The sequence below is a fragment of the Pelodiscus sinensis genome, chromosome 1 (assembly GCF_052426305.1).
Source record: "Pelodiscus sinensis isolate ZL-2025 chromosome 1, ASM5242630v1, whole genome shotgun sequence".
Classification (NCBI taxonomy): domain Eukaryota; kingdom Metazoa; phylum Chordata; order Testudines; family Trionychidae; genus Pelodiscus; species Pelodiscus sinensis.
This window is the reverse complement of record NC_143052.1, coordinates 356,728,898-356,799,343: the sequence shown is the minus strand read 5'-3', so window position 1 is coordinate 356,799,343 and position 70,446 is coordinate 356,728,898. Positions and strand designations below refer to the sequence as shown.

At 50.0% G+C, this 70,446-nt stretch overlaps 4 protein-coding genes and 2 pseudogenes across 4 annotated transcripts; all 6 read left to right on the top strand.

The window, feature by feature from the left end:
* Positions 1–7,253: 7,253 nt before the first annotated feature.
* On the top strand, positions 7,254–8,301 carry LOC112546553 (olfactory receptor 52E4-like). Its single transcript, XM_075939938.2, has one exon. It carries the CDS (start codon positions 7,303–7,305, stop codon positions 8,299–8,301), a length of 999 nt encoding a protein of 332 aa, XP_075796053.2. The 5' UTR covers positions 7,254–7,302.
* Positions 8,302–14,698: 6,397 nt separating this feature from the next.
* LOC142831028 (olfactory receptor 52E2-like) lies at positions 14,699–30,892 on the top strand. The gene is made up of 3 exons (XM_075939823.2): positions 14,699–14,729; positions 17,808–18,574; positions 30,878–30,892. Exons 1-3 carry the CDS (start codon positions 14,699–14,701, stop codon positions 30,890–30,892), a joined length of 813 nt encoding a protein of 270 aa, XP_075795938.2.
* A 6,749-nt stretch (positions 30,893–37,641) lies between these two features.
* On the top strand, positions 37,642–38,681 carry LOC142831000 (olfactory receptor 52R1-like; annotated as a pseudogene).
* A 6,043-nt stretch (positions 38,682–44,724) lies between these two features.
* LOC102448348 (olfactory receptor 52E4-like) lies at positions 44,725–45,740 on the top strand (annotated as a pseudogene).
* Positions 45,741–53,378: 7,638 nt separating this feature from the next.
* On the top strand, positions 53,379–54,362 carry LOC102448578 (olfactory receptor 52E4-like). Its single transcript, XM_006127831.5, has one exon. It carries the CDS (start codon positions 53,379–53,381, stop codon positions 54,360–54,362), a length of 984 nt encoding a protein of 327 aa, XP_006127893.5.
* Positions 54,363–68,446: 14,084 nt separating this feature from the next.
* On the top strand, positions 68,447–69,463 carry LOC102448821 (olfactory receptor 52R1-like). Its single transcript, XM_075939444.2, has one exon. It carries the CDS (start codon positions 68,447–68,449, stop codon positions 69,461–69,463), a length of 1,017 nt encoding a protein of 338 aa, XP_075795559.2.
* The last annotated feature ends 983 nt before the right edge of the window (positions 69,464–70,446 follow it).

The window sequence follows — 70,446 nt, the reverse complement described above, 5'->3', positions numbered from 1 at the left end:
CCTGGGTGAAGAGACATTAAACCATTTCCTGATTTTACACTACAAAGTGTAATTAAAAAGACTGGGACCTTTCAGCTTAGAAAAGAGGAGACTAAGGGGGGATATGATAGAGGTGTATAACATCATGAGTGGTGTGGAGAAAGTGAATAAGGAAAAGTTATTTACTTTTCTCATAACACATGAACTAGGGAGAGAAATGTAGCCGTGTTAGTCTGGTGTAGCTGAAACAAAAAACAGGACTGTGTAGCACTTTAAAGACTAACAAGATGGTTTATTAGGTGATGAGCTTTCGTGGTTCAGACCCACTTCCTCAGATCAAATAGTGGAAGAAAATTGTCACAACCATATATACCAAAGGATACAATTAAAAAAAATAAACACAAATGAAAAGGACAAATCAAATTTCAGAACAGAAAGGGGATGGAGGGAGGGAGGGGTCACCAAATTAAATTAATAGGTGGCTGGTTTAAAACAAACAAAAGGAAGGTTTTTTTTCTCATGCAGTGCACAGTCAACCTGTGGAACTCCTTGCCAGAGGATGTTATGAAGACCATGGTTTTAACAGGGTTCAGAAAAGAATGAAATAAATGTATGGAGGTTACGTCAATATTTATTAACCAAGATGGTTACAAATGGTGTCCCGAGCCTCTGTTTGTCAGAAGTGGATAATGGGCAACAGGAGAGGGATGACTTGATTCCCTATTGTGTTCCCTCCCCCGTGGCACCTGGCACTGGCCACTGTTGGAAGACAGGACAGCGGGCTAGATGACCCAGTCTGACCCAGTCTGGCTGTTCTTATGTTCTTATATCAGGATTCCAAAGTGGGGAATTCGTCTACATGAGAAATCAAGAACTGGACATAGATAAGACAAGCTGGAATGCCAGCACGCGTCGGTGAAACACTGCAAAAGAGCTTAGTTGGTCTATTATAGGCCTTGGAGACACGAACTGGCTGAGAAATCACTCACGGTGATGTAAAAGTCATCAAACTTGCTTTAAAATCACAACTATCCCTGTGTGTGCTGCCCTCAATGATTCCCACAATCTCATCACATTTTGCCTTCCAATGGAGTCATTTTGCCCTGTGTGAGCCCAGGTGTGTTTCCTCTGATTTCTTTCCCTAGTGAGCGGGCGCAGTGGCGGACAGATTCCCAAACTCAGTGTTAGCACACGCAGAATGGAGCCAGCCAGAGAATTCCCACGTCCACCGTCTGCTGCTAAATGCCCGGCTCCCCGAATCCTGCAGCTAATTCAGCCCTGTCACGTCTCACGGCGTGGGTGCGCACCGCACCTGGTCATGACAAGTGCAGGTTTCGCAGCCATTTGGCAGCCTCTCAAAAGCTGGGGCAGAGGAATCTGTTTTGTCTCATTCCTGTATTTAAAACGCAGCACCGGGGAAATCCCCCGATGAGCTGGGAGGCAGGCCGGGAGTCCAGCCCTGGGGATCCAAGTGCCCTCCAGATGGGGCAGGGCTGGAAAGTCTGACTCAGCCTGGCACATCCGATTCCAGTTCCCCTGGGAGACACGGGGAGGGAACGAACAAACCCAACGCCAACACCAGTCCAGCCTCTGTCCTGCCCTTCAGGCCCCCTTGTCCCACAGCAGTGTTCAGGGGAGGGGGAGGCCTCTGTCCCCAGGACAGGCCTCAGTTTCCCTCTGATCAACATTCTGTGGGAGCTTCTTTTTTTCTCTCTACTCAACGTTCTGTGGGAGCTGCTTTTAGTGAGTCTCTTCCCCCAGAGCCGCCCCAGGGCCTGTGCTGGGTGGGTCAGTCTCTGAGCAGGAGGGGAAGTGGAGTCCCCACAAGTTCGCCCCTCCCAGGAGCGGGGAGCTCGCACACGCCAGCCAGCTTTGAAACCCTCAGATGCCCCGGCTCAGCCTCCCTCCCCCAGACTTTCCTCTGCCTCCCACCCAAGGAATAGGCCCTGCCCGAGCGGCAGTCCAGTTAGCTGTTGGGGTGGTGGAGAGACAGAGGTTACAGCAGGGAAGTCAGGGTTCTGCCTCTCGCCCTACCACTCAACCTCTGCCTGACCTCGGCTGCAGCACATCGCTCCGTGCCTCAGTTTACCCACGTGTACAGTGGGGTTACATGCAGAGTGGTTTTCCTTTGCTAGGTGCTTTTACGATCCCTCAATGGAAGGCGCTGCCCAGAGCGATGGTCGTTGCTGAGGAGAATGACTGATCTGTGTTCCCTAAGCCACAGCCTGCGCGCCTGCAGAAGGAATTCCTGTCCCCCCATGGTCAGCTCTCTCCAGATCTGTCTGTCACTGTCTGCCCATCCCCCCTGGGCTGTGACAGGCCACAGACGCTAGAAAGACCTGGGCATTGTCCCTCGTTTTCTTCCTAATGAACTATAATTTTTAAACACACAGAGCAGGCAGTTTCTCTGACTCAGAGCCCAGGAGTTTTCTTCCTTAGGGAAGGGCCCTTAATTGCTGTTTACTACTTACAACTAGATAAATAACCCTGCAGCCCAGTCTCCAGCTTCTCGAAATACAGACACTGCTTCTCCCCCAGAGGCGGAGTGAACCCCACCGGGACGGCCCAGCGCTGTTATAACCAGTGCCCAGCCCTGTGCCGGCTCTCGGCGCGGGACGCTGCTGCAGACGCTGGGCTGAGAGAGGAAGACACGTCCCTCTCAGCACTCAAAGGTACCAGCTCTGGCTGAGGAGCTCCCCGGCCCGACAACCCCAGAGAAAGGTGGGTCCAGTGAGGTAGAAAATATGTCTGTGGCCTTTTCCCAGGGTCTGAGCTTCAGTATTACAGGCACCTTCCCCGCTTCTCAGTCCCTTCCCTGGCTAATTGCTTCCAACTCCAGCCTCGCTGTGTTTCCATGGCCCATGGCTTGCTCAGGCCCGAGTGAGGCAAAGCTTGGAGTGAGACCTGAGAGAAGCCCTCAGGGGCCAGCTGTGGGTTAATGCACGACGCGGTCACCCCCTCCTCCCGCGCCTCAGACGTTTGGCGGCTAATGGTGGGCAAGGGGGTTGTTCCCTGACTTTCATCTGCTGCAAAGCAGGGAAGGGGCAGGAGTCCGCTTTAGAGCCATGAGACGAGTTTTACGTCCTGCGCAAGACATCTAGCGCCAGTCGAGAAGTCCCCAGAACCGGTGTGTCTCAGACATTCCAAAAACCACCCCACCCGACCCAGGGTGGGAAATTTCCGTTCAAATGCGCAACGCTGAGCAAGCTGAGGAGCCTTTGAAAACAGGCCCAGCTAATTGGAGGTGTGAACTCACAATGGCTGACCCATGTGTGAATCCCATTCTGCTAAGTTCTTTGCTGCAGTAAGTCCTGTGGCAAGGAGTTCCCCAGGCCCATATGTATTATGTGAGTCATTTTCTTCTATCCGTGTTATACGTTGAGAGTTTCCATATATTGCACGTCCCCCAGTTCTTCCAGTGTAAGTCACAGCCAGTGTACACGGCAGCGCTTCTTTGTTTACTGATAGATCTGTGGGTTTCAAGATCGGAAAGGACCATTAGATCATTGAGGCAGAGCTCTTGTAAAATACAGGCTGTTAAATTGCACCCATTTACCCCTGCCCTGGGCCAAATGAGGGTGTGTGTGTGTGCATGACCTATTCTTCCCTAGAACTTCACACTTTACATTCATAGGATCTAGGGTGAAAAGGGACGACCAGGGTTGGCTGTTCTAACCCCCTGCTGAGACGCAGGATTTGATGCTTCTGAACCATCACAGACCACTAACTATCCAGCCTCTTTTCCATCCTCTCCCCGATCAGCCGTGGCCTTTCTTCCACGTGCCTTCTGCTCCTGCAGTTTAGAGAGTTTCCCTGCGGTTTCGTTGAAATCTGCTCTGATGGACTTTGAACCCCTTGTCTTTGCCCTGCCCTCTTGGGCAAGATACAAGAAGTTTCCTCAACTAGCGGAACATGGCTGTCATATTCCCCTTCAATGTCTGCTTTTCCAAACTGAGCTACAGCTTTCAGAGTATAAGACAATAAGAACGGCCAGACTGGGTCAGACCAAAAGGTCCAATCAGCCCAGTGTCCTGTCTGACATTAGTGGCCAATGCTACAGGTAATCATTACATGATCCCCCACCTGTCATCCGTTTCCAGACAAACAAAGTCTAGGGGCGCCATTCCTACCCATCCTGGCAAATAGCCAATGATAGACCTAACCTCCATGAATCTATTTAGCTCTTTTTTGAACCCTGTTAAAGTTCTAGCCTTCACCACATCCTCTGGCAAGGAGTTCCACAGGTTGACTGTGCGCTGTGTGAAGAAAAACTTCCTTTTGTTTGTTTTAAACCTGCTGCCTATTCATTTCATTTGGTGACCCCTAGTTCTTATATTGCGGGAACAAATAAACAACTTTTCCTTATTCACTTTTCCACACCCATCCTGACTGTATAGACCTCTATCATATCTCTCCTTAGTCTCCTTTTTTTCCAAACTGAAAAGTCCAAGTCTTTTTAATCTCTTCATGCGGGACCCATTCCAAACCCCTAATCATTTTTGTTACCTTTTCTGAACCTTTTCCAATGCCAATAGATCTTTTCTGAGATAAGGCGACCACATCTGTACGCAGTATTCAAAATGTGGACGTAGCATGGTTTTATGTAGAGGCAATAAGATGTTCTCTGTCTTATTCTCTATCCCCTTTTTAATGATTCCTAAACTTCTATTTGCTTTTTGACTGCCACTGCACACTGAGTAGATGTTTTCAGAGAACTATCCAGAAGGACTCCAAGATCTCTCTCTTAAGTACTAGTAGCTACATTACTCCCCATTATATTGTATCATTCTACTTTTGCTCCTGCAGCTTGACCCTCGTGGTCCCTGCCCTCTGGATCCTTTCCTGTGTCCCACCAGATTTTGCATGTGTTGGAAAGCAGGACTGGATCCGGTGCTCCACCCGAAGCCCAGCCTGCAGGGAGGATAGAACTAGTCTCAGCTTCTGTCTCCCCCACGCTCTGCCTCTGCTAATCCCTCCGGAAATTGCTTTTGCTTGTTTTGCAATAGCAAAAAACATCTGCCTCCCAAAGAGATGGAGTTTGGCCCACCTAGACAGGATGAGGTCAGTGGAAGAATTCTTCCTTCCACCTGGCAACCACTCCTGGGGCAGGTGGGGAACCTACCCTGAGCAGGGAGTGCTGGCCATCAGGGCTATAAAAGCTCTCTGAAGTACCATGGCAGCCCTGCTGTAGCTTTTGGATGTAGACAAGGTCTCAATCCGATTCCTACAGAGAAAGATCTAGTCTGGTTCTGCAGCCATGAGGAGTTGGAGAACCCACCACATCACTCCACAGTGAGTCCCACTGGTTAATCCGTCTCAGGGATAACCACTGGCCCTTACCTTGCTCAGGGAGGTTGTGGAATCTCCATCTCTGGAGATATTTAAGAGTAGGTTAGATAAATGTCTATCAGGGATGGTCTAGACAGTATTTGGTCCTGCCATGAGAGCAGGGGACTGGACTCGATGACTCTCGAGGTCCCTTCCAGTCCTAGTGTTCTATGATTCTATGATTCTGTCCAGCTGGAATCTAAGTATTTGTATCTGTATCATAAGTATTTGCATTGTAAAATCTTTTGTTGACTGGCATTCATTATATTTCCTGACTTTCTTTAAACTGATCCCATATCAGCTTATCCAGAGTTTATGAACTCGGCCAAATTGAATGTGTCCATTTCTTTAACTACAATGTACAACACTGAACAGTCATAGAATCCTAGAATCCCAGGGCTGGAAGAGATCTCAGGAGGTCATCAAGTCCAGGCCCCTGCTCATGGCAGGACCACCCTAAATAAATCAACCCAGCCAGAGCTTTGTCAAGCCGAGACTTAAAATCTCCTAGGGATGGAGATTCCACCCCCTCCCTAGGGAACCCCTCCCAGTGCTTCCCCATCCTCCTAGTTTTTCCTAATATCCAACCTAGACCTCTCCCACTGTAACTTGAGACCATTGCTCCTTGTTCTGCCACCTGTCACTACTGAGAACAGCCTCTCTCCATCCTCTTTGGAACCTCCCTTCAGGGAGTTGAAGGCTGCTCTCAAATCCCCCCTCGCTCTTCTCTTCTGCAGACTCAACAAACCCAAATCCCTCACTCTCCTCATAGGCAGGGCTCACCGAGCCGCAGCGAGCCCCACTCGCCAGCTGCACTGTCCAATGTTCTGCGAATCCGCAGATCGCCCAAACCTGGCTCTTCCAGGATGTAATCTGCTCACCACGGGTGAGTAGATTACATAGATTGTCAAGCCCTGCTCATAGGTCATGCGCTCCAGCCCCCTAATCATTTTGGTTGCCCACTGCTGGCCCTCTCCAATGTGCCCACATCCTTTCTGTAGTGGGGGGCCCAGGTCTAGATGCAATACTCCACGTGTAGCCTCACCAGAGCCGAATAAAGGGGCCCTGTGTGTCTCTCTTGCTTTCTCTCTCTCTCTCTTTTGGCTCTCTTGGGGTATGTCTACACTACCCCACTAGTTCAAACTAGGAGGGTAATGTAGACATACCGCACTTGCAAATGAAGCCCGGGATTTGAATTTCCTGGGCTTCATTTGCATAAGCAGGGAGCTGCCATTTTTAAAACCCCACTGGTTCGAACCCCGTGCAGCGCGGCTACATGGGGCACGAACTAGGGAGTTCGGACTAGGCTTTCTGCTCGTGAAATGAGGAGTAACGGTAGTTCGAACTAGGAAGCCTAGTTCGAACTACCTAGTTCATGCCTCTCTCCTAGATGCCTCTCTCCTAGAATTGGAAGGGACCTTGAAAGGTCATCAAATCTAGTCCCCTGCCCTCATGGCAGGTCCAAGTACCATCCCAGGTAGATTTTGCCCCAGATCCCTAAATGGCATCCTCAAGGATTGAGCTCCAAAGCAAAGTTTTAGCAGGCCGATGCTCAAACCACTCAGCTATCCCTCCCCGTGGGTGTCCATGCATGGAGATATACCATCTCATAGAACTGAGAGGAACCCTGAGAGGTCATCAAGTCCAGTCCCCTGCCCTCATGGCAGGACCAAGCACTGTCTAGATCATTTGTGTTTCCTGCTGGTAACTCTTAGGGTTTCCTAGCCTATGACGTATGGGAATTACTGCTGCATGGAGCAACATCACACACGGGGTTGGCTTTATAAGGCTCAGTTCTTCATAATCTAATACTCTGAATAATGGAAATAGCAATTCCAAGTGGGGAAAGTGTCTCCCCTGCATAACTCTTGAGAAGAGCCTCCAGTAGCGCACGTCGTGTCTCATGTTAACATTTCCTCTCCATCCAGGCATTTGCACTGCGACCATCAGCCTAGACCTGTGGCACGTACAGGAAGTCAAGGAAACCTACAGCACATGCAGGAGACACCGTTCCACCTCAGAGAGGGACGGCGTATCCCTTACCATATGTCTGGTTCCAACACAACCAATTTTATCAACCCCTCCACCTTCATCCTGCTGGGCATTCCTGGCCTGGAGACGGAGCATGTCTGGATCTCCATCCCCTTCTGCATCATATACGCCATAGTTCTCCTGGGGAACATCATCATCCTATATGTCGTGAAGACAGAGCCGAGCCTCCATGAGCCCATGTACTATTTCCTCTGCATGCTGGCCTTCACCGACCTGATTGTTTCCACATCCATTCTGCCCAAATCACTGAGCATCTTCTGGTTCAATTCCAGGGAGATCAAATTCAATGCCTGCCTCGCCCAGATGTACTTCATTCATGGCTTCTTCATGGTTGAGTCGGGGATCTTTGTGGCCATGGCATTTGATCGCTACGTGGCCATCTGCCATCCCCTGAGACATTCCACCATCCTGACAAACACCGTGGTGGCCAGGATTGGACTGGCCATGTTGCTACGTGGCTGCATAATTGTGCTGCCCTCTATCCTACTGGCCAGACAGTGGCCTTATTGCACAACCAATATCATTGCCAACACGTACTGCGAGAATATGGCCGTGGTGAAGCTGGCCTGCGCCGACATCAGTGTTAATATTTACTATGGCCTGTTTGTGGTTTTCTTTGTGACTGGCCTGGATGTGTCTTTTATTACCGTGTCCTACATCCAGATCCTGAGGGCCATTCTCAACCTCCCCACAAAGAAGACCCGGCTCAAGACCTTTGGGACGTGCGGCTCCCACCTATGCGCCATCTTAGCCTTTTACATCCCACGTCTCTTCTCCTTCCTCACGCACCAGTTCGGCCAGTATGTGCCCCTGTATTTCCAAGTTCTCACTTCCAACATGTACCTCGTGCTCCCCCCCATGCTGAACCCCATCATCTATGGGGTGAGTATCAAACAAATCAGGGGCAGGCTGCTTCGGCTTTTTACTCATAACGGGCCTTAAAATTCTCCAGGTGCTTTGGCTCTCTGTCCGAGCTCCATGGAGAGATGACAGTTGACATAGTGACGGGTCCTCTTCCCTATATTCCTGACTGGCCAAGGAGACTTTACATCCTTTCCTGGCCACAGTCAGCCTGACAAACTCATCAACTAACATTTCCTAGCAACATTTCCTGACCACACTACTTGGTGTCAGCCTGACAAACTCATGAACTGCTAAGTTGCCCAGGTTTCCTCACAACTAAAACCCTCAGGCCTCTTTATAAAACTGTGGTACGCCCTCATCTTGAATACTGCATACAGATGTGATCACCGCATCTTGAATAAGGGTATATTGGCATTCGAAAAGATCCAGAAAAGAGCAATAAAAATGATGATGGGTTTAGAATGGGCCTTTAAATCAAATTCACAATGCCGTAACTAAAGCAAATCAAGTGCGCTCTGACATTTTGTGTGATAGCAGTTCACATGAAGTATTCACTGCACTGAAAGGAACACAAATTGCATGGACAGAACCAAATATTGTCCAAAGTAACCTTCCTGTGTGTACTGCTCGAGTAACCATAGTTGTATACTGATTATCTAATTATCTTTTCATCATGAGACACCATTCACCCTATCAACAGACGGAAATGTAGCCAATGGTGTTACTTCTTATGTATTTATTCTGTGAGGCTACGTCTACACTGGCCCCTTTTCCGGAAGGGGCATGTAAATTTCACCAGTCGTTGTAGGGAAATCCGCGGGGGATTTAAATATCCCCCGCGGCATTTAAATAAAAATGTCCGCCGCTTTTTTCCGGCTTTTAAAAAAGCCGGAAAAGAGCGCCTAGACTGGCCCCGATCCTCCGGAAAAAGTGCCCTTTTCCGGAGGGTCTTATTCCTACTTTGAAGGGCACTTTTTCCGGAGGATCGGGGCCAGTCTAGACGCTCTTTTCCGGCTTTTTTAAAAGCCGGAAAAAAGCGGCGGACATTTTTATTTAAATGCCGCGGGGGATATTTAAATCCCCCGCGGATTTCCCTACGACGACTGGTGAAATTTACATGCCCCTTCCGGAAAAGGGGCCAGTGTAGACGTAGCCTGAAAGTTTGATTAATGTATCTGCTGTTTTACATATATCCATTGTATGTTAATGAGAGTTAATTTCTAGGATAAGATTGATCAGCGTTTGGAGGACCCAAGTGCTAGACATGAGCAAGACAAGCTAGGATGTAAGAAACTGTGAGTTAAACTCTGCAAAACACCGTAGGTTGTTGTAGGCCTTGGACACATGACACGACGCCACACATGAAAGAAATGGTCCCCAGGCACACGGTGCTGTCACTTGATGTCATAAAATGGCTTGAAATGAAATAAAAGGCCCCACATGGTTACATTGTCCTCAATCATTCACTCAGTCTCTTAGCATGTTGCCTCCCAGTGGAGTCATTTTGCCCTGTGGCAGCCCTTGTGTGTTTCCTGTGTTTCCTTTCCCTAGTGAGCGGGCGTTTTGGTGGACAGATTCCCAAACTCAGTGTTAGCACACGCAGAACAGAGCCACTCAGGGAATTCCCACGTCCACCGTCTGCTGCTAAACATCTGGCTCCCCGAATCCTCCAGCTAATTCTGCCCTGTCACGTCACAGACCTGGTGCTCACCACACACGGTCATGACGTGTGCAATTTGTCACAATCAATTCTTACAGTTGTGTGGAGAGGGCTAGCTCAGTGGTGTGCGCATTGGCCTGCTAAACCCAAAGTTGTGAGCTGAATGCTTGAGGGGGCCGTTTAGGGATCTGGGGTAAATCTGTCAGGGATGGTACTTGGTCCTGCTGTTAGGGCAGGAGTCTAGACTCAATGACCTCTCAAGGTCCCTTCCCGCTCTAGAAGGTAGGTATATCTCCATATATTTGGCAACTTCCCAAAAGCTGGGAGGGGAGAAATTGTTCAGTCTCGTACCCGTATTTAAAACCTCAGGGGCTTGGCATGGAGAAATACCTGATCAGGCAGAGAGGCCAGTGCTGGGAAATGGCTGGAAAGTCTGACTCAGCCTGGAACATTTAATTCCAGTTCCCCCGAGAGAGAGGGAGAGAACAAACCCAATGCAGACACCAATCCTGCCTATGAGGTCTCCCTCCACTTATTGCAGGGCAGCCTTCAGCGGCGGGCGAGGCCTCTGTCACCATCCACAGGAACAGTCGGTTGGTGCCTTTTTTACTACGTCTGGTCCCCTTAAGTGACCCCAGCGACTGAGATGCATTTGCAGGTCTCTGGAATAGCTTATTTCGCCATGGCGCATCTACACTTCAAACGCCCTTCGAAATAGCCCTGAGCGGTTTGGAAATAGAGCCTCCACACTACTGGAGCCTCAATCACACTTAAGGCTGCCTAGAAGCACGTCAGGCAGGGCATTAGGACAGCAGTCACTTCCTGGAGCTACTGCCTGAGGCTGATGCTTAAAGGGACCCCCCGGAAAGCTACGTCTCAGGCTCCTCTCCTTTGCCTACCTCCTCGAGGGACAGCAAAGCCTTCTCGCTGCCTGATCTGGTTGCCCTTGCAGGCCCCACAGCTCGTCCGCCAAGGAGCCGGATCGGCTGGAAAGCGCTTATGGCCCTACAGAATCTGGACCCGTGCTCCCCTCAGAGCACCTCCTCACATGTGTGCTCTCCGGTCCAGGTTGTTGGCCATCTGGCTGTGGACGTCGACATTCCTGGCCTGGTGTGGAGATCCGGGAGGTTCGCCTGCTCTTCCCATCCCTCAGTGAGACCCAGGATCTCTGCACCAGTCCAGGATGGGGCCTGCCTCTTCTACCCCCAGATAGAGGGTTGAGAGCTGCCTGCTGCTGTGCTGGCAGCCGTGGGGGGCTCACATGATGTTCTAGGCTCTGCCATGGCAGCAGGGAAGTCTGAGCTGGGTGCTGTTGCATGGCATGGTGCGAGCAGGACTCATGGCGTACCACACACTGTTTCCCCTGTGGCTGCAGCTTTCAGGGCTGCCGGGGAAGGGGAACAGCAGAGTTCTGATGAGCGTGGCCAGAGTGGCCAGCTGGGCACCTGTGGGAACCCCCAGAGGCCCTTTATTTTATAATAACTCCAGCTACCCCATCAACACACGCCCTATTGCAAAACAGCTATTTCAGAAAAGGCATTGCTCCTCGTCACACAAGGGTTACAGAATTTGGAATCCTCTACCTCCTACCCAATAAGCAGCCCTGCTAGCGCGTGACTCCATTTCCCTCTCGGCGTGATGGAAGGACAGGAAGTCAGAGCTCTTGGACTTGCTTTGCCATCCTGACACTCCTTCTCTGTCTGACCTTGGCCGAATCACATCGCCCCGTGCCTCGGTTTACCCATGTGTTTGCAATGGGCAGGGCTCGACAAATAATGTAATCTATTCGCCCATAGTGAGTAGATTACAACCCAAAAGAGCCGACGCAGAATGATCTGTGCATGCGCATGAAAGCGTGTGGCTGGCGAGTGGGGCTCGCCACCGCTTGGCAAGCCCTGGCAATGGGGATACGTGCAGAGTGACTTTCCTTTGCTAGGCATTTTCAAGGTCCCTCAATGGAAGGTGCTGCCCAGAGTAATGGTCGTTCCTGAGGAGAATTACTGGTCTGTGTTCCCTTAGCAACAGCCTGTGCACCTGTCTCTTCATGGTCAGCTCTCTCCAGAGCTGTCTGTCACTGTCTGCCCATCCGCCCTGGGCAGTGACAGGGTCTCAGACTCCATGGAGACCTGGGCATTGTCCCTCTTTTTCTTCCTAATCAACTATAATTGTTAAACACACACAAACACCCAGAGCAGCCAATTCCTCTGACTCAGCCCAGAACCCAGGAGTTCTCCTCGCCCTTTGAGACTGGTCCGTAATGGCTGTTTACTCCTTACAGCTAACTAAATAGCCCAGAAGAACAGAGAGGCTGGTCTCCATCCTCTTTACGCTCAAATGCGGCTTCTTCTCCAGAGGCAGAGGGAACCCCACTGGGACGGCCCAGAGCTGTGTTATAACCAGTGCGCCGTCCTGTGCCGGCTCTCAGCGTGGGAGGCTGCATCAGACGCTGGGCTGAGAGAGGTGCGGGACGCGGCTGTCTGAGGGGATTCCCAGGGAAGACACGTCCCTCTCAGCACTCACAGGTACCAGCTCTGGGTGAGGAGCTCCCCAGCCCGACAACTGCAGAGAAAAGTGGGCACGATGAGGCAGAGAATATGTCTGTGGCCCTTTCCCCACGGCACAGCCTGGGTCCATCTTCTGAGGACGTGTGGGTTCCAGTATTACAGGCACCTTCCCCGCTTCTCAGTCCCTTCCTTGGCTAATTGCTTCCAACTCCAACCTCGCTGTGTTTCCGTGGCCCATGGCTTGCTCAGGCCCCAATGAGGCAAAGCTTGGAGTGAACCTGAGAGAAGCCCTCAGGAGCCAGCTGTGGGTTAATGCTCCGACACGGTCACCCCCTTCTCCTGCACCTCAGACATTTGGCTGCCAGTGGTGAGGGGGGGGGGCTGTTACCTGCCTTCACTCTGCAGGGAGGGGCCATGGCTCCGCACTGTAGCAATGAGACGAATTGTTCATCCTGCGCAAGATGTCTTCCAGTGCCAGTCAACAAGTCCCCAGAACTGGTGTGTCTCAGGCCGTGTCCAGCCTCAGGGTTTTTTTCGGGAAAAGTAGCCTTTTCCCGAAAAAACTTCCCCTGCGTCCAGACTCAAGCCGCGTTCTTTCGAAATTATTTTGAAAGAACGCGGCTTTTCTTTCGATGGTGGTAAACCTCGTTTCACGAGGAAGAACGCCTTCCTTCGAATGTCCCTCTTTCGAAGGAAGGCGTTCTTCAATGTAAAGAGGCCGTCTTCGAAAGAGAGCATCCAGACTCGCTGGGTGCTCTCTTTCGAAAAAGCGGATTTCTCTTTTGAAAGATCCGCCTGCAGTCTAGACGCGATCTTTTGAAAGAGGCTCTTTCGAAAGATGCTTTCGAAAGAGCCTCTTTCGAAAGAAGTCTGCAGTCTAGACATAGCCTCAGACATTCAAAACCCATCCCACCTGACCAGACACCCAGCTTGGGAAATTCCAGTCCAAATGCATAATACTGGGCATGCTGCGGAGTCGCTGAAAATGGCCTCTGCTATTGGAGGGTGTCAGACTTGATGAAGTAAAAGTGGTGCAAAGAGCAATGGCCAATTCATGTGTGAAGTCCATGCAAGGAGTTCCCCAGACCACACATGTGTTACGTCAGCCATTTTCTTTTCTCCTTGTTATATGTTCAGAGTTTCTGTATATTACATGTCCCCTAGTTCTTCTGCTGTCAGACACGGCCAAACCCCTAATCATTTTTGTTGCCTTTTTCTGAATCTTTTCCCATGCCAAATATCTTTTTTGAGAGGAGGTGACCACCTCTGTATGGAGTATTCAAGATCTGGGTGCATCATGGTTTTATACAGAGGCAAGAAGATAGTCTCCGTCTTGTTCTCTGTCCCCTTTTTAATGACTCCTAACATTCTATTTGCTTTTTTGACTGCCGTTGCACATTGTGTTCAGAGAACTATCCACAATGACCCAAGATCTCTCTCTTGAGTAGTTGTAGACACATTAGCCCCCAACATAATGTATCATTCTGCTTTTGCTCCTGCAGCTTCCTTTTCCTTCCTTTGACTATCTTGGTCCCTGCCCTGTGGATCCTTTCCTGTTTCTCCCCAGATTTTGTATGTGTTGGAGAGCAGGCCTGGACCCAGCGCTCTGGCCGAAGTCCAGCCTGCAGTGAATAGAGCAGCTCTCAGCTTCTGTCACCCAGCTCTGCCTCTGCTAATCCATCTGGAAATTGCTTTTGCTTGTTTTCCAGAGATGGAGCTTGGCCCGCCTATCCCAGTGCAGACAGGATGAGGTCAGTGGAAGAATTCTTCCTTCGACCTGGCCAACACCCCTGGGGCAGCTAGGGACCTTACCGTGAGCAGGGAGTGCTGGCCATCAGGGCTGTAAAGTCTCTCTGAACTACTATGGCAGCCCTGCTATAACTTTTGGATATAGATGATCCCTCAGTTTGATCCTAGAAAAAGTGTCTAGTCTGGATCTGCAGCCATGAGGTGTTGGAGAACCTGCCACATCACTCCACAGTGAGTCCCACTGGTTAATCACCCTCAGAGATAACCACTGGCCCTTATGTCCAGCTGGAATCTGTCTGGTTTTAGCTTCCCATCACAGGGGCCTTTCTCCTCCAGATTGCAGAGCCTCTTATTATTATTTCTGGACTGGACTGGAGCTGGACTTGGTGACTATTGAGGTCTCCTCCAGCCCTACGATTTCAAATAAATCAAGTTCTTTCTGTCTCTTGCTGCTCAGCATTTTCTCCAGCCTCCAGACTTTTTGGTGGCTCTTTTCTGCACCCTCTCTAGTTTCTCAACATCCCTCTGGAAATGTGCCCCCTTCCTTCCCGCAGTACTGCACATGGTCAGTTTCACCAGTGCCATGGGCCGCGGTAAGATCCTTTCCCCTCCTGCAACTCACCAACCTCCTGTTTATTTACCTAAGTGTCCCATCAGCCCTTTGGGCCCCAGCATCGCACTGATATTGTAATGAGTTCCTTTTTTATTGCATCTGCATTGTTCCCTTGATCTTCCAAACCTGTATTCTCATTAAATGCTGTAATCGTATTTATTTGCTTTATATAATTTCTTTTGTTGACTGACATTCATTATATTTCCTCAGATTTTTTTTTTTATTTTAGAAGGTTGAGAACGCTACTAAGGGGGAAGCTGTTCTAGATTTGATTTTAAAATAGAGAGGAACTGGTTGAGAATTTGAAAGTGGAAGGCAGCTTGGGTGAGAGTGATCATGAAACCATAGAGTTCTTGATTCTAAGGAATAGTAGAAGGGAGAAGAGCAAAAGAGAGACAATGGATTTCAGGAAGGCAGATTTTGATAAGTTCAGAGAGCTGGTAGGTAAAGTCACATGGGAGACAAGACTAAGGGGAAAAACAAATGAAGAGACGTGGCAGTTTTTCAAGGGGACATTATTAAGGCCCCAAAAGCAAACTATTCCGCTGCGTAGGAAAGATAGACAGTATGGCAGGAGACCACCTTGGTTTAACCAGAAGATGTTGCATGATCTAACACCCAAAAAGGAGTCATATAAAAAGTGGAAACTAGGTGAAATTACAGAGGATGAATATAAGCAAACAATACAGGTGTGCAGGGGCAATATTAGAAAGGCAAAGGCACAAAATGAGCTCAAGCTAACTAGAGACGTAAAGGATAACAAAAAGACATTCTATAAACATATTAGAAGCAAGAAGAAGACCAAGGACAGCTCAGTGAGGAGGGAGAAACAAGAACAGGAAGCTTGGAAATGGCAGAGGTGCTTAATGACTTCTTTGTTTTTCTCTTCACCAAGAAGTCTGATGATCAAGCAATGCCTCACTTAATGAATCCTAGTGGGAATGAGGTAGGTTTAAAAGATCAAATAAAAAAAGAACAAATTAAAAATCACCTAGAAAAGTTAGATGCCTGCAAGTTACCAGGGCCTGATGAAATGCATCCTAGAATACTCAAGGAACTGGTAGAGGAGGGATCTGAGCCTTTAGCTATCATCTTTGGAAAATTATGGAAGATGAGAGAGATTCCAGAAGACTGGAAAAGGGCAAATCTAGTGCCAATCTATAAAAAGGGAAATAAGTACAACCCAGGAAGCTACAGACCAGTCATAAAGATGCAGCCTCAAAGATGATCTGAAGAAGTGAGTCTGGCCCACAAATGCTTATCACCTAATAAACCATCTTGTTAGTCTTTAAAGTGCTGCATAGTCCTGTCTTTTGTTTCAGACAGACCGGTCAGTTTCACTTCTGTGCCAAAAAAGATAATGGAGCAAGTAATTAAGGAATTCATCTGCAAACACGTGGAATATAATAAAGAACAAATCATGTCAAACCAATCTGATAGCTTTCTCTGATAGGATAACGAGTCTTGTGGATAAGGGGGAAGTGGTGGACGTGGTATACGTAGGTAAACTTTAGTAAGGTATTTGATACGCTCTTGCATCATCTTCCTATCAATAAACTAGGCAAATGCAACGTACATGGGGCTACTATAAGGTGGGTGAATAACTGGCTGGATAACTATTTTCAAAGAGTAGTTATTAATGGTTCACAATCATGCTGTAAGGGCATAACAAGACGAGTTCCGCAAGAGTGTGTTCTGGGACCGATTCTGTTCAATATCTTCATCAATGATTTAGATATTGGCATAGAGAGTACGATTATTAACTTTGCAGATGATACCAAGTTGGGAGGGGTTGAAAGTTCTTTGGAGGATAGGGTAAAGATTCAAAATGGTATGGACAAACTGGAAAAATGGTCTGAGGTAAATGGGATGACGTGTAATAAGGAGAGATTCAAAGTACTGCACTTAGAAAGGAACAATCCATTTCATACATAGAAAATGGGAAGTGACTGTCTAGGAAGGAGTATGGCAAAATGGGATCTAGGGGTCATTGTTGACCATGATCTAAATATGCATCAACAATGTGATGCTGTTGCAAAGAAAGCAAACATGATTCTGGGATGTATTAACAGGTGTGTTGTGAGCCAGACACGCGAAGTCATTCTTCCGCTCTACTCTGCGCTGGTTAGGCCTCAGTTGGAGTATTGTGTTCAGTTCTGGACACCGCATTTCAAGAAAGATGTGGAGAAATTGGAGAAGGTCCAGAGAAGAGCAACAAGAATGAGAAAAGGTCTAGAAAACATGAGCTATGATGGAGGACTGAAAGAACTGGGCTTGTTTAGTTTGGAAAGGAAAAGAGGGGACATGGTATAAGCATCTGAAACGGTGTCACAAGGAAGAGGGAGAAAATGGCCTTTGAGGACAGGACAAGAAGCAATGGCCTCAAAGTTGAGCAAGGGAGGCTTATGTTGGGATATTAGGAAAAAACTTCCTGCCTGTCAGGGTGGTTAAACATGGAATAAATTGCCTAGGGAGGTTGAGGAATCTCGATCACTGGAGATATTTAAGAGCAGGTTGGATAGACATCTATCAGGGATGATCTAAACGGTACTGGGTGCTGCCGTGAAGGCAGGGGAGTAGACTCGATGACCTTTCGAGGCCCCTTCCAGTTCGAGTGTTCTATTGTGGGAAGTATTGCTGCATGGAGCAACATCATACATGGGGCTGGCATAACAGGGCTCGGTTCTTCATAGTCAAATATTCTGAATAATAAAAATATAACTTCCCACTGTGTGAAGAGTGACCCCCCAGTGTAATTCATGGGAACAGCCTCCAGTAGTGCATGTTGTGTCTCATGGTAACATTGTCTCTCCATCCAGGCATCTGCACTGCGACCATCTCCGTAGAACCTGGGCACATATAGGGAGTCAGGGAAACTTTCCGAACATGCAGGAGACTCCGTTCCACCTCAGAGAAGGACGGCGTATCCTTTACCATATGTCTGGTTCCAACACAACCAATTTTATCAACCCCTCCACCTTCATCCTGCAAGGCATTCCTGGCCTGGAGACGGAACATGTCTGGATCTCCATCCCCTTCTGCATCATATACGTCATAGCTATCCTGGGGAACTTTATCATCCTATATGTCGTGAAGACAGAGTCGAGCCTCCATGAGCCCATGTACTATTTCCTCTGCATGCTGGCCATCACTGACCTGATCGTGTCCACGTCCATCCTGCCCAAAACACTGAGCATCTTCTGGTTCAACTCTAGAGAGATCGAATTCAATGCCTGCCTCACCCAGATGCATCTTATTCATGGCTTCTTCATGGTTGAGTCGGGGATCTTCGTGGCCATGGCATTTGATCGCTACGTAGCCATCTGCCATCCCCTGAGACATTCCACCATCCTGACAAAGACCGTGGTGGCCAAGATCGGTCTGGCCATGTTGCTGCGTGGCTGCATAATCGTGCTGCCCTCTATCCTACTGGCCAGGCAGTGGCCTTATTGCAGAACCAATGTTGTGGCCAACACGTACTGTGAGCACTTGGCCGTGGTGAAGCTGGCCTGCGCCGACATCAGCGTCAGTATTTCCTACGGCCTCTTTGTGGTTTTCTTTGTGACTGGCCTGGATGTGGCTTTTATCACCGTGTCCTACATCCAGATCCTGAGGGCCATTTCCAGCCTCCCCACAAAGAAGACCCGGCTCAAGACCTTTGGGACGTGCGGCTCCCACCTCTGCGCCATCGTAGTCTTTTACATCCCACGTCTCTTCTCCTTCCTCAGACACCAGCTTGGAGAAAACATGCCCCTGTATTTCCAAGTTCTCATTTCCAATATGTATTTTGTGATGCCCCCCATGCTAAACCCCGTCATCTACGGGGTGAGTATCAAACAAATCAGGGGCAGGCTGCTTCGGCTTTTGACTCATAACGGGACTTAAATTTTCTCCAGATGCTTTGGCTCTCTGAGGGTATGTCTACACTACCCCGCTAGTTCGAACCAGCAGGGTAATGTAGGCATACCGCACTTGCAAATGAAGCCCGGGATTTGAATTTCCCGGGCTTCATTTGCATAAACTGGGCGCCGCCATTTTTAAATCCCTGCTCGTTCGAACCCCGTGCTGCGCGGTTACATGCGGCACGAACTAGGTAGTTCAGACTAGGAAGCCTAGTCTGAACTACCGTTACTCCTCATTCCACGAGGAGTAATGGTAGTTCAGACTAGGAAGTCTAGTTCGAACTACCTAGTTCGTGCCGCGTGTAGCCGCGCGGCACGGGGTTCGAACGAGCAGGGATTTAAAAATGGCGGCGCCCAGTTTATGCAAATGAAGCCCGGGAAATTCAAATCCACGGCTTCATTTGCAAGTGCGGTATGCCTACATTACCCCGCTGGTTCGAACTAGGAGGGTAGTGTAGACATACCCTGACAGAGCTCCGTGGAGAGTTGGCAGGTGACATGGTGATGGGTCCTCTTCCCTGTATCCCTAACTGACCAAGCAGACATTACATCCTTTCCTGACCACTGTCAGCCTGACAACCTCATGAACTCCTAAGGTGGCCACATTTCCTAGCTACTAAATCCCTCAGGCCCAGCATTTTCACTTCCCTCCAGACTCTACTGCTTCCCCACCTATTTTTCCAGGCCACAATCCTGTCATTTTCTCCTCTCCTCCCCTACACCATCTTTAATGGACAGGAGGAGTGCTGACCAAAGCCCCCCCTGACTAACGGGTTAAACTCAGGTAGCTAGCAAGAGGTTTGCAAGGGGTCCAAGAGAACTAATTGAGGTAGAGGGTTGAAATTTGAATTGGATGGAGATTCCTTGCCTACTTTCTTTGTCTGGGAGAATTAAACCAGGAGTTAAGAGACACAGAAGGTATGTCTACACTAGCTCGTTAGTTCGAGTTAGGTAGGGTAATGAGGGTAAGCGGAGTTGCAAATGAAGCCCGGGATTTAAATATCCTGGGCTTCATTTGCATGTTCCTGGGCGCTGCCATTTTTAAATCCTCCTTAGTCTGAACCCCGTGCCCGCGGCTACACATGGCACGGAGTAGGTAGTTCAAATTAAAGATCCTAATTTGAACTACCGTTACTCCTCGTGGAACTAACGAGCTAGTGTAGACGTACCCAGAATGATTTAAAATCAGGCAGGACTTCTATGCCTCCAAGGAATTTGGGGTATGGAAGTGGACTGAACCAAGAAAAGATTGAGATTAAGTAGAGGGAAAAGTGAATCTAGTTGCGAACAGGGTATTTATCGTTATTTTGTGGTTTGGTTTGAACTGCTCTGTGTGTATCTCTGCCTCCCCTCCCCGTTTACCATCAAAACATTGTTCCAAGAGATTTTCTCTGTGTTTTAATTTGTTTTCCTTAGCTGCTCTGTGACATCTAGCAACCGGGTATGCTTTATCAATCTTATCTTCGTATTGTAATAAAAATCACTTTTTGTAAGGTGATGATTTGATTCTTGTGTCCTGGAAAGTACAGGAGTCTGTCTGTGTGTCTGCCTGCCTCAGACTGAAGGGTCAGCTACCAGAGACGGCAGCTCCTTTTTCTCCTTCGTTTTTCAAGCTCTCCTGAGGGAGAGGAGCTTAGGGTCCCCCTGAGGAAGGAAGGCCAAGTGCAGTCTTGTTTCACTGGTGGTAGCAGCTTCTTTTGTTTATTTCTCAGACCCAGTTTGCCTTCAGCTTTCAGTTCCCTTCTGCTCTTCCCGGCTGGGGCTGGTAGGAGGCAGGATCCCTGCACAAGATGTGGGTCTGAAGCTCTTTTCTCTGAGCCTGGCCTTGGGGGCAGAGCACTGGATCCACTGTCCGGCTAGGTGCACGAGTGAGTGCACTGGAAGGAATGGCCCTTGTGTTAGGCGGGATGCTGAGCAGACACATGGGACAGCCTGCGTGAACCAGCGATTTACACGTGTAAACGGAACCTTCTCTGAAGCTGCAGGGCACCCACTGGCCAGGGGTTGAAGCTGAGAAGTGAAGCTCAGTCTAACGTACACAACATACGGCATTTTTAGTAACCATGTCTGGGATCTCTGTCGCTAGGCCCCTAGGCAGAGTTACCCCCACATCATCGAATCGTAGAATACTAGGACTGGAAGGGACCTCGAGAGGTCATTGAGTCCAGTCCCCTGCCCTCATGGCAGGACCAAATACTGTCTAGACCATCCCTGATAGACATTTCTCTAACCTACTCTGAAAGACCTCCAGAGATGGGGATTCCACAACCTCCCTGGGCAATTTATTCCAGTGTTTGACCACCCTGACAGTTAGGAACCTTTTCCTAATGTCCAACCTAAACCTCCCTTGCTGCAGTTTAAGCCCATTGCTTCTTGTTCTATCCTGAGAGGCCAAGATGAACAAGTTTTCTCCCTCCTCCTTGTGACACCCTTTTAGATACCAGAAAACGGCTATCATGTCCCCCCTCAGTCTTCTCGTTTCTAAACTAAACAAACCCAAGTCTTTCAGCCTTCCCTCATGGGTCATGTTCTCTACCCAGAATCATGTTTGCTTTTTTTGCAACAGCATCACACTGCTGATTCATATTCAACTTGTGGTCCACTGTAACCCCTAGATCCCTTTCTTCCGTACTCCTTCCCAGACAGTCGCTTCCCATCTTGTATGTATGGAACTGATTGTTCCTTCCTAAGTGGAGCACTTTGCATTTGTCTTTATTAAACCTCATCCTGTTTACCTCTGACCATTTCTCCAATTTGTCCAGATCATTTTGAATTATGACCCTATAATGGCACCATGGACGAAATGAGCCAGGCAGAAGTAGAATGACGTGCCCCAGGCCCTAAGTGAGAAGGTGGCAGAGTTGGGAATGGAAACAAGGGGTCCTGACCCCCCACACTGTTACTCTGGCCACTAACTGGAATTACTCCCTTGAGTTGTAAGCCTCTCCAACCATCCTGAGACAGAGAAATGGCCCAACCGCCACAGAGGTACTTTGCTAATCAAGCCTTTCCCACGGACACCTGACAGGACAAGGGGAGTGTGGTTCTGCACCCTGAGTTCTTGTGTAAAGGTGCCATGATGAACGCTGGCCAGCCCCCGGTGACAAAGGAGTTAGACTCAGCTTGCCAGCAAGGGGGTTGACAGGAAGCCAGGAGGATCCATAGGAATAAAGGCAGCGTTATGTGAGAATAAACACTCTGGAATAGCTTATTTTGCAATAGCACACCTACACTACAAACGCCCTTCGAAATAGCCCTGAGCAGTTTCGAAATAGAGCCGGCACACTGATTGGAGCCTCAGTTGCATCTAAAGCCCCCGGAAGCACATTGGGCAGGGCATTAGGACATCAGTCACTTCCTAGAGCTGCTGCCTGAGGCTAGCTGAGGCTCATGCTTAAAGCGCCCCCCTCCTCCGCCCTCGTACAGTGATCTCTCTCTCTGTCAGCCGATGGTCAGGGCAGTGTGTGTGTGTATGCGTTACACCGAAGTCTTCAACTGCTGGGATGCAAGGTCCCATCGCAGCGGACAGCCTAGGGAAGGCTGACAGGCACCCCGGAAAGTTTAAGGTCCGTGTCTTTGACCGCTAGGACCAGGTCCCTTCGCAGAGGGCAGCCAACAGCCTGACAGACGCCCCAGAGTTTACAGGGAGAGCTTATTACATCTCAGGTTTTGACTGCTAGGATACAGGATCCCTTCGCAGCAGGCAGCCTAGGGAAGGCTGAGAGATTCCCCACGGATCTGTCCTCTGGAAGAGACACGATCCAAACGCCCAGCTCTGCCTGTATTTGTCCCTTATAACCAGCTGGAGTTCTTTTAAATTGTGCTTGGTTCTGTTACAGCAACTGAAGGAGTCAGGTTAAAGCTTAAACAGTTACAGGTTTATTAAGGAAGCTTATAAATCCTATGGTTACAATGGCTATTGCTCTATTTTTTTAAATGCTAGCAAATATAGATCTTAAAAATGGTTACAAAGAAAATAAAGATAGAAAATAGAAATAATGGTACCAAGTGACAGCTTAATCTTTAAAGAGCTCTAAATCAAATGTGCACACTTAAGACAAAGGACACATCCAGGTACAATGTTTACCCCCTTCTGTGCCTCTCGACTCCAGTGGGTCAAGCCAGGATCGGTCCCTCAATTCCTAGGAAAGACGAATACGAGGTGGGCATCCCCATGGAACCTTGGGAGGTCAAACACCTAACCCGACCAGCAGATAGATGGTAGATTGACACTCAGAGTAAATGTGCTGCTGGACCCATCTTTATACCCATAGGGGCCCGTATACTCTATCTTGTCTAAGATGCCAAATTGTACTGGTCCATTTTTGTGGCGCCAGTTCTTACAAGCAAGTTTCAACTTAATTTACACTTGCAAGAGAGATAACTAAATTGTGAGTACTGGATATTCATTACTGGGCGGGAGAGTCCTCACCCACTGTGCACCCACCTCCCCCCCCAACCCTCTGTGTGTTACACAACCTCACTGCACTCCCCTGCTGCTTCGTCTCCGGCATCAGAAGACACCTGGGAGGCCTCTGGGGTCTGGGTGACTGGCTCCAGAGTGAGGGTCACCGTTTCCTCACTGTCTTCCTCAGGCACCATCTCCCCGTCTCCAGACTGCTCTGGGTCCTGCTCTGGCGCGTCCACCACAGGGTCCCCCAAGCCTGACTGGACGAGACACAGTGGTGTGCGTGCTTCACCACCACCCAGGATCTGGTCCAGCTCTGAATAATAGGGGCAGGAGTGGGGGGCTGCCGCAGAATGGGAGCTCTCCTCCCTGGCCTTCACATAACCTTGGCGCAGCTCATTAACTTTAGAGCGCACCTGGTCCTGGGTGCGGGGGTAGTGCCCTCTCTGGGCCAGGGCCTCTGCCATGCAGCCAAAAATATCTGCATTTCGCTGCCTGGTTTGTAGGGCTTGTAAGGCCTCCTCCTTTGACCAGAGCTCGAGAAGGGTCTTGAGCTCTGGCCCAGACCATGCCGGTGCCCGGCGTTTGGAGCCCCTGGTTGGGTCCCCAGAAGGCTTTCTAGAAGGGCCAGTAGGGTCTTGGGGCTGGGACATGCTGCACTTGAACAGCCGTGTGCTCTGGTTGCTTTGCTGCCACAAGTGGCTGTGAGGGTGACTGTCCGTTTAAAAAATGGCTGCAGACAGGAACCAGAGACATGCAAGGCATGCCCCAGATTGTCCACCAGGGCTTCTTTCTGGAGGCCATTATTTTCGAAAAAAGGACTCCCTGCGTCCACACTCACTTATTTTCGACGGATCTCCATCGAAAAAGGCGTTCTTCCTCGTGCAATGAGGAGTACCGCCGTCGAAAGAAAAGCCGCGTTCTTTCGATTTAATTTCAAAAGAATGCGGCTGTAGTCTAGACGCAGGTGAAGTTTTTTCGAAAAAAGGCTACTTTTTTTTGAAAAAACCCTGCAGTCTAGACACAGCCTAGGAGAGTGGGGAATCACTGGGATGGCTTTCCTAAGGAGGGAGTGGAATTTCCATCCCTAGAGGTGTTTAAGTCCCGGCTTGACCCAGCCCTGGCTGGGATGATTGTGTTAGGGTTGCTCCTGCTTTGGGCAGGGGGCTGGACTCATAAGGTCTCTTCCAGCCCTATCATTCTATGATTCTGTAATGGCAGTAGTGGGGCAGGGCAAGTCCTTTGTCCCCAGGATAGATCTGGGTGCCCTCTAACACAAGCAAATGCTATAGGTGCTGCTTTTACTAAGTCTATTCCCCTAGGGCACGTCTAGATTACAGGGCTCTGTTAACGGAGCCATGTAGATTAGAGTTGTAGGCAAAGGGAAATGAAGCAGTGATTTAAATAATCTCCACTTCATTTAAATTAAAATGGCTGCCGCGCTGTGCCGATCAGCTGTTTGGCGGCCAAGCGCAGTAGTCTGGATGCTCCGTGGTCGACATCAAAGGCATTTGTCGACCACCCCGTTATGCCTCGTGGGATGAGGTTTACCAGGGAGGTCGAAAAATGCCTTTGATGTCGACCACGGAGCATCCAGACTACAGAGCTGTGCTGCCAAACAGCTGATCGGCACAGCGCGGCAGCCATTTTAATTTAAATGAAGCAGCGATTATTTAAATTGCTGCTTCATTTCCCTTTGCTGAGTAAACAAATCGACATGGGTCCATCGATGGAGCCTTGTAGTCTAGACGTGCCCTTGGTGACCCCAGGGACTGTACTGCGTGGGCAGGTATCTGAGTTGGAGGGGATGTGAAGTCCTGGAGTTCATCCCTCCCATGAGCGGGGAGCTCCCACACTCTAGCTAATTGGCAAACCTCAGATTCACGTTGAGAGGACGGTGAAGGCTCAGGAACCCTCTTCCAGCCTTTCTCTTGCCAACCGCCCAACGAACAGCCCCTGCCAGAGCGGGAGTTCATTTCCCTCTCGGCGTGGTAACGAGACAGAGGTGACGGCTAGGAAGTCACATTTCCTGGGTCCTGTCTGCCCTCCTGCCACTCAATCTGTCTCCGCTTGGTCAGATCACATCTTCTAGTGCTTCCATTTCCCTCTGTGCGGCTTTCCTTGGCTAGGAGTTTTCAATGGAAGATGCTGCACAGAGCGATGGTAGTTCCTGATAAGAATTATTGACCTGTGTTCCCTTCGCAACAGCCCTGTGCACCTGCAGAAAGAGTTCCTTCCCCCCCCCCCTTAGGCATCTGTCTCCATGTCTGTCTGTTTACCCTCCACCCATCCACCCTGGACGGTCACAGACTCCATGGGGACCTGGCCATCATCCCTCATTTTTCTTCCAATCAACTATGAGTTTTAAATACACACAAACACACGGAACAGCCAATTCCTCCCTGACTCAGCCCAGATCCCCGGAGTTCTCCTCTTCTGTTGGGAAAGGCCCTTAATTGCTGTTTTCTCCTGAAGCTGGATAAAAGCCCTGGAGCACAGACAGTCTGTGTATAAGCAGGTGCTCACTTATCCCCAGCGGCCGAGCCAACCCCACTGGGAGTGCACAGGGCTGTATTTTAAACAGTTCACAACCCCATGTCGGTTCTCTGCGTGGGATGCTGCTGCCAGTGCTGGGCTGGGAAAGGTGCGGGACGCAGCAACTTGAGGGGGTTTTCCGAGGAAGACACGTCCCTCTCAGAACTCATAGGTACCATCTCCTACCGCAGAGCTCACCTGCCCCACAGCCACAGAGTTTTGAGGCCATGCGGTGGTAGTGAATATGTCTGTGACCCTTTGCACTCAGAACAGCCAGGTCCTTTCTGCTGATGGTGAGTGAACGCCGGTGCTATGCGCCTGCATTTCAGTGGCCTCTGTTTGCTCAGGGCCCTCTGAGGGAAACCTGCCCTGGGAGTGAGGACCGAGGAAAGCCCTCAGCAGCTAGCTGTGTATGAAGGGCCAGTCAACTCCTCTCCTGGCACCTCAGGGCGCTGGCTGGTAGTGGTGGGGAGGGGTTATCACCTGACTTTAATCTGGTAGAAAACATGGAGGTGCCAGGTCTCCACACTGAAACAATTGACCAATTATTGATCCTAGACAAGACATCCTCCCTCGCTTCAGTCGAGAAGTCCCCTGAACGGTGACATCTCAGACTTTCACACCCAATCCCACCGGACTCAAATACCCAGCATGGGAAGTTTCAGTTCAAATGCGTAAACTGGGAAGCCTCTGAAAATGGGCCCTGCTAATTGGAGGTGTCAGACTCGCTGAACTTGCAGTGCTGTTAAGAGCAATGGCCAATCCATGTGTGAATCCCATTCTGCTAAACCCTTTGCTGCAGTTATGTCGGTGGCAAGGCGTTCTCCAGGCCACACACGTGTTATGTGAGCCATTTTCTTTCATCAGGGTCATGTGGAGAGTTTCCTTATATTGCATGTGCCCTAGTTCTTCCGGGGTAAGACACAGCCAGTGTGCATGGCAGCTCTTTTCTTTACCGATTGATTCAAGGTTTCAAAGTCAGAAGGGACCATTAGATCACCCAGTCAGAGCTCTTGTCAAATAAAGTCTGTTAAATTTCACCCAATTACCCCTGCACTGGGCCAAATGAGAGGAGTGTGTCCATGGCGTGTTCTTCCCTAGAATTTCACACTGTACATCCATACGACCTAGGGTGAAAAGGAACAGCCAGGGTCGGCTGTTCTAACCTCCTGCCAAGATGCAGGATTGGATGCTTCTGAACCATCACACACCACTGGCTATCCAGCCTTCTTTCCATCCTCTTCCTGATCTGCCGCAGCCTTTCTTCCACGCGCTTTTTGCTCCTACAGCTGGGAGAGTTTCCCTGCAGTTTCGTTGAAATCTGCTCTGATGGACTTTGAACCCCTTGACTTTTGCCCAAGAGACAAGACGTTTCCTCAACTAGCTGAACTGGCTGTCAAACTTCCCTTCGATGTCTGTTTTTCCAATCTGAGCATCAGCTTTTACTCCTAGAATCATAGAATGCCAGGGCTGGAAGAGGCCTCAGGAGTCATCGAATCCAGCCCCCTTCCTAACGCAGGACCAACCCAACTCAATCAGCCCATCCAGGGCTTTGTCAAGCTGGCACTTGAAAACCTCTAGGATGGAGATTCTACCCCCTCCCTAGGGAACCCAGCCCAGTGCTTCCCCACCCGCCTAGGGAAATAGTTTTTCCTAATATCCAACCTAGACCTCCCCCACTGCAACATATTGTCATTTCTTCTTATTTTCTCTTATCTCCCACCACTGAGAACAGCCTCCCTCCAGCCTCTTTGGAACCCCCCTTCAGGGAGTGGAAGGCTGCTCTCAAATCCCCCCTCACTCTTCTCTTCTGCAGACTAAACAAACCCAAATCCCTCAGCCTCTCCTCATAGGTCACATGCTCCGGCCTCCTAATCATTTTGTTTGCCCTCTGCTGGACCCTCTCCAGTGCGTCCACATCCTTTCTATAGTGGGGGCCCCAGAACTGGACACAACACTCCAGATGTGGCCTCATCAGAGCCAAATAAAGGGGAATAATGATATCTCTGGATCTGCTGGCAATGCTCCTCCTAATGCACCCTAATATGCCATTAGCCTTCTTGGCTACAAGGGTACCCTGTTGACTCATCTCCAGCTTCTCATCCAGTGTAATCCCCAGGTCCTTTTCTGCACAACTGCTACTTAGCCAGTCGATCCCCAGCCTGTAACAATGCTTGAGATTCTTCCATCCAAAGGGCAGGACTCCGCACTTGTCCTTGTTGAACCTCATCAGATTTCTTTTGGCCTAATCCTCCAGTTTGAGCGGCTTCCACTTCATTCCGTTGACCATCTTGGTCCCTGCCCTGTGGATCCTTTCCTGTTTCTCACCAGACTTTGTATGTGTTGGAGAGCAGGCCTGGACCCAGCACTCTGGCTGAAGCCCAGCCCACAGGGAGAAGAGCAGCGGTCTCAGTTTCTGTGCCACCCATGCTCTGCCTCTGTTAATATCACCAGAAATTGCTTTTGCTTGTTTTGCAGTAGCAAAAATATCCACAGCCCCGGGAGATGGAGCTTGGTCCCCCAGCCCCAGTGCAGACAGGATGAGGTCAGTGGAAGAATTCTTCTTTTGACCTGGCCACCACCCCTGGGGCAGGTGGAGAACCTACCTCGCACAGGGAGTGCCAGCCGTCGGGGCTGTTGAGTCTCACTGAAGTACGACACCAGCCCTGCTGTAGGTTTTGGTTGTAGACAAGCCCACAATCCGATTGTACAGAAAGAAAATCTCACCTGGATCTGCAGCCATGAGGCGATGGAGAACCCATCGCCTCCCTTCGCAGGGAGTCCCACCAGCTCATCCCCTTCAGTGCTCACTCAGTGGCCCGAATTTCCAGCTTGAGTTTGACTGCCTTCCGCTTCCAGCCACTGGGCCTTGCTCTGCCTAGACAGCAGAGGCGGTTCTTACCATTTCGGGTAAATCAAGGTCTTTAAGCCTCTCGCTGGCCAGCATTTTCTCCTGCCACCAAACTTTTTAGTGGTTCTTTTCTGTACCATCCCCACGTGAAGAACATGAGACCATTAGGACACGAGCAATTGATTATTGGCCATTGACAACAGCTTTTCGACAGCTGGTTGTGAACCAGTTTTTAGTGCATTTTAAGCATGGTATTGTAGAGGGCTTCTTTTTATTGCCTTTGCATTATTCCCTTCATCACCCATGAAAGGCACTCTCATTAAAGATTGAAAGTGTGCTTATTTCTTTTATATAATCCCTGTTGTTGACTGCAAATCATTACATTCTTAGATTGTTCCTATTCTGAAACCTTTTTTTAAACTTCCCCATTATCTTTAAACTTCCATATGTAACTCCTTTTTCCTCCCCAGGTTACTCGGGAGCAGGTCACACTCACAGGTGTGCCTGGGCGCCTGATGATTTTAGCATAAAAGGAGAACCATGAGTACCCCAGTGGTGATGTTGTTTAGTTGGGGATTCTCTGTCCCACCCCCTTGCTGCAGTCCCTGGCTCATACAGAATATACAGTGGTAGTGCCTCCACCTGGCTGGCTCTGTACACACTTACTGGTGTGCCTTGGGAACCTCCAGCAATACAATTAGCCCAGCAATAATCTGGATCCAACTCCAGAACAACAATTACAAATTACAAATAATATACATCTTAGGGTGTGTCTAGACTACAGGGTTTTGTCGACAAAAGTGGACTTTTGTCGACAAAACTATACCTGCGTCCACACTGCCTTTGAGTTATGTCGACATCACGTTGACAAAACTCAGCAGTTTTGTTGACGTATGTAAACCTCATTCTATGAAGAATAATGCCTTTTGTCGACAGAGTTCTGTCGATAGAAGGCATTATTGCATCTACACTGTCCTTTGCGTCCACACTGTTATGTCGACAAAGCGGCTTGCTTTTTCAACAGAACTGGATGTAGTCTAGACGCTCTTTGTTGACAGAAGCTTTGTCGACAGTATCTGTCGACAAAACTTCTGTCGACAAAACCCTGTAATCTAGACACACCCTTATTGATTACATTGGAATGCACAATCTTTACTGAACAACTTAAAGAAACAGGGTTTCACAGATTAACAGGGAATAACATTAACAAAGAACACCAAAATAATAGGAACTTATCTATCTGCATTTGCACTGCCACCATCTATCCCACCCCAGAGTGTATCCTGCTCTGGACTCAGAGTTCCAGACATTTGCTTGTGTGGGTGCACTTGAAGGTCTACAGCTGGAGTGGAGGTTCTCTGTAGGGTGTGTGTGTGTGTGAGAGAGAGAGAGAGAGTCCAAGCTGTGCAGCCAGCTGCAAACTCCCTCTGCTACTGGAGCAGGCTCCACCAAATGCCAGCAGCTCTGGTTCCCTGGGCTAGACACTCTGCCTCTCTTTGGACCCAAAGCCAGTCTATATCTTTGAGGTCTGTCCCAGGCAGCACTTTCCCAAAGAGCCCATTTACTTAAAGCCTCCTCCCGTGTGCTGGTCGTTGTGTGTCCTTCTCAGCCACAGGCACAGCCAGAGTCTCTCCCCTCAAGGGCAATCAGCTGTCCCAGAAGCAGCTTGCTAGATCCAAGCCCTGCAGGTTCTCAGTCCTAGGCTCTAGCTGCAACACAACAGCACCTGGACTGGATAAAGTTCCTCCAAAGCAGCCTGGCTCCTTTTGTTCCAAAATATGCAGAGCCCCTAGACTGCTGTGACCTTCTCTCCACATGGAGAGTCTCAGACAAAAACCTTACTTCCTGGTTTCCTCAAGGGCTCATGGGAATTGTAGTCTCTGGGGCTAGATTGCAGCACACAGGATCCTCCCAGAAACAGAGGCACCCTTTAGTAAGGGGACTACACAGCTACGTCTAGACTGGCATGATTTTCAGGAAATGCTTTTCATGGAAAAGTTTTCCATGAAAAGCATTTTTGGAAAAGAGCGTTTAGATTGGCATGGATGCTTTTCCGCAAAAGCACTTTTTGCGGAAAAGCATCAGTGCCAGTCTAGATGCGCTTTTGTGCAAAAAAGCTCCGATCACCATTTTCGCCATCGGGGCTTTTTTGCACAAAACAAATCTGAGCTGTCTACACTGGCCCTTTTGCACAAAAGCTTTGCACAAAAAGGACTTTTGCCCGAACGGGAGCAGCATAGGATTTCCGCAAGAAGCACTGATTTCAGACAGTAGATCGTCAGTGCGTTTGTGGAAAATCAAGTGGCCAGTGTAGACAGCTGGCAAGTTTTTCTGGAAAAGCGGCTGATTTTCCAGAAAAACTGGCCAGTCTAGACACAGCCCACATGCATAACATTGAACTGCCCTGTATTTGTTTCTCTCTTTTTTTGCAGGTGGATGGAGGGTGAGTCGCTCTTGCTACCTGACTGCATACACTGCTTCTGATGAGGTGTGTGGTTAATCAGCTAATTCATAACTTGTCTGCTTGTAACTCTACGGTTCTACTCTCAATACGGTTTAACATCCTCCTTCTGCTAAAGGACAGGAGAAGGTTTCATCACCTGGGGTACGTCTAAACTACATGCCTCTGTCGGCAGAGGCATGTAGATTTGTTTGTTCAGCAAAGGCAAATGAAGCAATGATTTAAATGATCGCGGCTTCATTTACGTTTACGTGGCTGCCGCGCTGAGCCGACAAACAGCTGATCAGCTGTTTGTCGGCTTGTGGGCTAGTCTGGATGTTCCCCCTGTCGACATCAAAGCCCTTTGTCGGCAGCCCCGGTAAACCTCATTCCATGAGGAAAAACGGGGCTGCCGACAAAGGGCTTAGATGTCGACAGGGGGAACATCCAGACTAGCGCACAAGCCGACAAACAGCTGATCAGCTGTTTGTCGGCTCAGCGCGGCAGCCATGTAAATGTAAATGAAGCCGTGATCATTTAAATCGCGGCTTCATTTGCCTTTGCCTATCTCTCTAATCTACATGCCTCTGCCGACAGAGGCATGTAGTCTAGACACAGCCCTGGTGCTCTATGAATGCCTCAACCTGCATCTTTCCCACTGCAAAAATTAATGTTCTGTGACAAAAACAAGATCCCTTTCTCCCTCTAGTCATTGGCCTGTATGTTTCTGGGGATTTCTTTTCTTCTTAAAATACATAATAACCCCCATTTCTGATTCTTAGCCCTGCCAAGCACAGTGTGTTCCCTCATGTCTTTACCATTGCCCATTGATTTTCATGACTTCCGGTTTGCAGGGCTGGCAATGTGTGTTCCGACACCCCCAGTGGATACAAAAATTCCCCTTCCCCCACTCACTGCTGCCTGCCCTCTGTCACTGAGGGGTTTTCTCCAAACTTCTTCACTTGCGTTGCCTCTGGGACTGTCGGTTTATTGTTGTTCGTCCATCGTATTCGAAGAGGACCTTGACATCTAACAGGTTATGGACTGTTCATGGTGTGTCCGCAAATGGCTGATAAGGCCGATACGGGCACGGAATGTTCTACCACAGGTCGGGCAGACATGTGTGGGCACCACTGTTGCAGCTTTTGCAACTCTGGCTTTACGGAGTGCTCGCTTCTCTTGTGCTATGGTTGTCCTTCTGGCTTCAGATGTTTGACAGCCTTGGTAGATCAGCGTGTGCCATGTTGATCGGTCTTGTGCCAGGGTCTCCCAGGAGGTGGTGTCAATATCCAGGGACTTGAGAGAGGCTTTAAGCGTATCTTTGTATCGCTTCTTTTGTCCCCCGTGCGATCGCTTCCCTTGAAACAGCTCACCATAGAAGAGCTGTTTAGGGATGCGATGATCTGGCATCCTTGCAACATGGCCTGCCCAGCGTGTCTGAGCTTTCATCAGCAGGGTGTAAACTGACGGCAGACCTGCTCTAGAAAGGACTTCTGTGTCTGGCACCTTATCCTGCCACCGGATCCTCAGAAGTCTGCGGAGGCAAATCGTGTGGAAGTGGTTCAGTTGCCTAGCGTGCCTCCTGTATACAGTCCAAGTCTCACTGGCGTACATCAGGGTAGTTAACACTACTGCTCGATAGACTTTAAGCTTTGTAGCAAGGCTTATTCCACGGCGGTCCCACACTTTGGTCAACAGTCTGCCGAACGCAGAGCTTGCCTTGGCGACTCTGCAGTTGACCTCGATGTCAATTGTCACTGAGCGGGAGAGGGTGCTGCCAAGATATGTAAATTGGTCCACTGCTTGCAGCTTTTGTCCCTTCACTGTGATGGTGGGCACTTGATGCTGAGCTTTTGGAGCTGGCTGGTGCATCACTTCGGTTTTCTTTGTGTTGATGAGAAGGCCGAAGTTGTCGCATGCTGCTGCAAATTTGTCCATGCTGGCTTGCATTTCCTGCTCTGATCCAGCATTCAGGGCGCAGTCATCAGCAAAAAGGAGATCTCGTAACACAGTCTCTTTTATCTTGGTGACAGCCTGGAGTCTTCGCAGGTTAAACAGTTTCCCATCGGTCCTGTATCTCAGTCTGATTCCCAAGGAACTGTTCTGAAAGGCGTCTGACAGCATGGCTGAAAACATTATGCTGAACAGGGTCGGTGCCAGCACACACCCTTGCTTGACGCCGTTTGTGACGGGAAAGGCCTCTGAAGCTTCTCCATCATCCAAAACACGAGCCGTCATGCCGTCGTGGAACTGACGTACCATCAAGATGAATCTGTCAGGGCACCCAAACTTCGACATGATGCGCCACAGACCTTCGCGACTGACAGTGTCAAAAGCCTTGGTGAGATCCACGAAGGTGGTGTACAGTTCACGATTCTGCTCTTGACACTTCTCTTGAAGCTGTCGGGCTGCGAAGATCATATCCACCGTGCCACGCTCTTTGCGGAAGCCGCACTGTGTCTCGGGTAATAAACCCTGTTCCAGGTGGTTAATCAGACGATTCAGCAACACTCGTGCAAGGATCTTACCTGCGATGGAAAGCAGTGATATTCCTCTATGATTATCGCAAACTTGTCGATTTCCTTTCCTCTTGTAGAGGTGTACGATAGACGCGTCTTTCAGTTCCTGAGGAATAGATCCTTGATTCCAGAAGGACTGGAACAGCTGAGTGAGTTTGTTGACAAGCACTGCACCACCACCCTTATAGACTTCCGCTGGAATCGCATCAGATCCTGGGGCCTTGCCACTGGACAGCTGGCTGATGGCCTGTAAGGTTTCAGTCTCTGATGGTGAGACATCCAGGCTGTGGTTGATATCCGCCTGGGGCATTCTATCAATCGCCTCGTTATTGATGGAAGATGGGCGGTTCAGTACGGATTGGAAGTGCTCAGCCCAACGCTGTAAAATCAGAGCCTTCTCAGTAATGAGAGTTGCACCATCTGAGTCCAGTAGAGGGGAACTCCCTGAGGGCTGAGGTCCATACAAGGATCTAAGGGCTTCGTAGAACCGTTTGGCATCGTTTCTATCAGAAAACTCCTGGATTTCATCTGCTTTGGCACTCAACCAGGAGTCCTGCATCTTACAAAGCTTGTTCTGTACAATCCTGCGAATGTTGTTGAAGGCATTTTTCTTAGCTGATGACGATGGGTCATTCTGGTGAGCACGGTGAAGGCGATGCTTTTCAGCAAGTATGGCCTTGATCTCTTCATCGTTTTCATCAAACCAGTCCTGCTGTTTCCTGTGTGAGGGTCCAAGAACCTTTAGTGCAGAAGAGTGCACAATATCCCGGAAGCGTTCCCAGTCCTTCTCAGCATTTTCTTCTAATTGCAGCTCTAAAAGTTGGTTGCCAAGATCTTCTGCTAGTAAAGTTGCTGTGTTGGGGTTCCTCAGTCTACTGACATTGATCTTTTTCATCACAGCTTTGTTTCCCTGCGGACGTCTCTTTGGCTTGATGCGAAAGCTTAATTTGGAGATGATAAGTCTGTGGTCAGTCCAACAGTCAGCACTCGGCATGGCCTTGGTCACCCTTACATCCTGTCTGTCTTTCCTCCGCACAATGACATAATCAATGAGATGCCAGTGCTTAGAGCGTGGGTGCATCCAGGACGTCTTTTTGCGAGTGGGCAGGCGGAAGATGGTATTGGTGATGATCAAATCATGAGCCGCACATGTCTTCAGTAATAGTAGGCCATTGCTGTTACATTTACCGATTCCATTTTTTCCAATGACGCCATCCCAGGCAGTGTGATCAGATCCTACTCTCGCGTTGAAATCGCCAAGTAGAATCAGCCTGTCAGTGCGCTTCACGGATGAGAGTAGGGCATCGAGATCTTCATAAAACTTGTCCTTTACTTCATCCGGATTCGTCATTGTGGGCGCGTAAGCGCTGATCAGTGTGGCTTGCTTTCCTCTCGGTAGTGGAAGATGCAGTGTCATGAGTCGGTCATTCACGCCCTTGGGAAGACTGGCAAGTTTGCGGACAAGATGATTCTTAACCGCAAAGCCAACTCCAGATTCACGACGTTCGTCACTGCTGCGTCCACACCAGAAGAATGTGTAACCACCTCCTGTTTCCATGAGCTGACCTTCATTTGCTAGACGAGTTTCACACAGTGCCGCAATATCGATGTTAAATCTTGTGAGCTCTCTGGCGACCAGGGCTGTTCTTCTTTCTGGGCGGTCTGCTGAAGGGTTGTCCTGAAGCGTGCGTACGTTCCATGTGCCAATAGTGAGTGGTGTCATCTTGCATTTTGTTCGAAATTTTATTGTTCGACCGCATGAGATGGGATCCCCTCCAGCCGCGGTAAGCTGGCCAGGGTTCTGTGAAGCAAACAATGTTTAGGGCACCTTTTCTAGCCCCTTCCTCTTACTACGGAGGTGAGCAGTGCAATCCTAAAGAGGGCTGCTCAGTCACTCAGGTAGACGCCGAATCCAGCTGTTGCTTCCACCAGCAAGAAGACGACCATTAGACCTGAGCCGCCTGTGTGCAGGTCCGTGGCTACAGCTCCCAGTGTATCCACACCTGCTGCTTCGTCGCTCGCCCGTCGCCACAGGACTTAGGAGATGTCAAGATGTCAAGACTTGCACGTGAATTGGATTAAAGTGAGGGAGAGGTGCGCATAGTCAGCCTCACTCTCTCTTCCCAGATTCCATCTTACTCCAATGGCAGGACTAAAGTCGAGACGGTTGGAGATGGGCTGGGCGCAGTGGTTGACCAGGGCATCTTTCATGTCTTGCCGTGCTCTTAGCGTACCACATCGCTTGCAGAAACCACCTTCATGACCGTTGGTCCTATTCTAGTAGGTCTCATCCGCTCGATCCGCCGGAGTCTGTCTTCACATGCTCGGGATAGACAAGTCCCTATCTCACCGAAGGTCGATGACCCGACGGCTACTCTCAACCTGGTTTAGCCAGCCTGTCGAAGCTGTTGCCCGGGGTGTGGCCGCTGCACATGCTACAGCTACTAGGAGCCACAGGTGAGAGTTGAGTGACAAGTGGGGACCAAAGGTGGACGAGCTGCCCTAAAAGGACACGACATGCCCGTACATCAGAGGTGCTACCCCTCCCTGAACACCCCATACACCCCCACAGGACTTAGGAGATGTCAAGATGTCAAGACTTGCGCGTGAATTGGATTAAAGTGAGGGAGAGGTGCGCATAGTCAGCCTCACTCTCTCTTCCCAGATTCCATCTTACTCCAATGGCAGGACTAAAGTCGAGACGGTTGGAGATGGGCTGGGCGCAGTGGTTGACCAGGGCATCTTTCATGTCTTGCCGTGCTCTTAGCGTACCACATCGCTTGCAGAAACCACCTTCATGTCGGTTTATTAATAACCTCATGAACTATTCTCACAGAATCTCATAGTTTGGTTCCCACTTTTCTGGTTACATTTCTCCTCCTGATCATTTTTTTCTGGTAATATGCTGTATTTTTGGTGGTACTGGCCCTTTTGAAGCACAACGTACCTATAGATATTACCGGAAGGGAGTGGATCTCTGTCTCCACGTGTAAGGGTAATCAATGACATATTTTTAGTTTTCCCTAATGTATGACCGGCCCCCATCAGCAGGCTGCTTGGAGGGGGCAAAGAGTCATGTGACCCCAGAGGGCAGTTGGGGATCAGGACCCCTGCACTCACTGGCAGCGATGGAGGGAGGTGGAGTAATGCGCCCGGTAGCTAGGGAAGCGGAGTGTGGATCCCCTTTCACAGCCCCCACCATGGCTGGGAAGTGCAGGGGGGGCACCCCCAGATGCTGGCCCCACATCCCTGGGAGTCTGACGAGTAGCATCGCCAGAGGGGCAGAGGAGAAGGAGGTGAGGCCGGGGCGGAGCAAGTGCGGGGAAGACGCAGGGAAAGGGCAGGGCAGAGGCTGGGAGAGGCGGAGCCTAGGGTAGAGTGGGGGTTTTCCCGGCCCTCCACCATGCTGGCCGTGGCATGAAGGAGTCATGTGGGGAAGGGTGGTCAAGTGGACAGTGCCCCCATGGGTACTTCCTCACCAGTTGCCCCAGAAACCTTGTTTTTCTGCACATGGGGCCTCCCACAGTCTCACCACCTGCCTCAGAAACCCCCTTGCTGTCTCCTCTAGTGTGTGGGCGACCACACCTGAGCGTATGCCCCGTAAGTGGGCTTCTCCAGCCCATGTGTATCTTCTTCTCTACCCACTGCAGCACATGGCCTGGTGTTTCTGTGGAGCTGCCACCAATGAACCTCTTGTCCTTTTCCTCAGGTGTGTCCTAGTTGGGATTTTCCCTCCTGGCACATGTCATGGCAAAGGTTTGGATTTTTTCCAGGCTCGGATTTTGAGCAAACGGTGAATGAAGGACTCCCAGCAGCATGGACTCTCCATCCTGCTTTCCTTGCATTCAGGAACAAAGAGAGATAATCAGTATCCACACTTGTGTTTCCTGCTGGTGACTCTTAGGGTTTCCCACCCCATGACTTGTGGAAATTACTCTTGCATGGAGCAACATCTCACATGGGGCAGGCGTAACAACGGTCAACTCTTAATAATCTAATACTCTGAATAATGGAAATATAATTCCCCTCTATGTGGAGAGTGACCCCTCTGCGTAATTCATGGGAACAGCCACCAGTAGCGCATGTCGTGTCTCATGTTAACATTGTCTCTCCATTCAGGCATCTGCACTGCGAACATCAGCCAAGAACCAGAGCACATACTGGAAGTCAGCAAAACTTATGACACATGCAGGAGACACTGTTCCACTTCAGAGAGGGACGGCGTATCCCTTACCCGATGTCTGATTCCAACACAACCAATTTCATCAACCCCTCCACCTTCATCCTGCTGGGCATTCCTGGCCTGGAGACGGAGCACGTCTGGATCTCCATCCCCTTCTGCATCACATACACCATAGTTCTCCTGGGGAACATCATCATCCTATATGTCGTGAAGACAGAGCCGAGCCTCCATGAGCCCATGTACTATTTCCTCTGCATGCTGGCCATCACCGACCTGGTCCTCTCCACGTCCATCCTGCCCAAATCACTGAGCATCTTCTGGTTCAATTCCAGGGAGATCAAATTCAATGCCTGCCTCACCCAGATGTACTTTATTCATGGCTTCTTCATGGTTGAGTCTGGGATCTTCGTGGCCATGGCATTTGATCGCTATGTGGCCATCTGCCATCCCCTGAGACATTCCACCATCCTGACAAACACTGTGGTGGCCAAGATCTGCCTGGCCATGTTGCTGCGTGGCTGTATAATCGTGCTGCCCTCTATCCTACTGGCCAGGCAGTGGCCTTATTGCAGAAGCAATATCGTCCCCAACACGTACTGTGAGCACTTGGCCGTGGTGAAGCTGGCCTGCACCGACATCAGCATCAGTATTTCCTACGGCCTCTTTGTGGTTTTCTTTGTGACTGGCCTGGATGTGGCTTTTATCACCGTGTCCTACATCCAGATCCTGAGGGCCATTCTCAACCTCCCCACAAAGAAAATCCGGCTCAAGACCTTTGGGACATGCGGCTCCCACCTCTGTGCCATCTTAGCCTTTTACATCCCACGTCTCTTCTCCTTCCTCACGCACCAGTTCGGCCAGTATGTGCCCCTGTATTTCCAAGTTCTCACTTCCAACATGTACCTCGTGCTCCCCCCCATGCTGAACCCCATCATCTATGGGGTGAGTATCAGACAAATCAGGGGCAGGCTGCTTCGGCTTTTTACTCATAACGGGCCTTAAAATTCTCCAGGTGCTTTGGCTCTCTGTCCGAGCTCCATGGAGAGTTGACAGGTGACATGGTGATGGGTCCTCTTCCCTGTATCCCTAACTGACCAAGCAGACATTACATCCTTTCCTGACCACTGTCAGCCTGACAACCTCATGAACTCCTAAGGTGCCCACATCTCCTAGCAGCTGAAGCCCTTAGGCCCAACATTTTCTCTTCCCTCCAGGTTCCACCATTTCTCCACCTATTTTTCCAAGCCACAGTCCTCCCCTGCACCAGTATCCTCCCCTGTACCATCACTCTGAAGATCATCTCAACCTCACATCTTTCCCAGAATTGGGCTTCCTCTGGTCCAGGGTTGGGACAAAAGCAACTGTAGCCTAATGAGAAGCCTGCTGTGAGGGAAGGGGGGTTAGGTCTGGGATTAGCAGGGAGTGGGGAGTGGAGAGCAAAGCCCAGAAGCTGTAGAAATGTATCTGGGGGTTGGGAGCAGTGCTGTGTGGCAGTCGAACATGGTTGTGCATCAGACGCCTTGTGGGCCCAGATTCTGAGCTGCACATTCACGAGGGAAGAGACTGTTGTTTGCCTTCAGCTCTCAGTTCCTTTCTGCTCTTCCTGGCTGGGGCTGGTAGGAGGCAAGATCCCCATACAAGGTGTGGGCCTGGAGCCCTTTTCTCTGAGCCAGGCCTCGAGGGCAGGGTGCGGGATCCGCTGTCTGGCTCGGTGCACAAGTGAGTGCGCTGGAAGGAATGGCCCTTGTGTTAGGCGGGATCCTGGGCAGACAAATGGGACTGCTTGTGTTAACCGGCGATTTACACGTGTAAACGGCACCTTCTCTGGAGCTCCAGGGCACCCACTGCCCAGGGGTTGAAGCTCAGAAGTGAAGCTGAGTATAAAATGTGCCGCATACTGCACTTTTAGTCACCACGTCTGGGATCTCTGTCGCTAGGACCCTGGGCAGAGTTACCCCACGTCATGGACAGAGTGAGCCAGGCAGAGGTAGAGTGGTGTACCCCAGGCCTCAAGTGAGATGGTGGCAGAGCTAGGAATGGAAACGAGGGGTCCTGACCCCCCCACACCGTGGCTCTGACCACTAACTGGAATTGCTCCCCTGAGACGTGAACATCTCCAGAATCCTGAGACAGAGAAATTGCCCAGCTGCCACAGAGGTACTTTGCTAATCAAGCCTTTCCCACGGACACCTGACAGTTCATGGGGAGTGTGGTTCTGCAAGCTCTCTATGGAAAGACATTTACGAATGTGACCTAACTCAAATGTGCTTTATGCAAAACGCCTCTTGTCACATATCGTTAGAAAAGTGACACTCTGCTGAATGTGCATATTCCATTTGTGCACATGTATCATCCCTCTATCGGAAGTTAGAACTATGAAGTATAAATGCCTTTGCTAATCTAGACGTGCTGTGTGAGGGCCATTCATTGTACTCAGGAACTTAATAGCGTGGTACTCAAGTCAAAGATCTGTGAATAGTCCAGTTTTATGTTGTACATCTGGACAATGATTGGTCCTGCCAAGACATGTGGCCCAGTTACCTGGTGCCCGGATCCATTCTGGATGCTGTTCTTTTCCACTGAGTGAGTAAAGCTGAACACAAGGGATTCCGCCTGTGGCAAAAGTGGTATAAAGATGTGAAACCAAACAATAGGGCAGCTGCCAGGCATACAAATAATTCTGGGTACTGCCCAAGATGCCTGTGGGAAACAGCTGTATCTGAACAAGGGGAAAGATCAGTCCCACATCTATCTATCTATCTATCCCCACACACCCCAATATCTGAATAAGGGGAAGAACCAGTCCCATGCTGGGAGTCTTCCTGCTATTTGGTGGGGGCAAAAAGGCATTCAGAAATTTCAGGTCAGGGTTTGGTTGTGCCACACAATGGGATGTACCCGGAATCTCACTGTTTTCCACAACACGGAAAGGGAGGGGCTAACGGGAGGACCACATATGCTCCGCAGGTCAGGCACTGCAGAGTGACCAAAGCGGGGTGGCCACACTGAGGTGAGAGTCAAGAGCTGGAGCTGGTGCCTTTCATTTTACCGCCAGTTGGGCCCCACAGTGTAGCCCCAACCCCCACCAGAGGAGCTGTCGACCGTGGCTGGGCAGCGGATCCCTGGCTCTCCATGGGATGAGCTGGCAGCCGGGGCCAGACCCCTTTCCTCAAACCCGCTTGTTGGGACTCCTCTACCCTCTGCCATGAGCCCTCTACCCCTTGCCCTTATTCCTGCCCCTCCTCTCCCTTCCCTGACACCCCTACCCACTCGCCTGCCCTGAGACCCCAACCCACCCTAGCTTCATCAACCACATCCCCTGCCCTGACCCCCCCACACATCTCCCAGCCCGCTGCATGGCTACCCCCTTTCCTGAGCTCCCCACCCACCAAATCCCCTGCTGGAACTCATTCAACTCCACCCGCTGCCCTGAGCCCCCCTCCACCTCCCAGCCTACAGCCCCCCACCATGTGCCCAGATTCATGTGCTCCTACCCTCTTCCCTGAGGACCCCCGACCCTACCCTGACTCCTGCACCCCCCATTCCCTGCCCTTAACCCCAACTCCATTTGTACAAGGACTCCTCCTAAACCGTGAGAGCCAGGACCACCAGATACAGGATGCAGCTGCCTCTTCTCCCATCTGTAAGCCAGGTCAGGGTTCGGCTGTGCCAGGAGATTAGGATGTGCCTGGAATGGGATTGTTTCCCAGACCACGAGAGGAAGGGACAGTCGTGCCTTGCAGGGACCACAAGGCGACAGTGCGTGTGGGGGACAGTGATGCGGAACAGTGACCACAGGGGCGCGGCCACACAGGCAAGAAAAAGGCCAAATGTGGCCAGGTCTCCCCATCACCACCGGACAGGGCCAGTGATGCAAACCACCCCTCCCCCCGGAGGAACTAGTACTCAGCACAGCCCTCTCCCTAGACCAGCCACCGGTCAAGGCCGGGCATAAAGGCCATGCCCCTCTCCAGGGAGGAGCCAGTGGCCGCCCCATCCCCTCAGGAGAAGCCACCATCCGGGCAGTGTGCCCCTTGGTGCCCCAGGGAGTGTCCATCACTGGTGCAGCGTGGCCTTGTCACCACAGGGGGCCTCACATGCTCTCCCAGACCCCTCAGTTCTCTGCCCTGAGTCCCCGGGCCAAAGCCCTCCTCCCCCTGCCCTGAAACCTGCTCGCCTTTCAAAAATACACTTCCTTTTACACACCCTGACCTGATCCCCTGTCTTCAAACTCGCTTGGGGCACTTTTATTTTATGCCTCAGTTTACCCATGTGTGCAATGGTGATATGTGCAGAGTGGTTTTCCTGTGCTAAGTGCTTGCAAAGTCCCTCAATGGAAGGTGCTGCCCAGAGCGATGGTCGTTCCTGAGGGGAATTACTGATCTGGGCTCCCTTAGCCACAGCCTGCGCGCCTGCAGAAGGAATTCCTGTCCCCCACGGTCAGCTCTCTCCAGATCTGTCTGTCAGTGTCTGCCCATCCCCCTGGGCAGTGACAGGTCTCAGACGCTGTGGAGACCTGGGCATTGTCCCTCGTTTTCTTCCTAATCTACTGTAGTTTTTAAATACAAACACATGTCCAAAGCAGCCAATTCCTCCCTGACTCAGCCCAGAGCCCAGGAGTTCTCCTCTTCCCTTGGGAAGGGCCTTAATTGCTGTTTACTCCTAAATCTGGATAAAATCACCAGAGCACAGACAGGCTGGTCTCTGGCCTGTATACGTGCAGATGCTGCTTCTCCACTAGGGGCTGAGCCAACCCCACTGGGACAGCCCAGAGCTGTGTTATAACCAGTGCACAGCCCTGTGCTGGCTCTCGGCGCGGGACGCTGCTGCAGACGCTGGGCTGAGAGAGGTGCGGGACGCAGCTGCCTGAGGGGGGTTCCCAGGGAAGACACGTCGCTCTCAGCACTCACAGGTACCAGCTCTGGCTGAGAACTGACCTGCCCGACAAACGCAGAAAATCGTGGCCGTGCTGAGGTAGAGAATACGTTTATGACTCGTTCCCCTCTGAGCAGCCCGGGTCCTTTCCACTGATGGTGTGTGTGTGCCAGTGCTATGCGCCTGCATTTCAGTGGCCGCTCTTTGCTCAACCCTTTGTCTCTTGTTGCCGCAACTCACCATTGCCCTGGCTTTTCACCTAAAGGTCCCATCAGCCCTTTGGCCCCCACTAGGGTAACTTAGCATGTGATTGTATTAAACAGTTGGCTTGCCTGGCTCAGCTCACCAAATGCTGCCAATCAGTTTGTGGGCCTGCCCTGGCCTCCTCATTGTCACCCTCCGCAAATTTTATCTGCACCAATTTTCCATTTGCGTCCAGATCATGGATCAGGCCTAGATCTGATCACTGCAGAGCCAACCTGCGGGGGAGGGATAGCTCAGTGGTTTGAGCATTGGCTTGCTAAACCCAGAGCTGAGAATTCAATCGTTGTGAAGGCCGTTTACGGAGAAGGGGCAAAAGTTTGTCAGGGATGGTACTTAGTCCTGCTGTGAAGGCAGGGGACTGGACTCAATGACCTTTCAAAGTCCCTTCCAGTTCTAGAAGATGGCAATCTCCATTAACTTCATTTAAACTGGAAACAGCTCCATTCCCTGATGAGGGCCCACTGACAATGGCTTTCTGACAGCTGACAATCAGCCACTTTTCAGTCCATATAAAGTGTGTGATTGTAGAGTAAATTTCGCTGAATGCTTTCTCCTACAGAATGAAATGCCTCCGATAAAATGAAGTCTATTTGATCTGCATTGTTTCCTTGAGCCACCAAACCAGATTGGCATTAATAATATTCCTAGACATTTTTTCCCCCAATCTCATACCAACTTTTCCATTGTTTCCTAACCGTGTCACACCTTTCTTAAAAAAAAAAATCTCTCTCTCTCTCTCGCTCTCTCTCTCTCTATATATATATATTTAAAAAACCATAAACACCCTATTTTTGACTCATTTGTAGATCTGGATCTTAATGAGATAAGGGGTTAAGGGTCAATTGGTATCTTTGATGTTTGTAACTCTACACAACATTAAGAAAATACCTTAATCCATCTAGTAATTGGCCTTAAACTTTCCCAGGATTTCTTTTGTCCTTATAATGCCCATTTAAAGAAAATCTTATTCTTATCCTTACCCCTGTCAAGCATGGAGGTTTCCCTAATGTCTTTACCATTCCCTATCAATTTTCAGAACTTCCCATTGGTTAGGCTCTGTTCCCTCCCACCCCACCCAGGTTGATACATATATTCCCATTTCCCCATGAATTGCTGCTTTCCCTTTGCAAATGGATGGGTTTTGACCCAAGTTTGTTCCCCTTCGTTGACTAGGGAATCTTTTTTAATCATCTCATAAACTAATTCTGATGGAACTTCCACGTTTTTTTCCCATTTTTCTTCCTACATTTTTCCTCCACGTCCTTTTTGTTCCTGATTGTTTGTTTCAGCTTTGGGGAACCAGCCCTTTGGAAGCACTTCCGATAGATACGATAAGTGAGGAGGGATTCTCTATCTGCCCATTCCAATGTGATCGGTTCCATTTTTTATTTTCCCGGGGGTATGAGTCATCCCTTTATGTATTCGCAAAACTAAACGGTCCCCAACATTTCTGATGGTCAGCATATGGGGGCCTCCCACAGCCTCACCACCAGTCTTGGAAACCCCCTTGCTCTCTGCTCTGCCCTTTATAGTAACACTTGTGCAGCCAATACACATGCCCAGAGCACGTTGCTCTACATCCCATTTCTTGGGCATCCAAACCCTTTCTTTTCCCGAGCACTGCTGAGAATGATCAGGTGTTCTGTGGAGCGGCCACCAACGTCCCCCTTGGCTTTGCCCGGATCAGAGGGGTGTTCTCACTGGCATTTTCCTTCCTGGAACATACCTTTACAGAGGCTAAGATTGTTTTTTCCACTCTCAGATTTAGCTCAACGGGTTGAATGGGAGAGTCCCTATATCTCATATTGTATTTTGGTGTATGACAAGCGATCAGCCCACTTAACGGATGAGAACAGCCTCTAGTAGCAGGTGTAAAATCTCATATTACTGCTGTCTCTCCTCCCAGGCATTGGTACTGCGACCATCATCCTAGAACTCAGGCACAAGTTGCTGTACACGCAGGAGACACCATATTGCTGCCAGTTTCTCCTCTCCTCCATGTCATATTCCAATGCAACTGACTTCACCAACCCCTCCACCTTCATCTTGCTGGGTATCCCTGGCCTGGAGGCAGCCTATGTCTGGATCTCCATCCCCTTCTGCATCATGTACATCATAGCCCTCATGGGGAATGTGACCATCCTGTTCATTGTGAAGACGGAACCGAGCCTCCATGAGCCCATGTACTATTTCCTCTCCATGCTGGCCGTCACCGACCTAGTCCTGGTGACGTCCATCCTGCCCAAAATGCTGAGCATCTTCTGGTTCAATTCCAGGGAGATCGATTTCAGCGCCTGCCTCACCCAGATGTATGTGGTTCATGGCTTCTTTATGGTTGAGTCTGGGATCTTCGTGGCCATGGCGTTGGATCGCTACGTGGCCATCTGCCATCCCCTGCGACATTCCACCATCCTCACAAACCACGTGGTGGCTAAGCTCGGTCTGGCCATGCTGCTGCGTGGCAGCATAATCGCCCTGCCCTATATCCTGCTGGCCAGGCAGTGGCCTTACTGCAGAACCAACATCATTCCCCACACACACTGCAAGCATTTCTCTGTGGTGAGCTTGGCCTGCGCCGACATCCGCGCCAGTAGCTACTACGGCCTCTTTGTGCTATTCTTTGCGACCGGTCTGGACGTGGTTTTTATTGTTCTGTCCTATACCCAGATCCTCCGGGCCATCTTTAAACTCCCCAGCAAGGATGCCCGGCTCAAAACTTTTGGGACCTGCGGCACCCACCTATGTGCTATGTTGGCCATTTACATCCCACGTCTCTTCTCCTCACTTGCGTCCCGCTTTGGAGAGAACATGCCCCTGTATTTTCATATTCTCAGCGCCGACATGTATCTCCTGCTGCCCCCCACGCTGAACCCCATCATCTACGGGGTGAAGACCAAGCAGATATGGGACAGGCTGCTTCGGCTCTTCAGCCTTTGTAGGGGAAAGTTTTCTCCTGGTGCTGTGGCTCTCAGGCAGAGCTGAGGGCTGACAAGGTGCCGGGCCTGCTTCCCTGAGACACAGACTGGCCAAGGAGACATCAAATCCATTCCTGGACACACTGTTCAGTGGCAGCAAGAGAAACTCATTAACTCCTAAAAAAGAAAAGAGGGATTGGTATTGTTATTTTCGTCCCAATAGGAGGTTGGGTGTACTAGAAAATATTCAAATGTAAGCAGTCTGTTAAGAAGGCTCCCAGAGACGAGACTGAGAAATTAGCATTTATAAAAGATCTTACCCCTTTTGAGCAAATCTTGCAAAAATTCGGACACAGCCCTTGGTCTGATCAAGTTTTAGCTGATGTCCATACAATTTCCGATCTAGAAGACAAATTGGCTAACTACTTCTGGATATGTAAAACCCTCAACTCTAATGAAAAAGGAAGCAGCCGCAGTCTGGCTTCTATGGAAAGCCTGTAATGAGGTATTCCTTCAATTGGCTGAATGTAAAAATAAAAATGAGAACCTGCACCAAGATTTACAAGCCTCTGCTGCAGAAGCAGAGGAATGGAAATGTATGACCATCAGTGCCCAAACCCAATTAGATGCACTTAAGGATTGGTACAGAGAGTTAAAGCAACACTCTCAAATCTTAGAGGAGCATGCAAAAGAGAAGGAGAAAACTGAAAAAGAAAATCAGGTATTACAGGGAATGGTCAAAAAGTTAATTTTAGAACAGGGAAAAGCCCCTGCTGACCATAACCACTGTAAATCGCTCATTAAACAACTGGAACAAAAATTGGGCTTTGCAAATAGACAAATTGCAGCAGTAACCTCAGGAGAAGGGACATTTGAGACCCCAGAAAGGGCAGATTTTTGGGACCCCTCTGGAGATTGGGAAGGGGATATTCGGGTAGATACCTCCCCCCAGAGCCAAAACGCCATTGCAACAGTCACAAAGAGAACAGTCACCTCCACGAGAGAGGATGGTGGGAGTGAAACAGTAACAACAGTGCCTGTCTCTGCCTCGGATCTCCAGGCCATGGCAAAGTGGCTGGGGATTTTAAAATGGGAAACTTTTTCTAAATGGAGTGTACAGGCCCTTTTACTAGGAGAAAGGGAGGATTTAAACTCACACGAACTACACCGCCTAATGAGTATTTGTGCAGCCCCAGATATGCGGGGACGTATAGACAGGTTTAGGATTGAGGAGGATTACCAGCTAATGGATGTGCTGACAAAATTGGCAGAACTGATGGGCAGGCATAATTTCCTGGCCCAAGTCGTTGCAATCTCACAGGAAACTGATGAGCACCCTGAAATATTTTTAACCCGATGGGGTCTCATGCAGATGATGGCTGGTTTAGTTACCCGTGATAGTGCCATCAAACTGGACCTGGTGCCATTCAGTGTAGACTCCTTAAGAGAATGGGCTGCCTCCTTACAACCATTTTATGCAATGAGACTGGGAGTGTGGCAACCCGGCCAGCCTGCCACATTATGAGAACTGAGTCCGGCAGATAGTTACATATTCCGGTCCTGTGCCTGTCATAAAAAAGAAAGAGTGGCATATGTTGCAGCCTTAGAGCCATTAGTTACTTAGTCTAATGAAAGTGGCAATAAAGGCATCACTGAGGCACGGGGAGCACACACTCGAGGTAGGTCTCGGGGTAGAGGATATCGTGGAGGAAGACAGAGGGATAATTTGTACCCGGACCCCCAGAACTTTAAAACAGACACCCCAGCTCTGGGCAAGGAAGAGTTAACTGAAAGAGATGCTCGCTGCCTGGCCTGGAAGGTGTTAATGCAGCACGGGGCAGATAGAGGAAGGCGGAATGGGGCACCCACACGGGACTTATTGGCAGAAGCTTTTAAGCTTCAGATGTTTTCTAAGGAGGGGAGATAGGGGAGAGTAGGGAGAGTAGCGAGCGTACTAACGCTGACCGCTCCCCCCCTTCCTCCTGCAGTCACGGACCCGCTCCCGTTCCCAGGAGATACAGTATAGGGATACCCTCTGGATATTGAACCTCCTCCATCTGTAGGAGCACCACACTGGGGCTGTGTCTACACTGGCATGAATTTCCGGAACTGCTTAAAACGAAATACTATTCCGTTTTCAGTTTTTCCGGAAAAAGTGCGTCTACATTGGCAGGCTGCTTTTCCGGAAAAGCCCTTTTTCCGGAAAAGCGTCTGTGGCCAATGTAGATGCGCTTTTCCAGAAAAGAGCCCCGATCGCCATTTTCGTGATCGGGGCTTTTTTCCGGAAAAGACTACTGGGCTGTCTACACTGGCCCTTTTCCGGAACAGTGTTCCAGAATAAGGACTTATGCCCAAGCGGGAGCAGAATAGTTTTTCCGGAATAGGGCTGATTTTCCGGAATAAGTGGCCCAGTGTAGACACAGCCTGGAGGTTCATCAGTAAAATCGCGTGGGACCCCGAAGGTCGACCAGGTATTTATATCCAGCAGGGCACATGTGCTCCTACGTTGGCTTTAATTGACACTGGAGCTGCAGTTTCACTGATTAGATCTCAACCGCCTGCCGGCACTAAAATCAAACAAGTCAAGCTGCAGTCCTTCCAAGGTAAGCCCAGCATTGGATGGGAGTGGGCAAGAGTGCCTTTCTCCGTGCAAGGGTTTAGAACCCACGGAGATCTGAACCAGACTCCAGACATGGCAGATGAAATGATTCTCGGCACAGACTGGTTGTTTAAAAATTGCAGAATGATTGACTTACCATGGGGTACTTTATGGAAACTGGACATCCCCCCCCCAGTCAGCGCTGGTCAGTTTCAGCAGCGGCTGACTTGGGGACGCCTGTGGTACAGCAGCTGGGGTGCTGCCGGGTTGGTCCAGTAGCACCCAGAGCGGTGCTAAGGGACCAACTGGCAGCGCCCCAGCTGCTGTACCACAGGCGTCTGGAGCAAAGCCGGGGAGCACGGGGGCAGCGGGACAGCCCAGACGCGCCGCGGCTGTCCTGCTGCCCGTGTGCTCCACGGCTTTGCTCCCCAGCTCCCTGGTCTGTTGGAGACCAACAGACCAGGAAGACGGGGAGCAAAGCGGAGCAAAGCCGCGGAGCATGCGGGCAGCGGACAGCCCAGACGCGCCGCGGCTGTCCCGCTGCCGGCATCCTCAGAGGCTTTGCTCCCCATCTCCAGCAGACCAGGGAGATGGGCAGCAAACCCCGTTAGTAACTGCAGATCTGACGTAGGTCGGATCCGCGTAACTCGGGGACTGCCTGTATGCAGCTTCCTCTTCTCCCATCGGTAAGCCAGGTCAGGGTTCGGCTGTGCCAGGAGATTAGGATGTGCCTGGAATGCGATTGTTTCCCAGACCACGAGAGGAAGGGGCAGTCGTGCCCTGCAGGGACCACAAGGCGACAGTGCGTGTGGGGGACAGTGATGCGGAACAGTGACCACAGTGGAGCGGCCACACCGGCAAGAAAAAGGCCAACTGTGGCCAGGTCTCCCCGTCACCACCGGACAGGACTAGTGATGCAAACCACCCCTCCCCCCGGAGGAACTAGTACTCAGCACAGCCCTCTCCCTAGACCAGCCACCGGTCAAGGCCGGGCATAAAGGCCATGCCCCTCTCCAGGGAGGAGCCAGTGGCCGGCAAATGAAAGCAAAGCCCTGCCGCCCCCTCCCCTCAGAAGCCACCATCCAAGCAATGTGGCCCTTGGTGCCCCAGGGAGTGTCCATCACTGGTGCAGCGTGGCCTTGTCACCACAGGGGGCCTCACATGGTCTCCCAGACCCCCCCAGTTCTCTGCCCTGAGCCCCCTGGCCAAAGCCCTCCTCCCCCTGCCCTGAAACCTGCTCGCCTTTCAAAAATACACTTCCTTTTACACACCCTAACCCGATCCCCTGTCTTCAAACTCGCTTGGGGCACTTTTATTTTATGCCTCAGTTTACCCATGTGTGCAATGGTGATATGTGCAGAGTGGCTTTCCTTTGCTAAGTGCTTGCAAAGTCCCTCACTAGAAGGTGCTGCCCAGAGCGATGGTCATTCCTGAGGAGAATTACTGATCTGGGCTCCCTTAGCCACAGCCTGTGCCCCTGCAGAAGGAATTCCTGTCCCCCCACGGTCAGCTCTCTCCAGATCTGTCTGTCACTGTTTGCCCATCCCCCCCTGGCAGTGACAGGTCTCAGATGCTGTGGAGACCTGGGCATTGTCCCTCGTTTTCTTCCTAATCTACTGTAGTTTTTAAATACAAACACATGTCCAAAGCAGCCAATTCCTCCCTGACTCAGCCCAGAGCCCAGGAGTTCTCCTCGCCCTTTGGGAAAGGCCCTTAATTGCTGTTTACTCCTAAATCTGGATAAAATCACCAGAGCACAGACAGGCTGGTCTCTGGCCTGTTTACGTGCAGATGCTGCTTCTCCACTAGGGGCTGAGCCAACCCCACTGGGACAGCCCAGAGCTGGGTTATAACCATGCCTAGCCCTGTGCTGGCTCTCGGCGCGGGACGCTGCTGCAGACGCTGGGCTGAGAGAGGTGCGGGACGCGGCTGCCTGAGGAGGTTCCAGGGAAGACACGTCCCTCTCAGCACTCACAGGTACCAGCTCTGGCTGAGAACTGACCTGCCCGACAAACGCAGAAAACCGTGGCCGTGCTGAGGTAGAGAATACGTTTGTGACTCGTTCCCCTCTGAGCAGCCCGGGTCCTTTCCACTGATGGTGTGTGTGCCGGTTTTATGCGCCTGCATTTCAGTGGCCGCTGTTTGATCAGGCCCCTCTGAGGGAAACCTGCCCTGGGAGTGAGAAGTGAAGAAAGCCCTAAGCAGCCGGCTGTGTGTGATGGCCCAGACACTGTCACCTCCCCCTCACAGGGCTCTGGTGTTAATGGCAGGGAGGGGGTTTGACCTGGGTCTTATCTGCAGGAAAACCTGGAAGTGCCAGAGCTCCACTCTGAAACAATTGTACAATTCTCTAGGACCTGGTAGTAGGCAAGACATCGTCTCCCCTGGCGTCAGTCAAGAAGTTCCCTGAACCATGACGTCTCAGACTTTCAAACCCAATCCCACCCGACGCACACACCCAGGGGGGAAATTTCAGTTCAAATGCGTAAAGCTGGGTAAATTGGGAAGTGTCTGAAAATGGGTCCTGCTAATTGGAGGTGTCAGATTTGCTGAACTAGCAGTGCTGTTGAGTGCAATGGCCAATTCATGTGTGGTTCCCATTCAGCAATGCTCTTTGCTGCAGTAATGTTGGTGGCAAGGAGTTCCACCGGCAGAATATGTGTCATGTTAGCCGTGTTCAGAGTTTCCATACAATTCAATGTGCCCTTGTCCCTGTGCCGTACGACGCAGCCAGTGTCATGGCAGCTCTTCTCTGTTTATGGATAGATTTGTAGGTTTCACGATCAGACGGGACCATTAGATCCTCCCGTTACCCCTGCCCTGGGTCAAATGACAGGGATGTGCCTATGACCTGCCTTCCCTAGAATTTCACATCATAGAACCCTAGAACCTCAGCATGAAAAGGGACAGGTAGGGTCAGTTACTCGAACCCCCAACGAGATGCAGGATGGTTTGTGTCCAAGCCATGGAAGATGGATGGCTCGTCAGCCTCTTTTCATACTTTCCATTAAGGGTTTGCACGAACACCCAGGCCCTTGCTTCCATGCACCTTCTGTTCTTACAACTGGGAACGTTTCCCTGCGGTTCATCGGAATCTGCTCTGATGGACTTGGAACCCCTTGTCTCTTGTCACCGCAACTCACCATTGCCCTGGTTATTCACCTAAAGGTCCCATCAGCCCTTTGGTCCCTACTAGGGTAACTTAGCATGTGATTGTATTAAACAGTTGGCTTGCCTGGCCCAGCTCACCAAATGCTGCCAATCAGTTTGTGGGCCTGCCCTGGCCTCCTCATTGTCACCCTCCGCAAATTTTATCTGCACCAATTTTCCATTTGCGTCCAGATCATGGATCAGGCCTAGATCTGATCACTGCAGAGCCAACCTGCGGGGGAGGGATAGCTCAGTGGTTAGAGCATTGGCTTGCTAAACCCAGAGCTGTGAGTTCAATTGTTGTGAAGGCCATTTAGGGAAAAGGGGCAAAAGTTTGTCAGGGATGGTACTTAGTCATGCTGTGAAGGCAGTGGACGGGACTCAATGACCTTTCAAAATCCCTTCCAGTTTTAGAAGATAGGCAATCTCCATTAACTTAATGTAAACTGGAAACAGCTCCATTCCCTGATGAGGGCCCACTGACAATGGCTTTCTGACAGCTGACAAGCAGACAGTTTTCAGTCCATTTAAAGTGTGTGGTTGTAGAGTAAATTTCGCTGAATGCTTTCTCCTACAGAATGAAATGCCTCCGATAAAATGAAGTCTATTTGATCTGCATTCTTTCCTTGAGCCACCAAACCAGATTGGCATTAATAATATTCCTAGACATTTTTTCCCCCAAACTCATACCAACTTTTCCATTGTTTCCTAACCTTGTCACACCTTTCTTAAAAAAAAATCTCTCTCTCTCTCTCTCTCTCTCTATATATATATATATATTAAAAAAACCATAAACACCTTACTTTTGACTCATTTGTAGATCTGGATCTTAATGAGATAAGGGGTTAAGGATCAATTGGTATCTTTGATGTTTGTAATTCTACACAACATTAAGAAAATACCTTAATCCATCTAGTAATTGGCCTTAAACTTTCCCAGGATTTCTTTTGTCCTTATAATGCCCATTTAAAGAAAATCTTATTCTTATCCTTACCCCTGTCAAGCATGGAGGTTTCCCTAATGTCTTTACCATTCCCTATCAATTTTCAGAACTTCCCATCGGTTAGGCTCTATTCCCTCCCACCCTACCCAGGTTGATACATATATTCCCATTTCCCCATGAATTGCTGCTTTCCCTTTGCAAATGGATGGGTTTTGACCCAAGTTTGTTCCCCTTCGTTGACTAGGGAATCTTTTTTAATCATCTCATAAACTAATTCTGACAGAACGTCCACGGTTCTTTTCCCATATTTCTTCCTACATTTTTCCTCCACGTTCTTTTTGTTCCTGATCGTTAGTTTCAGCTTTGGGGAACCAGCCCTTTGGAAGCACTTCCGATAGATACGATAAGTGAGGAGGGGTTCTCTATCGGCCCATTCCAATGTGATTGGTTCCATTTTTTATTTTCCCGGGGGTATGATTCAGCCCTTTATATAGTCCCCAAACTAAACGGTCCCCAACATTTCTGATGATCAGCATATGGGGGCCTCCCACATCCTCACCACCAGTCTTGGAAACCCCCTTGCTCTCTACTCTGCCCTTTATAGTAACACTTGTGCAGCCAATACACATACCCAGAGCATGTTGCTTTACATCCCATTTCTTGGGCATCCAAACCCTTTCTTTTCCCGCCCACTGCTGAGAATGATCAGGTGTTCTGTGGAGCGGCCACCAACGTCCCCCTTGGCTTTGCCTGGGGGAAAAGAGGTGTTCTCACTGGCATTTTCCTTCCTGGAACATGCCTTTTCAAAGGCTAAGATTGTTTTTTCCACTCTCAGATTTAGATCAGCTGGTTGAATGGGAGAGTCCCTATATCTCATATTGTATTTTGGTGTGTGACAAACAATCAGCCCACCTAACGGACAAGAACAGCCTCTAGTAGCAGCTATAAAATCTCATATTACTGCTGTCTCTCCTCCCAGGCATTGGTACTACGACCGTCACGCTAGAACTCAGGCACAAGTTGCTGCCAGCTTCTCCTGTACTCCATGTCAGATTACAATGCAACCGACTTCACCAACCCCTCCACCTTCATCCTGCTGGGCATCCCTGGCCTGGAGGCAGCCTATGTCTGGATCTCCATCCCCTTCTTCATCATGTACATCATAGCCCTCATGGGGAATGTCACCATCCTGTTCATTGTGAAGACGGAACCGAGCCTCCATGAGCCCATGTACTATTTCCTCTGCATGCTGGCCGTCATCGACCTGGTCCTGGTGACATCCATCCTGCCCAAATTGCTGAGCATCTTCTGGTTCAATTCCAGGGAGATCGATTTCAGCGCCTGCCTCACCCAGCTATATGTGATTCATAGTTTCTTCATGGTTGAGTCTGGGATCTTCGTGGCCATGGCGTTGGATCGCTATGTGGCCATCTGCCATCCCCTGAGACATTCCACCATCCTCACGAACCCCGTGGTGGCTAAGCTCGGTCTGGCCATGCTGCTGCGTGGCGGCATAATCGTCCTGCCCTATCTCCTGCTGGCCAGGCAGTGGCCTTATTGCAGAACCAACATCATTCCCCACACACACTGCAAGCATATCGCTGTGGTGAGCTTGGCCTGCGCCGACACCCGCGCCAGTAGCTACTACGGCCTCTTTGTGCTATTCTTTGTGACCGGTCTGGACGTGGTTTTTATTGCTCTGTCCTACACCCAGATCCTCCGGGCTATCTTCAAACTCCCCAGCAAGGATGCCCGGCTCAAAACTTTTGGGACCTGTGGCACCCACCTATGTGCTATGTTGGCCTTTTACATCCCACGTCTGTTCTCCTCACTTGCGTCCCGCTTTGGAGAGAACATGCCCCTGTATTTTCATATTCTGAGTGCTGACATGTACCTCCTGCTGCCCCCCACGCTGAACCCCATCATCTACGGGGTGAAGACCAAGCAGATCTGGGACAGGCTGCTCCGGCTCTTCAGTCTTTGTAGGGGAAATTTTTCTCCTGGTGCTGTGGCTCTCAGGCAGAGCTGAGGGCTGACAGGGTGCCGGGCCTGCTTCCCTGAGTCTCAGATTGGCCAAGGAGACATCAAATCCATTCCTGGACACACTGTTCGGTGGAAGCAAGAGAAACTCATCACCTCCTATGGCTTCCGCACTCCCTGTTGCTGGTAACCAAAGCCCTTAGGCCCAGTTTCTTCTCTTCAACCAAAGCTCCACCATGTCTTCCCTCCATGCACCACTCAGTAGGCCTGCCCCGTCACTGTCTCCTTTCCTGCCTACACCGTCACTGTCCTGATCATCTCTACCATTCATTTTGCTACCGTTTGGCAACAGACATGATAAGGGGGCTGGAGCACATGACCTATGAGGAGAGACTGAGGGTTTTGGGCTTGTTCAGTCTGCAGAAGAGAAGTGTGAGGGGGGATTTGAGAGCAGCTTTCAACTCCCTGAAGGGGGGTTCCAAGGAGGATGGAGAGAGGCTGTTCTCAGTAGTGACAGATGGCAGAACAAGGAGCAATGGGCTCAAGTTGCAGTGGGGGATGTCTAAGTTGGAGATTAGGAAAAACTGTTTCCCTAGGAGGGTGGGGAAGCAGGAGAGTGGCTAACTGGGGCCAAGGTCTCCCTGTCACCTCCAGATAGGGCCAGTGATGCAAACCACCCCTTCTCCCGGAGGAACTGCTAGCCAGAACAGCCCTCCGCCTGGAGCAGCCACCAGTCAAGGCCAGGCATCAAAGCCATGTCCCCTGCAGGCCGGTACAGGGAAGCTCAGCCCTGCCTGCTCCCTTCCTTCGGGAGAAGCCACCGTCCAAGCAGTGTGGCCCTTGGCGCCCCAGGGAGTTTCCATCACTGGTGTAGCGTGGCCCTGGTCACCACAGGTAGCCCTCACAATCCCTCCCAGACCTCCCAGTTCTCTGCCTTGTGTCCCCTGGCCAAAGCCTCCCTCCCTCTGCCCTGAAACCTGCTCCCCTCTGCCCTGAGTCCCTCACCTACAGCCCCCTACTATAGGTTTCCCACACTCCACCCTGTGCTGAGTCTCCGTCACTCAACCCCTGACTTGAGTCTCCAACTCACAAAGCCCTTCACTGCATCGTACAACCGGCCTGTCTCATGCAGGGGGTGGCAGGCAGCTGAGAGGATCGATTGGGCCCCTCTGACCTGAACGTGCTGCAGCCTGGGCAGAACCAAGTAGGGCACCAGGGCCTGAAGCAGCATCTCAGCGAACTGGTCGGAGGAGGGTGGGAGGTGGTGACCTCACACGGAGTCCATGGCAACGGGCCAATAAGAGGGGTTGCCCCTGTGGCTTTGCCACACGGAGTCTCCTCCTTGAGGTCTCTCCTTGGGGACTGAGAGAGAATTCAGGGCCACTTCCGTGAGCGTGAGGAGGGGCCTCGATGGAGCTTTCTTCTGTCCCCCAACGGGTTTTGCTGCAGACAGATGTTCCGCTAGCGGAGGTGAGAGCCCCAGAGTGGGGACCCAGTCAGCTGAGGGGCTGCAAAAGGCCCTTGTGGCACGGCGGGTATGAGAAATATTCCATCAGGAAATGTCTGCTGAGATCCCCTTTCAAACACACGCTTCCTTTACAAACCCTAACCCGATCCCCTTTCCTCAGACTCACTTGGGGCGTTTTTACTTTAAAAGAACCCCCTAGACCATTTCCCACCTGCTCAGAGCGATAGTGCGTGTCACACCCCTGGGAGCCCTCGAGGAGTTCTGTGATCCCTTCTGTGGTAGCCATCCCTGGAGGCCTGAGTCACATGGACACACTGAGAGGACCTATGGGTGGCTGAAGATCTCCACAGCTCATGATCTTTACGTAATGAGAGACCATTCACCCTATCGAGAGGTGGAAATGTAGCCAATGATTTTAATTATTATTTATTGATTGTGTGAAGGTTTCATTAACATATCTGCTGTTTGACAAATTTCCATTCTATGTTAAGGAGATTTAATTTCAAGGATAAGATAGCACAGCATTTGGAGGAGCCAAGTGCTAGACATGAGAAAGAGCAGCTGGAATTAAGAAACTGTATGGCTACATCTACACTGCAGGCTTCTTGTGCAAGAACTGTGTTGCAGAAGAGTTCTTGTGCAAAAGGTCTTCCACAAGAGCGTGTCCACACTACCATGAGCTTTTGCGCAAAAGATGTGCTTTTGTGCAAGAGCATCCATGGCAGTGTGGACACTCTCTTGGGCACGAAAGCTCTGATGGCCATTTTAACCATAGGGATTTCTTGTGCAAGAAATTCATGTTGCCTGTCTACACTACCTTCTCGTGGAAGAGCTCTTGCACAAGAGGGCTTATTCCTCGTGGGAAGAGGAATAACTCTTCCGGAAGAAGCCCAGTTTTCCAACGCTGTACTGTAAATTTACTTGTGCAAGAATGCATCTGCAGTGTAAACACTCTGCAAGTTTTTGTGCAAGAACAGGTGTTCTTGTGCAAAAAGCCTGCAATGTAGACATAGCCTAAGTTAACCTCTGCAAAAGTCCCTAGGCGGTTACAGGCCACAGAGACATGACATGACACCACACATGACAGAAATGGTCCCCATGCTCGCAGTGCTGTAACACAATGTCATAAAATGACTTCAAATGAAATAAAAGGCCTCAGATGTTCATTCTCTCAATCTCCTAGCATGTCGCCTTCGAAAGGGGTCATATTGCTCTGCGGCAGCCCTCGTGTGTCTCCCGTGTTTTCTTTTGTTAAAAAGGAGCCATATAAAAAGTGGAAACTAGGTCAAAAGACAGAGGATGGATGCAATCAAACAACATACGCATGCAGGGTCTGAAAGGGCATAACAAGTGGGGTTTTCCAAAGGGATCTGTTTTGGAACCGGTTCTGTTTGAACGATTTAGATATCGGCATAGAGAGTACTCTGGGGCAGGGGCAGGCCAGAGAGCACCTGCAGAGTGGGAGAAAGTAGCCCAAACAAGGGGAAGGTCCTGCCACATAGGAGCAGAGGAGAGCAGGGCAATTAGAGGCCGCTGTGAGAGAGCTGGCTCAGGCAGATTGGGGCCAGCTGACTCCACTCCTGGCAGGGTGAAGGCCTTTAAAAGCCTCCCTAGTTGGAAGATGGGGGAGAGTGAGAGGATGGGAGGAGAGGTATAGGAGAAGTGGGGAGGAGAAGTTTGAGAGCTTCAGGGGGTAGCCAAGTTAGTCTGTTTCAGAAAAAACAACAAATGGTCTGGTAGCACTTTATAGCAAAACAAGTAGATAATATCATGAGCTTTCGTGGGTACTGCCCACTTCTTCAGATGACCGGAGTTATGAGTTGGGGATATGAAAACTCAAAATAAATTGGAGAGGGGAAGGGGAAGAGGGAGAAAAAGAAGAAGGACGGGGGGTGTGAGACAGAGCATCAATAAGTATCTGGAAAATGGGTACTTAAACCTAAGCAGATAAAAATCAAAGTCGATAGACAGATGCTAAGGCAGGAAGGATATCACTCCGAGAGCTGTTAGCACCTTCAGCGGTTATGAAGTAGGTCATGTCCTAGCCAGCCCATATCACGATTGAGTCCATTAGCATGTGAATTGAATTTGTGGATGAACAGGGATTCCAATCCTTCCCTGTGTATTTGGCTTGTGGAGCCGGCCTGTGACAAGACAGCCACCTGCAGGTCTGGATAGACATCTATCAGGGACGGTGCTTGGTCCTGCCATGAGGACTTGGTGAATTCTCCCTGGGAGGTCCCTTCCAGTTCTAGGATTCTGTGATGTACCTTGTGAGTGGCACATTCACTGGCATATTCCCAAACTCAATGTTAGCAGATCCCCACAGAACGGAGCCAGCCAGGGAATTCCCACACCCACCATCTGCTGCTGAACACCCTGCTCCCCGAATCCTCCAGCTAATTCACTCCTGTCAAGTCACACAAAACTGATGCTCACCGCACACATTCATGACAAGGTGACACTATCATCTGGCAACTTCCCAAAAGCTAGGAGAGGAGAATTCAGTCTCATTCCTCTGTCTAAATCTCCAGCTGCTCCGCAGAGATGAAATACCCCCAAAGAGCCAGAGGGGAGGCCGAGAATCCAATGCTGGGGATCCAAGCGCCCTCCAGCTGAGGCAGACCTGGGAAGTCTGACTCATCCCGGCACATCCCATTCCACTCAGCCTGGCACATCCCATTCTAGTTCCCCTGGGAGACACTGGGAGGGAATGAACCGAGAGGGAGAGAACAAACCCAACGCCAACTCCCATCCGGCCTCTGCCCACGGGTCTCCCACTTATTCCAGCGCAGCTTTCAGGGCACAGCGAGATCTCTGTCTCCATCCACAGGAGCAGTTGGGGGAGGGATATTTTATTGTTAAGTCTCTTCCCTCAAGACCGTGCCGGGTGGGCAGGTCCCTGGGTTGCAGGGGAAGTGGAGTCTCTGAGTTCACTCCCCACAGAAGCTACTCCTGAGACCTTCCGATACACCTGGAGAAGAGTGAGAAGGCTCAGCCTCCCTCTCCTGGTTTTTTCCCTGCCTCCCGCCCAACGAGCAGCCCAGCCCTCTTGGTGTGACAGAGCGACAGAGATTTCTGCAGAGAAGTCCGTGCTCCTTGGGTCACTCTGCAATTCTGACACTCCTTTTCTGTCTGACTTTGTCTGAATCACCTCTCGCCGTGCCTCAGTTTACCCATGTGTACCATGGGGATACATGCAGAGTGACTGTCCTGTGCTAGGTGCGTTTACGATCCCTCAATGGAAGGTGCTGCCCAGAGCGATGGTCGTTCCTGAGGAGAATGACTGATCTGTGTTCCCTTAGCCACAGCCTGCGCGCCTGCAGAAGGAATTCCTGTCCCCCCATGGTCAGCTCTCTCCAGATCTGTCTGTCACTGTCTGCCCATCCCCCCGGGCAGTGACAGGCCACAGACGCTGTGGAGACCTGGGCATTGTCCCTCATTTTCTTCCTAATCAACTGCACTTTTTAGATGCACAGAAACACCCAGAGCAGCCAATTGCTCCCTGACTCAGCCCAGAGCCCAGGAGTTCTCGCCCTTTGGGAAGGGCCTTAATTGCTGTTTACTACTCACTGCTAAAGAGCCCCAGAGCACAGACAGGCTGGCCTCTGGCCTGTTTACGTGCAGATGCCGCTTCTCTGCTGGGGCCTGAGGGAACCCACTGGGACTGCCCAGAGCTGGGTTATAACCATGCCCAGCCCTGTGCTGGCTCTTGGTGAGGGACCCTGCTGCGGACGCTGTGCTGAGAGAGGTGCGGGCCGCGGCTGCCTGAGGGGGGTTCCCAGGGAAGACACGTCCCTCTCAGCACCCACAGGTACCAGCTCTGGCTGAGAACCGACCTGCCCGACAACCGCAGAGCTTTGTGGCCGTGCTAAGGTTGTGAACAAGTCTATGACCCTTTGCACTCTGTGCAGCTTCTCCATTGATGCTGCGTGTGCACCGTGCTATGCGCCTGCATTTCAGTGGCCGCTGTTTGCTCAGGCTCCTCTGAGGGAAACCTGTCCCGGGAGTGCTCATAAAATCATAGAGCACTAGAACTGGAAGGGACCTTCGAGAAGTCCTCAATTCAGCCCCCTGCCCTCACGGCAGGACCAAGCAGGGTCTAGACAGGTGTGTGTGCAACCTGATCTTACATATCTCCAGTGATGGAGATTCCACAACCTCCCTAGACAACTTATTCCAGTGTTTAACCACCCTGACAGGTGGGAAGTTTTTCCCAATGTCCAACCTAAACCTCCCTTGCTGCCATTTAAGCCCATTGCTTCTTGTCCTGTCAGAGGCCAAGGAGAACAATTTTTCTCCGTCCTCCTTGTAACCTTGCAACCCCCTTTTGAAAATCGCTGTCTCTAATGTTGTACTTTAAAGAACTGCGCAGGATTTTCTTCAGGGGGGCAAGACAAGATGCCATGTGTATTGGTGTCATGATCATAAGGTTTAGCTAGCAGGCTGGGGACTAAGGGGTTAACCGTACCTAGTCAGGTAGATTCAGCCAATAGGGATGTAGGCAGGACTTTCAAACAGGGACAAAAGAATTTTGTTTTTTCCCTCCTTGGTTCTGGGAGTTGCTCTCCAGCTATGAAGGGAGACAGACATGTCTCTCTCTCTCCAAGAACCAATCCTTCACTTTCTATAAGTAGGGTAAAGTTTAGATAAATCCATTCGGTGTTATTGTTTTATAGTTTGGGATCTGCTGTCTGTGCATTTTAAACAATGTTTTGGCTTTCCTTTGTAACTAAGTTCTAGGCCCATGGAGTTTCTCCATGGCTGCGTCTAGATTGGCATGATTTTCCGGAAATGCTTTTAACGGAAAAGTTTTCCATTAAAAGCATTTGCGGAACAGAGCGTCTGGATTGGCACTTTTTGCGGAAAAGCGTCCGTGCCATTCTAGATGTGCTTTTCCGCAAAAAAACCCTGATCGCCATTTTCGCGATCGGGGCTTTTTTGTGGAAAACAAATCTGAGCTGCCTACACTGGCCCTTTTGCGTAAAAGGGACTTTTGCCCGAACAGGAGCAACATAGTATTTCCGCAGGAATCACTGATTTCTTACAGTAGGAAGTCAGTGCTTTTGCGGAAATTCAAGCGGCCAGTGTAGACAGCTGGCAAGTTTTTCCGGAAAAGTGGCTGATTTTCCAGAAAAACTGGCCAGTCTAGACACCATGGGCTGTGTCCAGACTCAGGGGTTTTTTCGGGAAAAGTAGCCTTTTCCCGAAAAAACTTCCCCTGCGTCCAGACTCAAGCCGCGTTCTTTCGAAATAATTTCGAAAGAACGTGGCTTTTCTTTCGATGGCAGTAAACCTCGTTTCACGAGGAAGAACGCCTTCTTTCGAAAGTTCCTCTTTCGAAAGAAGGCGTTCTTCAATGTAAATAGGGCTTCCTCGAAAGAGAGCATCCAGACTCGCTGGGTGCTCTCTTTCGAAAAAGCGGATTGCTCTTTCGAAAGATCCGCCTGCAGTCTAGACGCGATCTTTCGAAAGAGGCTCTTTCGAAAGATGCTTTCGAAAGAGCCTCTTTCGAAAGAAGCCTGCGGTCTAGACATAGCACATGAGTATATTATTTTGTGACTTTTCCATCTAATCATTATACTTGCAACAGGAATAATGTGGTGATAATAAAAGTTTCTCTTTTCTTTTATTAACATGGTCCTGGTTACTGGCTGTGTCCTGGTTTGTATTTTAAGGGTGAGATTTCCCAACTAGACTTCCCCCTGATTTTCTTTATTAATATTTGTGTGGTGGCAATGGCGATTTTATTTCCAAAATCTAGGTTGTTAACATTTTGAGGAAAGTTTTATACCAAAGCCTGGTAAATAAGGTTTTGGGGTACTTATGCTGGCTGTATTTTGCATGCCAGAGTGGGGAAGGAGCTATGGCAATTGGCAATACCTCATGATTGTACTAGACGCGTATACGATACCAGACCCTGTATGCGCACACACACACACACACACACACACACACACACATGCTGTTGAGTCAGGGCTTAGTTAAAACTGTGTTGCTCCCCGTCACGCCCTGGCCAGGTGAGGGAGATGCAGGGGCTGAGTGAGGAATGTCCGGATCGATGCCCATTTCGACAAGACCAGACCCAAAGTGGTAGTTTTCTTCCCATGCTCTTTGTATGTGTCAGTTCATAGATCTTGTGCTGTCCCACCGCCCCTGGACACTGTAGGGCCATGAGTCCTCCGGCACCAGCTGATGGGACTTGGATCTTCTTTTCTTGATGGAGCTGGGATCTTCTCTTTCTTGGGCGGGTTCTGCCGCAGGCCTCACTAGCATTGTTCTCTCGCCATCAAGGTGATGCTGGCAGCTGGTCTCGAGCCAGGCTGGCTCCAGCGGCTGATCCCTTGACCCCCCTCTACACACACATTCACACATTTGCACAGACACACACCTAGCTTTAAACAGACTTAAGGCCGCGCAATTGGGGAAAATGGGGTTTCCATTGCAATAGATTAAAAACATTTAAAAAAAACAGATTCTCCAAAGGGAATTCTTAAAAGGTTATGAATGAATTAATTCAAATCCCATTCATAAAAAGGGGCCACAATTCCTGAGGTTACAAACATACTGTCACATTAGTCGATATCGTTATTCAAAAGGGCGATTTTATACGCAGCCCTACAGGGAGATCTGAGGAAACCCCGCAGCATCCAGCAGTGTGAGAAAGCACAGACACAGTCACCTCCCCTCTGGCATCTCAGGGTGCTGGCCGGTAATGGTGGGGAGGGGTCTGACCTGACTTTAAGCTCCTGGAAAACACAGAGGTGCTAAGGCTCCACACTGGAACAAACGCACCGTTGTTTTTTATCCTAGACAGGACATCTGTCCTCGCGTCAGTCGGGAAGTCTCCTGAATGGTGATATCTGAGATTTTCAAAAACCAGTCCCACCAGATGCAGACACCCAAGTTTGTAAATTTCAGTCCAAATGCGTAAAGCCGGGCAAACTGAGATGCCTCTGAAAATGGGCCCGGCTAATTGAAGGTGTCAGATTTGCTTAACGAGCAGTGCTATTAAGAGTAATGGCCAATCCATGTGTGAATCCCATTGAGCTAAGCTCTTGGCTGCAGTAATTCATGTGGCAAGGAGTTCCACAGGCCAAATATGTATTATGTGGACCATTTTCTTTTATTAGTGTTCCATGTTCATGGTTTCCATATAATTTACTGTCTCCTTGTTCCTGTGTTGTAAGACACAGCAAGTATAAATGGCAGCTTTTCTTTCTTTCTTGATAGTCGTAGATTTGAAGGGTCAGATGAAACCATTAGATCATCCAGTCTAAGCTCTTGTAAAATGGCAGCCTTTTGATTTCACCCAGTTACCCCTGCACTGGGCCAAGTGACAGGTGTGTGCCCATCACCTGCCATGAAATTTACATCAGTTGTTCTAGCCCTCAGGCAAGATGCAGGATTGCTTGTTTCTGAACCACCGAAGACAGCTGGCTGGCCAGCCTCTTATTTTTGGACTTTCCATTAAGAGCTTTTACTATCTCCTGAGGCATTTCTTCCATGCTGCTTCTGATCTTACAGGTGAGAAAGTTTCCCTGCAATTTCATCAAAATCTGCTCTGATGGAGTTAGACCCCTTGTCCCTTGTCCTGTCCTCTGGGACAAGGAAAAACGACTTTTCCCAGCTATGCGAAGATGGTTGTTATAGTCCCCTCTGTTTCCTCTTATCCAAACTTCTGCTTCCAGTCACTGGGCCTTGCGTTGCCTTTCTCTTCAAGATTGCAGAGCCTGTACTTACCATTTCAGCTAAATCAAATTCTTTCTGTCTCTCACTGTCCTGCATGTTCTCCAGCTTCCAAACATTTTGGTGGATCTTTTCTGCACCCTCTCCGAGTTCTCAACAGCCTTCTGGAAACGTGGCCCTCCAATATTGCACATTGTCAGTTTCACCGGTGCCAGGGACAGGTAAAATCCTCCCCCTGCTGCAACTCACCACCCCCCTGTTTGTTCACCGAAGGATCCCATCAGCCCTTAGGGCCCTGGGATCACACTGGGAGCCCGAGATGAACTGGGTGTCCACGTTGAATCTAATTCCCTTTCAAGGCCCCTGTGATCCCGTGTCTGTGGGCCGGGCTTGGAGGCCCTGTTCCACTAGGATAACTTTGCATGTGATTGTATTGGACAGTTTGTTTGCCTGGGACCAGCTCACCAAGGGTATGTTGACCCGTCTGCTGGCAGAGGAATGCAAATTAGGCTGGTCGAAATTACTAATGAAGCGTGGGTTTAAATATCCCACGCTTCATTAGCATAAAAATGGCTGCTCTTTTTTTCAGCACAAGCCTTTGTCAGAGAAAAGCGACATTCTAGAGGGTGATCTATCGCTAAAGAAAGCCTTTTCCGATAGATCCTGTGCACCTTGTTTCACGAGGCATAAGGAGCGCAGTCTAGACATACCCCAAATGCTGCCAGTCAGTCTGTGTGCCTGCCCTGACCTCCTCACTGTCACCCTTCCACAAATCTTTGGGCTGTCTGCAAATTTCATCCACAACCATTTCCTATTTGCTTCCAGTTCATTCATAAAAATAATGAAGGGTGTCAGGCCTAGAACTGATCCCGGCTGAACCAAACTGTGGGGACCCCCCCTCGTGCTTTTTGAAATGGGCTTATGGACCCAAAGATGCCTCACTCAAAGATGCTTGGAGCAAATTGCCTCATGTAACCCATCAGTCCTCATGTCCGAATCCGCTGGGTCTGCTCATATGATTTTGGAGAGTGTTCCATCCTTGTGTGGAAAGTTAGCTTTGCGGCGTAGGGATAGAATGATTTGTGGTTTTAAATGTCCAAGGCAAGCCACCAAGGGGGTTTCCCTCAAGGTCAGGTCATCTTTTGTCCTTTAAGTCTTAGCAGTCCTGGGAAGTCACGTGACCTCCTTAACTAATAGGGGCTGGCCAGGTAACTTGCCACCGAAGGGGGAGATGTAGAAACAGAACTCCTGCCCAAAGTGGGATCTATAAAACAATGGGAAACGAGCTGTCTCTTTGTCTTTGGCTGGCGTGGCACGCCCAAGAAGATAACTGACGACCCCAGGTGTCATGAACAGGAGGAGGCTGACCAGCACCCGGTGACTAAGGGGTTAACTCAAGTACCTAGCAAAGGTGTGGGCCAGGGGACCGGGAGAGCCAATCAAGATAGAGGGTTGACATTTGAATTGGATCTAGGTTCCCTGCCTGCTTTCTTTGTGTGGGAGAAAGAAACCAGGAGTTGAGACACACAGAGGGTATGCCTACACAGCAAAGTTATCTTTTTTAAAATAACTTTCCTAGCATCCACACAAGTTAATTGCTATTTCGAAATTAATTTGAAAAAGCGGAGGGCTTATTTTGAAATTGGTAAACCTCATTCCATGAGGAATAGCACCAATTCAAGTCTGCTGCATCAAGTTTATCTTATGTTTTGTAATAAACGTCTTTTCAGGTGATGATGTGATTCTTGTGTCCTGGAAGGTCTGTGGCTGTGTGTGTGGCTGTGTGTGTGTGTGTGTGTGTGTGTGTGTGTGTATCTGCAAGCCTTTGACAGTGTGTCTAGAATGCAGGGTTTTTTCGAAAAAAGTAGCCTTTTTTCGAAAAACTTCACCTGCGTCTGGACTACAGCCATGTTCTTTTGAAATTAAATCAAAAGAACGTGGCTTTTCTTTCGACGGCGGTACTCCTCATTTCATGAGGAATAACGCCTTTTTTCGAAAGCGCTCTTTTGAAAAATGGTGCTATGTAATGCAAACTGTGCTTTTTCGAAAGAGAGCATCCAGACTGCCTGAGTGCTCTCTTTTGAAAAAGCAGCTTGCTTTTTCGAAAGTACTGGTTGTAGGCTAGAGGCTCTTTTTCAAAAGAAGCTTTTTCAGAAGTATCTTTCGAAAGAGGCTTGCAGTCTAGACGAAGCCTGAGGTTATATCTAGACTGCATCCTTCTGTTGGCAGAGGGATGCAGATTTAGGTAGGTCGACATTGCAAATGAAGCAGGGATTTAAATATCCCATGCTTCATTTGCATAAAAATGGCGGCCGCTTTTTGCCGACGTGACACTTTTTTTAGCAAAAAGCGGCAGTCTGGAGGGGGATCTGTTGAGAAAGAAAGGCTTTTTCGACAGATCCTGGAAACCTCCTTGCAGGAGGCATAAAGAATCTGTCGAAAAAGGCTTTCTTTCTCAACAGATCCCCCTCCAGGCTGCCACTTTTTGGCAACACAGTGCCGAGTTGGCAAAACGTGGTGGCCATTTTTATGCAAATGAAGCGTGGGATATTTAAATCCCCGCTTTCTTAGCCATGTCAACCTGCCTAATCTGCATCCCTCTGCCGATAGAGGGATGCAGTCTAGACATACCCTGAACCTATAGCTACACTGCTGTCTTTTTCTGGAAGAAGATATTCAAATCATGCTCTCATTTGCATATCATCTTCCGATTCTTTTTGCGGAAGAGGTTTTTCCGGTATTTGGCCCCATATAGATGGGTGAAATGTGAAAAAAAACCTTCTTTTGCAAGACCCCTTATTCGTTATACATCAAGGTTTACAGAGTCTTATGAAAGATGGGGGTTGTCTGACATTAGGCCCCGTCTATACAGGGCCAAATACTGGAAAAATCTGTTCTGCAAAAAGAATCAGAAGAAGATATAAAAAATGAGAGTGGTATTTGAACATGTTCTTCCAGAAAAAAACAGCAGTGCAACCATAGCCTGACGGAGGGGTCAGCTACCGGAGACTGCTGCTTGTTTTTCTCTTGTCTTTTTCCAAGCTTAAATGACAACCCCTAGTTTTAGGCATAAAAAGCACTTGGAGAAGGCAGCAATTCCCCAAAATCTGTGTATTAGGATTCGTAGGGGAAGTTTTTGTAACCAGAGCCCGTAGAGGCAAAGGTTTGAGCTCTTTGCGGGACCCCAGCTTCTGCACTCGGAGGGCAAGTCAACATCGCCCGTGGTTTTCAAAGGAAGATATGCAAATTTAGTGAGAATTTGCATATGTTCTTCTGATCCCTTTCTTGGAAGATTTTTTTCCAGAAAAAAATCAGTCTAGATGGGGGTTTTCAAAAGAACCCTTCTTGAAAAATGTGGTTTTCAGGGTTCTTTTGAACACCCCCGTCTCGACTGCTTTTTTCTTTTTAAAGAACTCTTCCGAAAAAGGGATTGGAAGAAGCTATGCAAATTCGCGCCGTGGGAAAAGGAGACTTCCCTAGTTTTGGAGGCTTAGCTGGAACAAGAACCATTTTTGTGGGGCTTTGTAACCAGCTAAAGTGTATGTTAGAATTATCTACGTGGTTTTTGTTATTTATAATTTGTAATCTACTTTACTCTGCCCATTCTCACTTACAATCACTTCAATCCTGCTCCCTGTACTTAGTAATGATTGTTAGCGGGAGCAACCAGTCTGCACATTCCCCTTTCATTGCTTAAAGGACCTGGCCTAAATCTAAAACGATTTCCTTAGGAGGGTGGGGAAGCACTGGGATAGGTTCCCTAGGAAGGTGCCATCCCTAGAGGTGTTTAAGTCTCGGTTTGACAAAGCCCTGGCTGGGATGATTGAGTTGGGATTGGTCCTGCCTTGGGCAGGGGGCTGGACTTGATGACTCCTGAGGTCTCTTCCAGCCCGAGGATTCTAAATCATTCCTTAGGGGTTCTGATCCCAGTTGGGGAAAGGTGTCTTTGGAAGCTGGGCTCAACACGATACTTTCCTTGGACCTGAAAAGTTTCAGTGTCTGGACTGCTCCTCGGGAGGAGCGTGGGGGTGGCCGTGAGTTCTGCTCAGGGCCGTCCCACAATATTTTGGCACCTGAGGCAGAGAGCTCAAATGATGCCCCATTACCGCCTGGATTGGGCCCAAACTTTGAAAGGTCTCTTGTGCTCTCCTTCCTCCAGCACTCCCCCATCTCTGTGCATCTAGAGTGGAGAGAATGCCTCTGCACCAGCAACAGACACAATTTTCTACACTCTGGGTCCTAGTGGCTTCCTCCCACAGTCTGGCAATTGAGGTGGCCGCCTCAGTTCGCCTCATGGTAAGGCCGGCCCTGGCTCTGGTCTGTGCATTGGCTGGAGGAGACCAGGGAGCTGTCCCAGCAGGATTGGACAGTGAGAAGCCCGAGAGAGCAAGAAAGTGAGTGTTAGTGGCGTTGTCAGCACTCCAGGAAGCACCTCAAAGGGTCTTCTGTGACCACCCCCGCATCACAACCCCCATTCACTGACAAAGGCCTATTGACAGTATGCTCTGATGGTCGTAGAAGAAATGTAGCCGTGTCTTGCTTCTGATGGTCGTTAGCCCGTGTTCAGTGCCTCTCAAGGACGACATGGTTGATTGTTCCTTTTGTAGCTGAATGTTTTCTCTGATTCACTGAAATGCCTCAGCTCTGTAGACACCTGTTTTCTCTGCATTGTTCCCTTGGAAACAAATTGGTTTCTGTAGTGTTTTTTTCTCACTCTCAGATGCTGAGCAACAGGGGGAATGCGGGAGTCCAGACAGCGAGTGTGTTTCAGTGTGTGAAGAGCGATCAACCCGCTTACTTCACGAAAACAGCCACCAGTAGCACGTGTTGTGTCTCAGTAACACTCTCTCTGTCTTCAAGGCATTTGTGCTTCAACAACTGCACCCGAACCAGCACATACAGGAAGTCAGGGTAAAGTACGGTACAGGCCAGAGACACCGTTCTGCTTCAGAGTTGGGCACCTTCTCCCCTACGCCATGTCAGATCCCAACACAACCCACTTCACCAACCCCTCCACCTTCATCCTGCTGGGCATCCCTGGCCTGGAGTGGGCCCATGTCTGGATCTCCATCCCCTTCTGCGCCATGTACGTCATAGCCCTCCTGGGGAACTTCACCATCCCATGCATCGTGATGACAGAGCCAAGACTCCATGAGCCCATGTACTATTTCCTCTGCATGCTGGCCGTCACCGACCTGGTCCTGGTGACGTCCATCCTGCCAAAAACACTGAGCATCTTCTGGTTCAATTCCAGGGAGATTGATTTTAATGCCTGCCTCACCCAGATGTTCTTCATAAAAGGCTTCTTCATGACTGAATCAGGGCTCTTCGTGGCCATGGCTTTGGATCGCTATGTGGCCATCTGCCATCCCCTGAGACATTCTGCTATCCTGACAGACCATGTAGTGTCCAAGCTTGGTCTTGCCATGCTGTTGCGTGGCAGTATAATCGTCCTGCCCTATCCCTTCCTGGCAAGGCAGTGGCCATATTGCAGAACCAACATCATCCCCAACACGCACTGTGAGCACTTCGCCGTGGTGAGCCTGGCCTGCGCCGACATCCGAGTCAGTAGCTACTATGGACTCTTTGTTATCTTTTTTGTGACCGGTGTGGACGTGGTTTTCATTGTTCTGTCCTATTTCCAGATCATCCGGGCCATCTTCAAACTCCCCAGCAAGGACGCCCGGCTCAAGACCTTTGGGACGTGCGGCACCCACCTGGGGGCCATGCTGGCCTTTTACATCCCACGTCTCTTCTACTCACTTGCGTCTCGCTTTGGAGAGAACATGCCCCTGTATTTTCATATTCTGAGTGCCAACATGTACCTCCTGCTGCCCCCCACGCTGAACCCCATCATCTACGGGGTGAAGACCAAGCAGATCTGGGACAGACTGCTCTGGGTCTTCACTCTTTGTGGGGGAAAAGTTTTCTCCTGGTGCTGTGGCTCTCAGACAGAGCTGAGGGCTGACAGGGTACCGGGCCCGCTTCCCTGAGATAAAAACTGGCCAAGAAGACATCAAATCCATTTCTGTACACATGAGACACTATTGACCCCTAAGGCTGCCACACTCCCTGTTGCTGGTAACCAAAGCCCTCAGGCCCAGCCTCTTTCCCTCCACCAAGGCTCCATCATGGTCCATGCCTTCCCTCCATGCCCCACTTACTAGGCCCTGCGCCTGTGATTGTCTCATCTCCTGCCTCCACTGTCACTGTCTTGATCATCTCTACCATCCGTTTTGCTACCATTTGGCAACAGACATGATGAGGGGGCTGGAGCACATGACCTACGAGGAGAGACTGAGGGTTTTGGGCTTGTTCAGTCTGCAGAAGAGAAGAGTGAGGGGGGATTTGAGAGCAGCTTCCTGAAGGGAGGTTCCAAAGAGGATGGAGAGAGGCTGTTCTCAGTAGTGACAGATGCAGAACAAGGAGCAATGGGCTCAAGTTGCAGTGGGAGATGTCTAGGTTGGATATTAGGAAAAACTGTTTCCCTAGGAGGGTGGGGAAGCAGGAGAGTGGCCAACTGGGGCCAAGGTCTCTCTGTCACCACCAGACAGGGCCAGTGACACAAACCACCCCTTCCCCCGGAGGAACTGCTAGGCAGCACAGCTCTCCCCCTGGAGCAGCCACCAGTCAAGACCAGGCATCAAAGCCATGTCCCCTGCAGGCCGGTACAGGGAAGCTCAGCCCTGCCTGCTCCCTTCCTTCGGGAGAAGCCACCGTCCAAGCAGTGTGGCCCTTGGCGCCCCAGGCAGTGTCCATCACTGGTGTAGCGTGTCCCTGGTCACCACAGGTAGCCATCACAATCCCTCCCAGACCTCCCAGTTCTCTGCCTTGTGTCCCCTGGCCAAAGCCTCCCTCCCTCTGCCCTGAAACCTGCTCCCCTCTGCCCTGAGTCCCTCACCTCCAGCCCCCTGCCGTAGGTTTCCCACACTCCACCCTGTGCTGAGCCACTCTCACTCGCCCCCTGCCTTGAGTC

Coding starts and splice junctions, on each gene's coding strand:
- LOC102448821 (XM_075939444.2), top strand. CDS start 68,447: ATGTCAGATCCCAACACAACCCACTTCACCAACCCCTCCACCTTCATC.
- LOC142831028 (XM_075939823.2), top strand. CDS start 14,699: ATGGTCAGTTTCACCAGTGCCATGGGCCGCG. Junction 14,730..17,807: donor CACCAGTGCCATGGGCCGCG/GTAAGATCCTTT, acceptor TATACGTCATAG/CTATCCTGGGGAACTTTATC.
- LOC112546553 (XM_075939938.2), top strand. CDS start 7,303: ATGCAGGAGACACCGTTCCACCTCAGAGAGGGACGGCGTATCCCTTAC.
- LOC102448578 (XM_006127831.5), top strand. CDS start 53,379: ATGTCAGATTACAATGCAACCGACTTCACCAACCCCTCCACCTTCATC.